Here is a 72089-nt window from a genome sequence, read left to right on the forward strand (position 1 = left end):
ATGTCATTCATTAAGGATATATGGAATATAACTGTTAGAAACATGATCAAATATTTTGTCAAGTTTCAATATCCACAAAGTAGGTCACGTCTATGCCATTATACTGCTCACACTAAACATATAGCCAATAATTAAACATCTTTCTAATCTTCTCTGTTTTAGGTTCATTACAACAACGACTGCAAATTCAAAGAAACTCTCCTGGCAAATAATTACAACGCTTACGAATCGGTGGCATACCCGACGATGTACATTGGACTAAGCAAGACCGGTAAAACAAAAAGAGGAAACCGAGTGTCACCAGCCATGACGGTGACGCATTTCTTGCCAAGAATCTGAGTCACTCAGATATAGACTTAACCTCAATAAGGTGGGGTGAGGGGGACTCAAAATGATGCACTTTCAACTGGAGTTTTATGCAAGGCTAAGTGTATCATCCTGTTTAAATTGTATGTATACGTTTATTTATTATGTCAAACAATTTTGTATTTGGGGGAAACAGGTCCTCACTTCAGGGGGAATTTCAGAAATCAACACATTTATTTATGTTTTTTAATTTATCAGAAGTCTGCTGCTATTAAGTGTTTGGGTAAGTGAGATTCCTTTTTTTAACCTTTATTTAACTAGGCAAGTCAGTTAAGAACAAATTGTTTTTTTCAATGACGGCCTAGGAACAGTGGGTTAACTGCCTTGTTCAGGGGCAGAACGACAGATGTGTACCTTGTCAGCTCAGGGATTTGATCCAGCAACCTTTCGGTTACTGGCCAAATATTCGAACCACTAGGCTACGCTGCCGCCCCTTTGCTCTGTCGCTGTAAATGTTTATATTTTGTCTATAAACAGTGCAAAGAAAACAATAATTCAACCAAGGGAGGCAGGGTAGCTTAGTGGTTAGAGCATTGGGCTACTAACCGAAAGGTTGCAAGTTCAAATCCCCGAGCTGACATGGTAGAAATCTGTTGTTCTACTCCTGAACAAGGCAGTTAACCCACTGTTCCCAGGCCGTCATTGAAAATAAGAATTTGTTCTTAACTGACTTGCCTAGGTATAAAAAATGATTTTGTAATATTATTTTTCTTCTATGGAAATAACTTTTAAGTCTTAGACCGAAGTTCAAACAAGTGAAATTATATAAAATGATTGGTTTTAGAAGCAGAAGCAATTGTCCAATGGCAGGACTCTTTGTATGGCTTTGGAGTCTAATTGAAACAGTATCAGCTTACTACTGGTTACAGAAAGAGCCACGTTGAAGTCCTACCCTCTCAAATCTGTTTTTAGCTCTGCCAGGGGGTTGAACTTTGAACTTTTCTGCAGTCAATCTTTGTCAGATCTATAAGACTCTGGATAGAGAGAGGCATCTTCTTGACATTGTATAAGCAGAGAATTTGAGAGTTTAAAGGCAAGGTCAGTGTGCTGACACACAAGGCAGAAACCATAGCCATGGCTCTTTAACATACAGCTTTTATGATGGGAAGTAAAAAAAATCAAAGTCCTCAGCAGTATGGAGGATATATGGCTCTCAAAAGGATTCATTGAAATCATCACAAGTTCAGCATCAGAGCTTCTCACTGAGTGCAAAAAAAAGAAGGCAAGATAATGTAAGGATTGTCAAAGGTTATGTTTTCCCCAGTTGGTACACCGAAAAGCTATACATTATTTTTTGGGGAGACATGTATTGCCTCCCATTTCTTCCCATTGCCCCACTTTCCTTGTTATCTATCCTCTACCTCACATAATCAACCCCCCCCCCAAAAAAAACTTTTCTAGAGTTTGTCCTGAGGTAATTCTTTTGAACCAGTTTGAGATTAGCCTCAATCTCTTCTCGGACCACCATGCCATAGGCAGAAGTTCAGGCAGCCATTTCATCCCAGTTGCGCCTTGTCACGTTTGAGCTATCTTTACCCTGTGATTTACTTTTAGAAAGGATGATCATGGTGGGAATATTTACAGACAGCTGTTAGACTGCACTATATGCTTAACCAGTAACCCTATATTTTTCTTTATATATTTTGTAAATATAACCCCTGGTAACTGGCAAAGCATAGCGATGCTGCTTCAAAGTCTGTTTTTCCGCCTTTGGGAACATTCATTCACAGACGAAGGGGTTTGACCAGGAGATGGCCCATGCCCGGTATTCACGTAATAATAAGGAATTCCCTCATCCACGCCCACAAATTGGGGAAAACCATCATTCTTTCCTATTGACCCCCATTGTAAAAAAGGCAACTTTTTTTTTGTCATACAGAAATAACAAAACATTGCTGAAAAGCTGTTGTGTTGTTCAATGTAACCAGGTCAAAAATCCTGACCTATGGTTCGCAATGCTCCCCATGTAGGGAAATAGAGCCTGCGAGAAGAGCCCTGTGCTGTGGCTTCAGGCTATTTGGCGTTGGAGAGTGGGAAATGTGGGGACCCGTTGTCCAAGTAGGCTACACGTAGCTTTGTGTGTGGAAACCATTTCACCACAGGTAAGACATGTAACTTGATTAGTATAGTCCGTTTGTAACTCCACTCATTACTTGTAGCTGTATAGTCCGTTTGTTTGTGTTGTTGCTCTTGGCTAACGTTCGCTAGCTAGCACTCACTCACGTGGCTGCAAGCACTGTCATGAAAAGTGGCATGAGGGAAGACCTACAATATGACCTTTTTCAAAGTATTGAGAATGCTAGGGCGCTGGCAATGTTGAAAAGTTATCTTGAGGCATGTTGTACTTTCCTTAAATGCAGTTTTGTAATTGACTAAAACAAGCAGACAACAAGAAAATTGCGTTTGAAAATGTAAAGTTTTTACTCTGAGCCAATAGGGTAACCTATGTAGCCACCGGTTGTTTTCCCCACAAGCGGGCAGGGCTGCAACGTTCTGTCTAATACCGACTGGGACTATTAGAATAGTTCTAGATTGTACGATGGTGTTCATTCTCTTCTGAGAGGGTTCCATCTCAGGTTCAACATTCCACATACCATGGCAGTTTACAATGTACAGTACTGATTTTAGACAACTCAAACTGGAAGCGATGGCCCATTGTTCTATATTCAATAGAACAATAGTAACAATAGCGTCCAAATCCTGAGCAATCTAATGAGGCGTAACTTTGACACAGCAAATAGCTTTGCTAAATGCAGTCAAGGGAAAACACATCACTGGGTAGTAGTAAATAATAGAATGGCTGGAGCTTCAGCAAATATCTCAGGGTGTTGTTGGTGAACTCTCTGTGTCCATGTCTAAACACCTGCTGTGGAAGTCTATGTCTCCCGTAAAACAATCCTATCCTGGATCCCGTCTTCCCCTTCAAAAAGACATGAGCACATGGCAGCCAAAATGAGTCAAGACTATGATGCTCTTGCATACCATCCAGCTCCTGAGACTGACTAGCCAGAGAGCTATCCATTGCTGTACCTGACTTAATATTGTCACATATGACCTGGATGCTCAAACACCTGTTGGTAATATTATTTAGTCACCCGAGACACCAGGCTGCACCGCCAATCTCATAACTATTTTCCTTTGCCACAGCTGTGCCAAACGTTCCCCAATAGACTGTTTTGCATGGCTCGCCATAATGTTTACAAAAGACTGAGAAGCCACTGGCAAATATTCTGTGACCTCTCCCTTCAACCCTGTCCCAACCCCAGGAGAGTCACCTCATTTGCTTATACAGCAAGTGTACAAGCAACACGGCACAATGTTCTGAAATGTGCACCTTATAGACAAGACAGTTTGAACAATTGTTCAGACATTTAATCTATCCCTGATGCTACCGCGACAATAGCGTAAAATGCAGAATAACGAGCATGTTTCAGTGTTAATATGTTCATTATCTATTGTCTTCTATGGGTGCTTATTTCTTCCATTGCTGTGCTGTTTCTGCATCCAGGGGAGGGCTCTTGGGTCTCAAGTAACAAGTGTCTTTGAGTCATGTGGTCTTGTTACTCTTGTTTCCATTGTCTTTTTTAAAATATTTACTAGATATTATCTGTAGTTTTATACAGGTCTTGTTGAATATCTTGATGTATGTGCTGTGCACATGACTAATGCCTAACTTAAATTTGAAGTTAATAAAACTCCCAATGTTGTAAAATGACTCTTTCATGTCTGAACCCTTGTTGGTACAAGTCTTCACAGACTAATACTGGTTTCTGACAACATCAATTGTACAATAATTTGACTGAACTGTTTGGAAAGAAGTGTGATAACATAGGAGTTCAGAATTCCAATGGTTCTCAAACTCACAGAATTTCAAACTGTTACATCAAATTCTATTTTATCTATCGTACCACAATACACATTATTCAATAGAGAAACCGGAAATATATTTGTCAAACTGAGGAGAGGAGAGCAAGTAGTGTAAATTCCAAGTTATTTCTTTGTTGAACTGTCCATTTTGATAAATACCTCAAAGAAAAATAGCCTTGGAAGAGTGAGACAGGTGTGGCCCCTCAATACACATGTATTTCTGTCCGCTGGGTAGCTCGAGCTAAATGGAACCTTGTCTTTGCCTCAAAGAATGACAGCTTTCTGCTCAAGTAAACTGAGGCTGCAATGTTTATGGATTGTAAAACTATCCCTAAAAATAGTGGCTACACTCCATCTATATGCCTTGTCTCTATTGTCTGTCAACCAAATAAACATCCATCCACCCATGGGCCAACATGTCTTTCTATTTCAGATGTGCCTTTCAAGTTCTGTAAAACACAAAGACTTCACAGAGACAGCCAGGGAAACTTACAACGATGTGTTTGCTAACAGAGATGGGTAAGAAACTTGGGCTTGCAAGTAAGCATTTCACTGTAAGGTCTACACCTGTTGTATTCGGCGCATGTGACAAATACAATTTGATTTGATTTGAATGGTTGTTCGATGGTGCTATGGAAATAGGCAGCAAGGTGTTAGAGGATTCCAGCGAGGTAGAATGAAAGCAGCCATTTTACATTTCCAATGTGATTTCGTCCCTCTGCCACACTGCCCTAACAGAGTTCAGTGAATACTACGGGTTCAGCACTGGGGAACTGACACAAGGCATGTGACGTGAGCTAGAGTATCAAAGTATTTGTTCAACAAACAGCAAAACTAAAAATGTATTTTGCAGAAACGCAAAATAAAAGTGAACATGCAGAATTGTGAACGGCACAGGCAATCTCCACAAATTATGTTTTTCACTGCCAAAAGCTATTTAAGACTGACACCTGCACGCATGCACCCCCAACATACACATTATACACACAAATCAGTATTTTTAACTCCAAGATCATCAACAGTGTCCAAAGCCATCCGTGTAGATGCCACTTGTAAAGAATGATTAAAACACCATGCTGCAGTGGGATGAGGCCAGGCGTGTTGCTGACTGGCAGGGGCACCTTGTGCACTTAGTTATCTAGGCCCCCTCACAGAGTCCCTGGATTCCATGGGTATCGCACCTCCTAAGCCCCAGCTTATAGGGTTTTGCTGCTTTATCCTGCCGGCAAACACAACTGAAGCCTGAGTCTTTAACGCCAGTGAGGCTGGATCATCTCTGGGGAAAAGGGGCAATGAGAGGAGATGGATGAAGCGACTCGGGGCTCAATTGTCCCCTACTGTCAAAACAAAATGAGATTGTGTGGGGCTATCCCTCATAAGCGCAGAACAGAGGATGCAATGGGAATGTTTCTGGTGGTTGTTTTCATTGACTAAGGTTATTCCCTGCTATTCAACCACAATATAGATGTTTCAGATTTACTAACTTCTCTCAAGAAATAAACGCGTGGAGTTTTGATATACGGCACTACGACACTTTTAATTGGCTCAGACAGAGCAAAACAAAAGAGCGAGGCGTTGAAGCACATCAGCCAGACGCAAGGAAATTCAAATAGCCCCACCTGGCCTAAACCACATGCAAACAACTGTTTGTGCTAATAAACACCTGGTGTACTGTCAGGTGACTGGCTCCTCTGTGTTACCCTTGGTTTAGCTTTATTCAGCCATGATAGTAGGCGGCCATCTTTGGCAAACCGAGTGTGTCTGGCAGAACTTGGTACACGGGAGAGCATCAGAGCCAAGGCATGTCACACCGCTGCACATTTCAGAGACGTATTATTATTATATCCCATAATGTTTCAGTGTAACGCAGTTATTAAAACCTTGATAGTGTCTCACTTGAAATGTACTACGACACTGACTGAGTGATCTTTTTGTTCTAAATGGCTACATCTATGGATTGAATTAGCCAAAACTCGACTTGAAGTTCAGTACTTTTCAAGTCGAAATGCACTCCACCCATGTTTGCACCGCGGCGACGAGGGCAGGATATGGCTCGAAAACGTACTTCAATCCAGGGATGGAAGATGTCGCTGTACTCCTAATTGTCCCATTATCCGAAATAACAAATCGAGAAGATTAAAATACTGCTCGTTTTTTTTATTAAACAGCTTTTTTCCATCCTACCTTTAGCATTTACTAACATGAGGACGAAAAAGTCTGATTAATTACAAACGAGCAGTATTTACATCTTCTTGATTTGTCATTTCGGATAATGGGATTGAGTTACGCTTTCGACTCATATTGGCTGATCTGCCTGGGGGTCTGGGCCTGAGGGAGTAAAGGGGTACTTAGAAAGGGTGTTTGTACCCCATACTCTCTTTGTAGGGCCAGCTGTGAGGTGCCTATTTGAGATCCTCCAGATGTTTTCCTATAAAGACAAGGTACTTCAAAAGGTGCTAAAAAGACTCCCCCCGTTCACTTCTATGCTGTGTAATGCTTTCTGTACTGGGGAATTTAGGAAATGACATGGACCATTGCCCTGTAATCATGGAGCCGATGGTCACCATTTCAGCAAACAGTGGAGGCCATGGGCCACTTGCCTTAGTTCACGCACAAACAAATTCCCCTGGAGCTCTAGAAAAGCTAGAGCATGCTATATCTGTGCATGCTATAAAAATCTGTGCATGCTATATACAAAATCCATCAGCAGTTTACGGAGGGACGATGGTATCTTTTATATGTTCTACTCTTTTCTCTCTGAATATTGTAAGATGGTCTATTTGAATGAGCCCCAAGAGGAGTGGCCTCAATAAATCTTGGGCAACAGGTGATCAACACTACGTTACACTATGTTATCCTATGCTACAACAAAACTACAATGTATGTATAATGACAGATGGACGTTGCCTTGCCAGTGAGTGCATTAGCAGAGCAATCAACTCTCATTTGATGGGACATCAGGATGACCACATAGGTCAATCGTACTGTACATCAGTAGGCCTATGAATGTCACATCCTCTGCACTGCATCACACAGAAGCCATGCATTCATTTTAGCATGACATCATTTTTCTAAAGTCTTTCACCAGACAGTTTGGCCTGGCAAGAGAGCCTAGTTTAACTATGACTCAAGCAGTGCAACGCCTTCATCCAAAGCATGAAGGCGTTGTTTCAAATGTCACCATCAGGTCACAGCACAGGATTGCCGTGCAGGCCTTCAATTCACTATTGTTGAGGAGGCCATTGGTCGAGGCATGCCAACTGACTCTTACGGCTCGTGTTCACTAGCAAACGGTAAATTGCCTCGTGCTGCTTAGGCCGCCCAGAGTGGCTCGCTTGTGGGCGTGCTGGCAGCATATGGCAGCACATTTGATTGTGCGTCAGGAATCCAGAATAGCAAGTTTGTATGAACGTATGGTTATTAAATGGGTAAATAGTTAAATAGTAATATGCTCTAAAACGCTCTGGTGACAAACAAACTTTGCTGCCCTGTTTCCAATTGTCCACATAGCTGGGAGAACCGATTCAAGTAAGTAAATGCATTTCGAAAATGTAAAAAAACAATGTGTTATTAGCTAACTAGCTACAGTGCAGGCTAACTCAAATTAGCTGCTAACATAGCTAGTTAACTATCTAGCCAACTTTACATACTGTATAGATAGCTAGCTAAGTGAATTAAATATTACCAGTTACCTAACTTAATATTAGCTAGCTATCTTGGTGTATTTATCACTGTAAAAAACAACAACTCCAAATGCATTTGTAGGTAGCTAGCTAACAGCCATGGAGGAGGGTGAAAGGATAGCAGCCCCAACTGTCAAAGTGAGAGAGTAGGCTATTCTGGATAGGGCAGGTACTTTTGTGTAGTTCCAGTCCCTAGAAGTGAGGACAGATTTAAAAGTAACATAATATTCAGTGCCGTCTAATTTGAGTATACCGAAGTCTGTTTCTTGTGAGGTTTTCTGTCCTCAGATACAGAGAGCTGTGAAAGCCTGTCTGCAGATGAAGAGGTCCCAATGAAGAGCAGTGGTTCTCAGTCCTGGTCCTGGGGACTCAAAGGTATGCACATTTTTGCTTTTACCTTAGCACTGTACAGCTGATTCAAATGATCAACTCATCATCAAGCTTCAAGTGGTATTTATGTATACATTTGCGATGCTGTCCTTGATATGATCCTGCTATTGTCACATGCTACACATGCACGTGTTTGCACATGCACCTATCAATCTAATGTTATCATGATTTGTTGTAAGGGATATTATACTTCAGTAATCCACAATGACCTGATGATGTAAGTCTAATAATGACATTATCTTCCATATTCCTACAGATACCTTGTCACTGGAGATTTCCTTCAAAACGATTGCCTACAGTTACCTTGTAGGGCACTGCAAGGTTGGGTGACCAGGGCCATCTGGGACTGCCTCCTGGAGGAATTCCGGCATGTGAAGGCTACCTGTTTCCTGCATAACTTTATGAGGATGGACACGAAGACCAGGAGGGGATCTGCAGCTCGCCGCCGTGAGCCAGAGGAGAAGTCTGCTGCTCTGCAGGATGTTTCAAGGATGGGGTCCAACAACACAACAAGAGGCAATCCGTGTGCGGGAGATCTTCACCTCCTACTTCTTCGAAGAGGGTGCTGTTCCCTGGCAACACCATAGACTACACTATGCACAACCAAAGCCTCTTTTAAGAGCCATCCACAATGCAGTAAGAGTATTCTACCATTTACTTAGCTATGTCAAATGCAGTTACTCAATTCCCAATTTCTCTCCCTTTGATTTCTACTTCTCAGGTGAGGGTGCTGTTTAGGTAAGAGTGTTGATGTCTGTACAAAAACAAAACAGGCTATTTTAAGTCACCCACATTGAAAAAATGTAGAACAATTAGACACCCTAGAACCCACACCTACACACTCATGTATCAATCTGATTGATGGGTTTTGTTGTGCAGTAAGCAGGCTCAGATGGGCAGGCTCAGGTGTATAAGAAGGCAGACGTTTTACGTGCCACCAGCCGATTGTGTTTTTTGATTGTTTGTTTGCATTGTTTGTAACTTGTTTTTTTACTTATTTTGTACATAATGTTGCCGCTACCGTCTCTTATGACCGAAAATAACTTCTAAACATCAGGACTGTGATTACTCACCACGGACAAGCAGAATTCGTTTTTTCCTTTCACGAATCTGACGAGCCCGACGCAAAGGATATACTGCTTCCTTGGGAACAGGCCCCGATCCCCGTGATCTGCGTGAAGAGGAGGCTGAGAAAGAGGGGCCGAAGAGCGGGTTGCCTTCTGAGAATTCGTAGGCGATCGAATAAACCCCCACTTCCCTCCATTCTGCTAGCAAATGTGCAATCCTTGGAGAATAAAGTTGACGAGTTACGCAGAAGATTAAACTACCAATGGGACATTTAAAAACTGTAACATCTTATGCTTCACGGAGTCGTGGGTGAACGAAGACAATATCAACATACAGCTGGCTAGTTATACGATGTACCAGCAGCATAGAACAGCGGAGTCTGGAAAGACAAGGGGCGGCAGACTATGTATTTTTGTAAATAACAGATGGTGCGCGATATCTAAGGAAGTCTTGAGCTATTGCTCGCCTGATGTAGAATATGTCATGATAAGCTGTAGACCACACTACCTACCGAGAGAGTTTTCATCTGTATTCTTTGTAGCTGTTTACATACCACCACAGTCAGAGGCTGGCACTAAGACAACATTGAATGAGCTGTATTCCGCCATAAGCAAACAAGAAAACGCTCACCCAGAGGCAGCGCTCGTAGAAGCCGGGGACTTTAATGCAGGGAAAGTTAAATCCATTTTACCAAATTTCTATCAGCATGTTAAATGTGCAACCAGAGGAAAAATAACTCTGGACCACCTATACTCCACACACAGAGATGCTTACAAAGCTTTCCCTTGCCCTCCATTTTGGCAAATTTGACCATAATTCTATCCTCCTGATTCCTGCTTACAAGCTAAAATTCAAGCAGGAAGCACCAGTGACTAGATCAATAGAAAAGTGGCCAGATTAAGCAGATGCTAAATTACAGGACTGTTTTGCTAGCACAGACTGGAATATGTTCCGGGATTCCTCCGATGGCATTGAGGAGTACACAACATCAGTCATTGGCTTCATCAATAAGTGCATCGATGACGTCGTCCCCACAGTGACCGTACGTACATACCCCAACCAGAAGCCATGGATTACAGGCAGCATCCTCACTGAGCTAAAGGCTAGAATTGCCGCTTTCAAGGAGCTGGACTCTAACCCGGAAGCTTATAAGAAATCCCGCTATCCCCCCGACGAACCATCTAACAGGCAAAGCCTCAATACAGGACTAAGATCGAATTGTACTACACCGGCTCTGACGCTCGTCGGATGTGGCAGGGCTTGCAAATCATTACAGACTACAAAGGAAGCACAGCCGAGAGCTGCCCAGTGACACAAGCTTACCAGACGAGCTAAACTACTTCTATGCTCGCTTCGAGGCAAACAACACTGAAACATGCATGAGAGCACCAGCTGTTCCGCGAAGACTGTGTGATCACGCTCTCTGCAGCTGATGTGAGTAAGAACCTTTAAACAGGTCAACATTCACAAGGCCGCAGGGCCAGACGGATTACCAGGTCGTGTACTCCGAGCATATGCTGACCAACCAGACAGTGTCTTCACTGACATTTTCAACCTCTCCCTGTCTGTGTCTGTAATACCAACATGTTTTAAGCAGACCACCATAGTGCCTGTGCCCAAGAACACTAAGGTAACCTGCCTAAATGACTACTGACCCGTAGCACTCACATCTGTAACCATGAAGTGCTTTGCAAGGCTGTTCATGGCTCACATCAACACCATCATTCCATGAAACCCTAGACCAACTCCAATTTGCATACCGTCCCAACAGATCCACAGATGATGCAATCTTTATTGCACTCCACACTGCCCTTTCACACCTGGACAAAAGGAACACCTATGTGAGAAAGCTATTCATTGACTACAGCTCTGCGTTTAGCACCATAGTGGCCTCAAAGCTCATCAATAAGCTAAGGAACCTGGGACTAAACACCTCCCTCTGCAACTGGATCCTGGACTTCCTGATAGGCCTCCCCCAGGTGGTAAGGGTAGGTAACAACACATCTGCCACCCTCAGGGGTGCGTTCTCAGTCCCCTCCTGTACTCCCTGTTCACTCATGACTGCACGGCCAGGCACGACTCCAACACCATCATTCAATTTGACACAACAGTGGTAGGCCTGATCACCAACAACGATGAGACAGCCTATAGGGAGGAGGTCAGAGACCTGGCCGTGTGGTGCGTTTAGGATAACAACCTCTCCCTCAAAGTGATCAAGACAAAGGAGATGATTGTGGACTACAGGAAAAAGAGGACCGAGCACGCCCCCATTCTCATCGACGGGGCTGCAGTGGAGCAGGTTGAGAGCTTCAAGTTACTTGGTGTCCACATCACCAACAAATTAACAGGTCCAAGCACACCAAGACAATTGTAAAGAGGGCACGACAAAACCTATTCCCCCTCAGGAGACAAAAAAGATTTGACATGGGTCCTCAGATCCTCAAAAGGTTCTACAGCTGCACCATCGAGAGCATCCTGACTGGTTGCATCACTGCCTGGTATGGCAATTGCTCGGCCTCCGACCGCTAGGCACTACAGAGGGTAGTGCGAATGGCACAGTACATCACTGGGGCCAAGCTTCCTGCCATCCAGGACCTCTATACCAGGCAGTGTCAGAGGAAGGCCCTAACAATTGTCAAAGACTCCAGCCACCCTAGTCATAGACTGTCCTCTCTGCTACCGCACGGCAAGTGGTACCGGAGCGCCAAGTCTAGGTCCAAGAGGCTTCTAAACAGCTTCTACCCCCCAAGCCATAAGACTCCTGAACATCTAGTCAAATGGCTACCCAGACTATTTGCATTGCACCCCCCCCCTCCCCCTCTTTACACCACTGCTACTCTCTGTTGTCATCTATGCATAGTCACTTTAATAACTCTACCTACATGTACATACTTCCTCAACTAACCGGTGCCCCCGCACATTGACTCTGTACTGGTTCCCCCCATGTATATAGTCTCACTGTTGTTATTTTACTGCTGCTCTTTAATGACTTGTTACTTTTATCTCTTATTCTTATCTGTATTTGTTGGTTAGGGGCTCGTAAGTAAGCATTTTACTGTAAGGTCTACATCTGTTGTATTTGGCGCATGTGACTAATAAAATTGGATTTGATTTGAATTGTGGCTCCTTCCACCTTCAAAGAATAGGCAAGAGGGCCAACCATGGAGAATAATAAGACACTTCATTATTTCTATAATTACGCTATATTGTTTGTCCTCGTGTGTCTGTGCATGTTTTTCAGCATAAAGTACTCTGCAGCCACTTGGCGTGGACACCAGGTGAGGCCACACACAGATTCCTGTTGAACACTGTCTCTTTAACTACCTTATTTTCTCAATAACAGTCTCTCTCCTTCACTTCACCCCTCTCTCCCCCTTCTCCCTAAATCCTCTAGGTTATATCAGCTGTGTCGGTGAACCCTTCCTGCATCTGAACTGGCTACATAGAGGGCACAGCATGATCAGAGGTGAGAGGTCACTTGGTCGGGTCAACAGGAAGTATTATTAAAGAGATGCTTTACATTGAAATACAGATAGAGATGCAGTAGTCCCAGAGTTAATGATCCAAGGTCAGTTTTGCATTTCACCTCCTGATGATTGATGACTGACAGTGTTAGAATAAAGAAAAGACACAAGGCTTAAACATGCTCTCTTTCTCCATCTGTTTCTCATCTGCATGTATGTTTTGATGTGAGAGAGGACGCCAACCCCGAGTCCCGTCATCGCCACCTCACTCGCTCTTAAGATAACCTTCGGGCCGACTGGGAGCCCAGGGCTGTTTAGGAGACACCACTAGAGACACTATTATGTAATTGTGATGAACAGAGAATATTAGGGTAGCACTGTGATTCATATGCTGCCTTCACCTTCTGTCTTTTACACCTCTCTCGCCACCTCCTCTTTCTTCCTCTGATTTTATAATGCACAACAGATGTGCATTGAAGTTCAGTTTGAACTTGTATTTATAATATAATATTACAATTATTAGATTTATAATGCATGTATTATGTATTTATAACACTTGGATAATGAACTTCTTTCAATAAAGCATTTCACATTCTCTACTGGTTGAAAATAAGTCTCTAATTTGATAAAATACTACACCTATCCTGTGTCCTCAGATCAGTGCAGATGAAGGAAATTAGATATTGAGATGAACTGGTTTTAGAGTATTTACATTATCTATTGGAAGTGTAGTGTACAGTTTTTTAAATTCTGTTTCTGTATATATGGATTAGAAATCAGCTTTGAACTAGTTGAATCATGTTTCTAGTCTATTGCATAGTTACAATGTGTAACCACTTATGTCCCAGGACCAGGATTGATAAACACTGTTGAAGTGTATAATTGTAATACATACATGCAGACACAGCATCATTCAAATACAGGAATTTGACACTCCTGGTATTGGATATGACTGAAAAATAATCTCAAAGACATTCATACCTGAACTGCACCTTTATTTGCCAAAGTAGAGTACATGATCAGTGAATATATTAAATGTACAGGCTACAATGTGGGGATCTCATGCATGGTAATAACTACATGTATATACGACTTGCATCCTTGGCACAAAGTTATATTATATTCTACTCAATCCATAGGCTTCGTTAATGTCATTCAGACTGTTTTGAAGTTGATACAACTGGCTATGATAGCTGAGGTTCATAGCTAGGTTCTGAACTAATATGTATACCAAACGTTTGGGTCCATACACTGATCGGCTACATAGCTAGCTACACATCCATAGGCATACAGGTATTTTTATCCTCCACTGAACAATAAGCCAGAAAATAGTTAGCTAGCTACGTTACTTCATCCATCTGCATTGCATGGCAAATATTTGTAGTTATTTATATGTATTTATTTAGCCTTTATTTAACAAGGCAAGTCAGTTAAGAACAAATTCTTATTTACAATGATCGCCTACAGTACACCGGCCAAACCCGGACATCGCTCGGCCCAATTGAACGAGTCAAAATTCACCCAAGGCTGAAAAACGGCAATATAACGTTGGCTGAACTGGAACACTAGCGTGAGTCCATAGCAAATGAATCGAATCGAGCGTTCGGGGACCCGATTTTGACTGGAATTATGCTTAGAATTCCATTTCGCCTAAATGTCTCAAAAAAAATGTAGCCCTTTTCATATTACCACTACAATTTGTTCTTAGGACGAAACTGAAGAAGAAGAAAAAACGAGTGTAGAAAGTAGACATACTACGCACCTCGATGGTGTCAGCTGTGCTCATGTCTGCATAACGAGGAAGTAGGAAACAAATTGCAATTAAGGACTATTTTTGGTCTAACGATCGATGACAACGAGATACACTGCCCAGCCTTACATAATTAGATAGAAGAGATTATCCTGATTAAAATGGTGTCCTACTTGAAAAAAATCAAAATATACACATTGCGAGATATTTGGCGAAATATACCGGCAGTCTGAAAGTTCTAAGAACAGTCTTTTATTTAACCAGTTTAACATTTATTTACTACCATTTGCCTTTTTGTGTTTAACATTTTGTGGTTTGTAATCTAGCGGTTAAGAGCGTTGGGCAGTAACTGAAAGGTGGCAAATTCGAATCCCTGAATGGACTAGGTGAAAAATCTGTCGAAACCTTGAGCAAGGCACTTAACCTTAGTCGCTTTGGATAAGAGCATCTGCTAAATGACTAAAATGTAAACTAGGCCTCTATGTGAAAGCGTGGCAATAATTTATTAACTTTTCATTATTCACAGATCTACTCCTCTGATGACATGGCAGGCAGGCAGCACACTCACGAAAACGAACTGCTTAGCAGAGCAAAGGCTCTTTTGAGAGCCACCAGATTTATAATTAAAAACAACACATTTTTAGTGTACGTGTCCAGTGTCTGTGTTTATATGGTAAGGGGGGGTCACTTTCGCAGATAATGTCACCCATCTAAATAAATCGTTTTTTAAAATGTAAAATAATAAACTAAATGTATGGTGTTTATGTCTGTTTCATTGTTTGTTATGGTTTAAATGGTTATTTTACGGTTGTAAGTGACAAAATGAACTAGAAAATGTTATATTTTGCAATTCGGAGTAATTACCACTTTAAAGGTAATTGAAGGTAAAATTACATTTTTTAAAAAAATACAATTTATTCAGCACTGCAGTTGCTAAATAATTCCAATAGATGGCAGCATAAGATCACGAATGAAATTTCAGAAGATCAGTTTTCTCCCTGGATACACCACTCCCCTCACAGGCTGACTACACAGCTGGTGTCGCATGCGCGAGCGTTGCAAAATAAATTTAGAAATCTATGTTATTCAATTATTGCACCCACACTGCTCGTGCGCGCCAACGAGCGCTTGTGTTGCCAAGGGCTAAAATAGAAGTCATTTCTATTTCAGACACAGATCGCGCTGCAGGTCCTGCCTCTCCCATCTCCTCATTGGTTTATAGAAGCAGGTGCCCACGTGCCATCTCCTCATTGGTTAATCCCACGTCTTTTCCTAGTACATTCATTGTGAAATTCATCAACCAGCATTCGACCCGCTCTGCCTTCTCGCAAAAGTAGCCAACTCTACAAGACCCGCCCTAAAGCTTGTGCTGTCAGCAGCAGCGAGCACTCTGCCTTCTCGCACAAGCGATGGGCATCTTGAGGTAAATTTGCTAACCGCTAGGGTTTCATGATGTTATTTATTGGCGGGCTGGAAGAAGCACTCGTCTTTTCTATTCAAGGCTGTTTACTCATATCATACTCATAATATAATTTTCTAGTTCAGAATGTTGTATAATGCATGTCTACTAGGGTTGAGGTTAGTGCACCTGTCTGGTGATTATTTGGCCGTGGTTCAATACCTGCTAGTCACACTTTTTTTGCTCTCCCAAAAGCAACACAGGCCTAATACGAGATAAGTAACTACCTGTAAAGTAATGAGTGACCATTTTAGAAAATCCTGGGACTTATAGTCTTTGGTTGCATGCGATTTTATGTCAATCATATTGCTGCTATAGCCTATAATTGATGTTTCGTGGTCTTATGCTTCTATCTATTGGAAATATTTAGCAATTCAAAGTTATTAATTCACAAAAAGACGTTGGTGAGTGAAGCAGCTGAGAAATAAAGTGTATTTTTCTTATTAATTCCTGAGATCAGCAATTGGCTGGGATAGGTGGGGCAGGTTTGAGACTGGACTTTCACATATAGATTACTAGGTCACACCCAGTTCAAACCACATCTGAAAAATAAAATGTGGCTTATCAAGTGTTCTGCCTTGCAATAATAAATATCATAAAATAACTAATAACAAAAAAATTCCAAAATGTTTTGATTAAAAAAATAATCAAAATGCTATTGAATACTATAATTGGTATTTACTAACATAATATTACTAAAATCGTTTTTTTTTTTTTAAAGTTTCTAGGCTACCCTACCCAAGAATTAGGGTTAAGGTTAAAATAGGTTATACCTCTTGTTAGAGCTAAAATAAGTTATATCTAGGGTTAGGGTTAAGGCTAAAATAGGTTATACCTAGGGTTAAGGCTAATTAAGGAAAAAAAACAGTATGGGTTTATAGCTCTCTTGCTCTGCTCTGTGGCCTTCTGTGGGTACTACATAACTGATTCGTGACACCTAATAGGCTCATAATCTGAGGTAGCAACTGCGTCAGATCTACAAATCAATGACCTAGACCTCTCCATTTAGTTTGCAACTCTGTGAACCTGCGCAGCATTCGCTTCATTCGATGCCTACTAACAGATTTCGACGCATATCAAATTACCCAGCAGCCATTTACAAACAACATATCGTCCAAAAATGTGGTTATTTCTTAATTTAAAAATGTATTCTGGCTGTTAAAATCGGCCACGTCTTGAGAAAGAGGACAGGGACATGCGTTTTGTTTAGGTTTACACCTTTTTCCGAAAGAAAATATGGTTAACAATGAGCAGAAAATGTTTAACGTTTGATGGCAATGCGCCAACCATAGACAATACTGTTGGTCACATGTACCCAGCTGAACAATGAGCGTACTCATTTAAGTAACCTTAATTTAAGTTAATGATTCATAACTTGAGGTAAGCCTGTGAGTTTAACGTGTCCATGTCTCATTGCCAACAACACCGAAGCAGTCATTGTGACGTAGAACAATGGGCTGGGAATAGAACGTTCTGAAGGCATGAAAAATCCCCTAAAATAAGACCTGTTTTTTCGCAATGACTTCAAAATCGCGGATGCAATGAACTTGTTTTTATCAGAAAAAAGCGTTAGAAATGTAATGTGTCCAGCCTACCTATGGGACTCCCAATCACAGTTGCTTGTGATACAGCCTGGCAAGGCAAGCTTACGAAATTGTACGTTCAATTTGCACTAACTAGATTCTTTACATCCATTGTTTCACAAAATGACAGCCTGGTTTGCTGGTTGTTTCAGGTTTCCCTAACAACCAGAATTATAATTTCATACTCATGTTACAACATGACTAGCTTGCTAAATCACGATTTTCGTAAATTAACTTTATGACAAGAATATGCATAATCGTTTGTCTCTACATGAACTAACATATTCCTCTCAATTGTACATTTTTTTGCATGATTCGTTATGATGTTATAGTCACGTGCTTCCATCACAGCATTTTTGTCAGCCATCTTTGCTGAAGAAAGTCTCCAGCCTTGGGTCGCATAGCGTCGAATTCATCATGGGGAACCACTCGATATGATTGGTCATCGCCCAGCGGTCGCCGCTGGTGATTTGAATATGGGAAAAGTTTTTTGCCCTGGTGAAACACCGCTTCCCATTCATTTTCAATTGAAGGAAGGCAGCGGAGAGGACAGGGGACCAAAGGGCAGCGCGAAGGTGTTCACTGATTTGTCTGGAGGGTCTGTGAACAACTCAGCCAGAGGAGGTCCCACTCCCAACATGTGCTAGAAGCACCGAGTTACTAGTCTGAGGAAGAGTACTGTAATAAGGTTCTGTGACGTCTATAGTGACCATCTGGAACTCACGGGTGAACACAGAACAGCTTATCTATGTCTTTTCAAGGTTGTTGTTTTTACCACATTCCAAAACACAATTTAATTGGGCGACGTTGCCAGCACCACAAAGGCAGTCTCATCTAGTTGAAGGCCCAGAGAACACAGTGGACCGTCTTCTGGTGTTGTCTACTTGCCAGAAAGTCATTATTCTGCACATGCTGACCAGACCGGATACGTCGCGTGCGCGAGCGTTGCAAAATAAATGTAGAAATCCATGTTATTCAATTATTGCACCCACACTGCTGAGTGTCTGCGTTGCCAAGGGCTAAAATAGAAGTCATTCCTATTTCTGATGCAGATCGTGCTGCAAGTTCTGCCTCGTCCATCTCCTCATTGGTTTATAGAAGCAGGTACCCACGTGTCATCGCCTCATTGGTTATACCCACGTGGGTGATTGAAAGACGAACTGTTTTGACGGTCGTCGTGGTAATACTATGAAAGTTTAGATGCCGATCACCATATAAGTTCAAAGATGAAAAAGCCTGGAAGGAGGAGAGATGACTAGAAACGATTTGGTTGACCGTTTTATGTGTGGATTAATTGTCAGAGTAGAGGACCTTGTGCATTTCAGGTAAAATAACAACTCAATGTTTATATCCCAGGACAAATTAGCTAGCAACAGCAAGCTAGCTAAATAGGACAAATTAGCTAGCATGTGCAGGCTAGCTAGCTAAATTGCCATACATGTTTAATGCTTTTCGACCTGGCCCCAAATTAATGTAATTGGTTCAGTTTGTTTTAATATTTTAACCTGCGTGTCATGATCGCGTTTGGTGCGGGGACAAAATAGGACAAATTAGCTAGCAACAACAAGCTAGCTAAATAGGACAAATTAGCTAGCATGTGCAAGCTAGCTAGCTAAATTGCCATACATGTTTAATGCTTTTCGACCTGGCCCCAAATTAATGTAATTGGTTCAGAGTTTGTTTTAATATTTTAACCTGTGTGCCGTGATCGCGTTTGGTGTGGGGGGACAAAATAAATGTATGCACGATGGCGCACGCGTGCAGCCAGTTTGGGTTCCGTGTAAACTGACAGTTTTTTTAAACCAAGGCTGAAATAATGTTTGATTTTGTTCCTGAGGACATTGCTGTTCTATTACATTTACAGTACAGTGTGTACCTTTATCAGTTATTCAAATAGACATGTCTGTAAATTAGACATTTCCCATTAGCTAGTAGACTGTGATCTACCTGAGAGACATGTCAACCTTAAGTCTGATGGGACTCTAATGGGATGCCCCTGGTCAGCTGTGGAGGGTAGTGTGTGAATAGGCCCTGTTGTCTTGGTGTAGTGCTGATGGAGCAGTGAGTTAATGAACACATTGTTAAGGACCCTGTTCTACGGCTGTGTGGCTCGGCTAGCGTAAATGTAACTGCAGCACATTGCTTTCTGATCCTCATGTTCACACAGGCCAGCTGTCTGTCCAGGTGTGCTGCTGGACATGATTGGCATCCTGCTAATGTCTGGAAACTGGGCCTCAGACTTTGGAGCTATATTCACACACACAACAACACACCACCAGTGTGTGTCTGGCAAAGTGTGTGTGCATACCCATGTTGTTTCCATTATGGCTCCTACTAAACGTGTGTTTTCTCCCTGCCTGCAGCAATATTCCAAACCGTTCCACCTTTTCCTGCCCGTTCTGTGGAGCCCGCAATCTGGACCAACAGGAGCTGAACATGGACACTGTCCTAGTCTGAACATGGACACTGTCCTAGTATTAATTTCCTCAAGCATTTATGTGCTGATATGAAGTGTTACGCAACGTTGACATAACTGCATGAGAGTGCATCCTAAACCAACAGAGATTCTACTGCATTCTGTTTTGGTGTACTGGTGAGGTAATGACAGGGTTGTTGATTGGTTGGTGTGCCTCCAGGTGTGTCCTGTATGTTCAGCCATGCCGGGGTGACCCCAGCTACAAGAGCTCCAACTTCCTCCAGCACCTGCTCCACCGGCACAAGTTCTCCTACGACACGTTTGTGATGAGGATAAGGGTTGGGGTCTGGGCACTGTGTCTTCTATTCTTTTGTCAATAATCATATCCTCTCAGCCAGCAGCAGCCCCTTCACTTCCTGTATACTGGGGAGGAGGGGAGCTTGGCCTCCAATAAATGTTGCAATTTAAAACCACTGCAATGCAAACCAATGAGTACAGCATGGACATTGTTGTTATTCGGCAGAAAGTATGAAGGTTCCCAAAAATAAAGATTTAAGGTATTTCCTTTGACTGTTCAAATTAAACATTTTCAAACTCCAGGAAAAAGCCATCACATGACAGACGTTCTTGTAAAAGCACCACAGATTAGTTCTGTTAAAGTTTATTCTCAAGTGCATAATTTGATGGCTTTGAATAAGAGGGACTACAGTTGAATTGCTTGACCCCATTCTCAGTGTGATAATCTTACAGATGGGTGACAGTCTAGACATGACCAGTTAAACACAGAGAGTGAGGATATTCTCACATCACTGTTTTTTATTTTAACTAGGCAAGTCAGTTAAGAACAAATTCTTATTTACAATGACAGCCTTACCCTTGCCAAACCCTAACCCAGACGATGCTGGACCAATTGTGAGCCACTCTATGGGACTCCCAATCATAGCCGGTTGTGATACAGCCTGGAATTGAACCAGGGTCTGTAGTGACACCTCGAGCACTGATATGCTGTGCCACTCGGGAGCCCATTCCGTTTACAACGTGAATCAAAACAAACTATCAAACTATCCCCTTTTGTATTCAGAGTTTTTGTGAATACTTCCACTTGTCAAATGTTTCTACATTATTGAACTATAGATTGTTCTTATTTCGTAGTTAAGGAGCACATTTTATTTGTCACATGCGCCGAGTACAACAGGTGTAGACCTTAGAGTGAAATGCTTACTTACAAGCCTTTAATCAACAAAGCAGTTTTAAGAAAAATACATATGAAATAAAAGTAACAAATAATTAAAGAGCAGCAGTAAAATAACAATAGCGAGGCCATATACAGGGGGTACCGGTACAGAGTCAATGTGTGGGGCAATGTTTAGTCGAGGTAATTGAGGTAATGTATACAGTTGAAGTCGGAAGTTTACATACACTTAGGTTGGAATCATTAAAACTTGTTCAACCACTCCACAAATTTCTTGTTAACAAACTATAGTTTTGGCAAGTCGGTTAGGACATCTACTTTGTGCATGACACAAGTCATTTTTCCAACAGTTGTTTACAGACAGATTATTTCACTTATAATTCACTGCATCACAAATTCCAGTGGGTCAGAAGTTTACATACACTAAGTTGACTGTGCCTTTAAACGGCTTGGAAAATTATAGAAAATGATGTCATGGCTTTAGAAGCTTCTGATATGCTAATTGACATCATTTGAGTCAATTGGAGGTGTACCTGTGGATGTATTTCAAGGCCTACCTTCAAACTCAGTGCCTCTTTGCTTGACATCATGGGAAAATCAAAAGAAATCATACAAATAATTGCAGACCTCCACAGGTCTGGTTCATCCTTGGGAGCAATTTCCAAATGCCTGAAGGTACCACGTTCATCTGTACAAACAATAGTACGCAAGTATAAACACCATGGGACCATACAGCCATTATACCGCTCTGGAAGGAGACGTGTTCTGTCTCCTAGAGATGAACATGCTTTTTTGCAAAAAGTGCAATTCAATCCCAGAACAACAGCAAAGGACCTTGTGAAGATGCTGGAGGAAACAGGTACAAAAGTATCTAGATCTACAGTAAAACAAGTCCTATATCGACATAACCTGAAAGGCCACTCAGCAAGGAAGAAGCCCCTGCTCCGAAACCGCCATAAAAAAGTCAGACTACAGTTTGCAGCTGCACATGGGGACAACGATTGTACTTTTTGGAGAAATGTCCTCTGGTCTGATGAAACAAAAATAGAACTGTTTGGCCATAATGACCATCCTTATGTTTGAAGGAGAGGGGGACGCTTGCAAGCCGAAGAACACCATCCCAACCGTGAAGCACGGGGGTGGCAGCATCATGTTGTGGGGGTGCTTTGCTGCAGGAGGGACTGGTGCACGTCACAAAATAGATGGCATCATGAAGCAGGAAAATTATGTGGATATATTGAAGCAACATCTCAAGACATCAGTCAGGAAGTTAAAGCTTGGTCGCAAATGGGTCTTCCAAATGGACAATGACCCCAAGCATACTTCCAAAGTTGTGGCAAAATGGCTTAAGGACAACAAAGTCAAGGTATTGGAGTGGCCATCACAAAGCCCTGACCTCAATCCTATAGAAAGCGGAACTGAAAAAGCATGTGCAAGCAAGGAGGCCCACAAACCTGACTCAGTTACACCAGCTCTGTCAGGAGGAATGGGCCAAAATTCACCCAACTTATTGTGGGAAGCTTGTGGAAGGCTACCCGAAACATTTGACCCAAGGTAAACAATTTAAAGGCAATGCTACCAAATACTAATTGAGTGTATGTAAACTTCTGACCCACTGGGAATGTGATGAAAGAAATAAAAGGTGAAATAAATCATTCTCTCTACTATTATTCTGACATTTCGCATTCTTAAAATAAAGTGGTGATCCTAACTGACCTAAAACAGGGATTTTGTACTAGGATTAAATGCCAGGAATTGTGAAAAACTGAGTTTAAATGTATTTGAATAAGGTAAACCTCCGACTTCAACTGCATATAACATTCTATTGGTTGCAAGAATTTTGTATAATAATTTAAATTGAAAAATTCTAAGTTTTCAATCCAGCGTCGTTTTGCGTTTCAATTCATAAACCATGGAATCAGTACATCGAAAATCTCTTCCCGACTATTTTGCAATTTATATGGCACAGCTGTCAATTTTTGGGTGCTTAAATTAAATTGGTATATATTTTTATTTATCACAATTTTCTTGAACCGTTTTTGGTTTTTAATGCAGGGCCGACTGACAAGTTCCTTACTTTTTCCCCTTTCCACTTGCCTCTTCCATTTTTGTGGTAATGCGGCAATTAGTTGGTTGTAATTTTGGGTAGCGCAGACATTTCCATATGTCTGTATTAGCTGCATGTGTGACATAACTCCACCAGTACTATTTATGATATAATTTACAAAGATTATAACTTTTTTTTAATCGAAAAATACGTTTTTGTAATCAATTAGTATATTTGAGTTTAACCATATACTAAGAAAGGTCTTAATTTATAAATTATTATTTTTTGGTTACATACGGTTAGCAGATGTTAATGTGAGTGTAGCGAAATGCTAATTTAGTTTAATGATATACATTTTGTAATTTGATTTGTCTATATATATATATATATATATATATATATTGTACGACAGCAGTGAAAGAAGTATTGTTCAAAGGATACATTTCAAATCTTACATTTAATCTATTATCCACCAGACAGCAGAGTGGCGCAGCGGAAGCGTGCTGGGCCCATAACCCAGAGGTCGATGGATCGAAACCATCCTCTGCTATGTCTTTTACATGTTGACAATTCAGCAAGGGGAAAAAAAACACTAATTAAAAAGATAATATAAAACATCTTAATGCAATAGAGATGATACCTACCTACAGTTATGATTAGACAAAATAAAAGAAGAGCTTTGTTTTCAAAGAACGTCTTAAAACCACATTAATATTGGATCATCCTGAAGGTTAAATGCAAATTTGAGGTGCTCACTACCACCTTCTAACGGACAATGGATGAAATAACAGGTAATTTTATCTGAGCAGTTCGAGAACTTCCATTACACATTGTGTCTGTTAGCAAGAAGACTCCAGACCAGGTCAACTAAGGCTCCTTTTCGTACCTGTAATCGGTAAAAGTTTAGCCTAATTTTAACAAAAATTCTAACTAAAAGTATGTGTGAGTTTGTCAGGTGACCATCAGGTGGCAGCATTGTCTTTTTAGCAGTTTGAAAAAGAACGTGTGCGTGATTATTTCATTAATGTGGAGGCATTTGTCACTCCTTGTTAGAAAATATTCATGGTCCCGAAGCCAACTGAATACACCGGACAGCCAATCACACACCTTAAAAAATAATGAGAAGTGTTTTGATGTCTGTTTATGTAGTCTTTTATGGTGTGTCAATACAGGTCAGCCGAAATAGCTCAGTTGGGAGAGCGTTAGACTGAAGATCTAAAGGTCCCTGGTTCGATCCCGGGTTTCGGCAGGTGTTGTTTTTGCGAGAGTTCTAAATTTGGCCTGAAAAACGGAGAGTTGAAGGTTTGAATCCCAGGTTCAAAGGGAAATTCTGGTGGGAAGTGATTGTAGTGAGATTATCGTTTGGACAAAATACCATCTTCTCCTCAACTCCTTCATCTGTATGTATATCAAATATACTCCATTTAGTACATTTTACGTTTCATATTGTATGTAATATTTGGGAATGTCGATCATCCATTTCGTATGATATGTTATGAATTATAATTCGTATGATGTTACGAATTTCAAAAAAGTACTATACATTACATGTGTTACGAATTCTAATTTGTCTTACACAACTGACATATTTGCTTTTATGACATTACATATTTATTTTGGGTTCCAACCCTGTAAAAGTAATTTGATTGATGATCCACGAGTGGAGGAGCTTCTAATTTCATACAAGCGCATTTTCGTCCACGTTGAGTCTCCTTGCCGCCGCAACTCGATTAAATTGGACCTTTCTCAAAAGGAGGCGAGAGAGGACGCAGGACTTGAGCAAATGTAATTGAGTATGGAACGCCGTTTGGGTCTTAAAGCATGTGGCCAAAACGCGATCTTTTTAATGCTACGTGTGTAAAGTAAACAGGTGCAGGCGCTAAATTAACGTTTTCACGCATCAAATAAGCGTGTGCAAGTGTGTTTGCAGGCGGTTCAAGATGTGCTAAATAAACGGCTGCAAGCGGTCCTGCACACGTCAAGTTAACGCCTACAGCTGCTAAATATATGCCTACACAGGCTAACTTAACTGTTCTTTAATATGCTAATTCTACTAGCCAATTTCCCTAGCTCCTCCTTTCAACCAGATTTCACAGTTTGAAGGAACCTCCTTTTCCACTGCAAGCAGAGTTTGAACCTTTACAAGGTAACAGTTTTGTCTTTGAAATTTGTTGTTACTGAATCGTAAAGTTTAACAGCTAGTTTACAGTGGAAGGATCCGTTTCTCATCACTGGCTATAAAATACAGCTAACATTAATCTAGCACCAGGATCAGCAGTGCTTAGCATAAAGTAAGTCAGATACTTGCTAGCTAATTTAGCTAACGTCGATAGCCTCGAATCCCGGCCATATTATATCATATAGTTAGCCTCAAACTTTTCCCAGTCATACTGCTAGCCACAGTCTTGTGTTTTATTAAAAGCCCTGCTGAAAAAACATGTAAACTATAACAGCCACATTGGACTGTGTTAAAACTATCAAGGTAAATTACATACTAGCAAGATTGTTGCTTGAATGCAGGACCAGGCATACGTAGATTAGACAACGGAGATGCTCAAAATCCTGGTAGTTCTCGATTTTTGGACTATTGTCTTTATTTTGCTTTATCGTTGACTTAAGGAAGACAAGCTACCTAAATGTGACTTATCGGCTAGTACTGAAGCAGGACATGTTTTTGAGTTACGTTTTTAGCCCAAAGCCGTGTATTTAAGCAAAACAACTTAAGCTAGGCAACTTCTTCAGCCTGACTGGCTTTCATTTAAATGTTAGCGTTAGTCGTGATTAGCATGAAAACACAGAAAAGCTCACATAAAGCAAATTTGGCTAGTGACAACCTTGTAAAACCGTAGAAGTTAGCAAACGTAATGTGCACGTTCACTTTTTGAATATTTATATTCCATCAAAGCTTATTAGGGTAAAATAACTTCAGGCATATACCCAGTACTTCTTCAAAGGAATAGGGTTCCCATTGTCACGACTTCCTCCGAGGTCGGTCCCTCTCCTTGTTCGGTTGACGTCACCGGTCTTTGCCGATCCACCTTTCATTTTCCATTTGTTTTGTCTTGTCTTCCCACACGCCTGGTTTCCATCCCATCAATTACATGTTGTGTATTTAACCCTCTGTTCCCCACATGTCCTTGTCCGGTATTGTTTGTTGTACGTGCTTGTGCACGTTATGTTCTGGTGTGCGTCGGGTTATGTACCCATTTATTTTTGTTCTGTAATCCGGTGTTTTGTTTTTATTAAACTGAGCCGTTGGAACCACAGTTTTTGCTCTCCTGCATCTGACTACTCTGCCGCCAGTACGCACCCCTTACACCTATTCCTTCTGCTTTATTTTCACACAATTGTGTCTTGCAGAAGGGAACCATGAAGAGGAGCTTGGAGTGGGCAAGGGGGAGGCTGATAAAGCAGCAGAGAAGACCTTATTCATCAATTATCAATTAATTCAGATGATTCTTACCTGGTTGGCATGCATGCACAACACAAGGTATGCAACATTAAGCCCAATCAAATAGCCAATATTATTAAAACATGTATTCCAATTTACATTCAAGCAACGTTTGTCAGTTGTGTTAATGTTATGAACTACAGACAATCTATGGTTCTTGGAGTCAATGAATCAATTGAAAGTGACTGCAATTAGACATTTTAAAACTGTGCAGGTAAAGATGACAAAAAGTAATCTGCTCTTATGGTTCTGTTTACATTTTTTCCAGACACTTCAATCTGACACTCTTTTTAATGTTTGACGTCAGGCAAAATTTCTTCAGCCACCGTAGGACGGAGAGCCGCTGGTTGGCATGTGACTGCAGTGTCTGTGGGTGTACCAGGAAAGGACGTTAGAAGTTAGGGCCCCATAATATCGAAGCTTCTTACCATTTCCACTGCAGCCCAGTCGAAATCGATTTTAAAAAACTGGAACAATAGATAGTGTAGCACAATGTTCAACTCCAGTTTGCCTATTGTCCCAACAAATGTCAATTATACATTTTTACATATGTCAGAGTGCATTTTATTTTATAGCTCTGCTTTCAACGCCATCCTGACCCACAAACTGGTTAGCAGACTCAGGGCTCTGGGTGTAAATCCTGTAATAATAAATTTAGATTTTTTACATTATCATAAGAATTTGTATCCCCAGAATGGACCCGACACTACCATGGTACGCATGAGTACATGAAGGAGCTGTGGGACCTGACATAATGGTGATACGTCAACAGTTTCAGAGTAAACACAACAAAGTAGACGGTGATACTTGACCATTCTCCCATCTACTGTACATTGACATGGAGATGATAAGCAGCTTCAAGATCCTGGGCACCCTGATATCCTTTTCTGCCCTCAGTTACTTCACTCAAAGTCCCACTTGTGCTTCTCCACTACCCTTAAACTTGCTGCACCACAACCTACGTACCAACTACAGTGTATTTTATTGCCATTACACCTGTAAATGAAATGTCCATATTTACTGTAAGATTTATTTATGGTAACATTGCACATATTGTAACATAGTCCCTTGACATACATGACTTAACTACTTTGCATAATGCTCAGTTTACCCACTCTAAGAAATCATACATGTATTAAAATATTAAAGCTGCGTTATGTATTACTGTGTCCAATTGATTCTGGTTGGTTGAAATGTTTTTGAAAACTTTCACTACAAAACTTTTTTTTGCTGATGGACAATCCTGTCGGAAACTTTCATAACATCAATTCTTTTGGGACACATCCCCAATTAACATTGGCTGCAGTATTCCGAACTTACTAGGTAGTCATGCAATACACGTTTGAGATAATTCCCCTTAAATGAATTATTTAAATCAAATCAAATTGTATTTGTCACATGCACCAAATACAAGGTGTAGACCTTACAGTGAAATGCTTACTTATAAGCCCTTAACCAACAATGCAGTTAAAAAAGAAAAGTAAATAATTAAAGAGCATCAGTAAAATAACAATAGCGAGGCTATATACAGGGGATACCAGTACAGAGAATGTGTGGGGGCACCGGTTAGTCAAGTTAATATATACATGTAGGTAGAGATATTAAAGTGACTATGCATAGATAGAGTAGCAGCAAATAGTCTGGGTAGCCATTTGATTAGATGTTCAGTAGTCCTATGGCTTGGGGGTAGAATCTGTTTAGAAGCCTCTTGGACCTAGACTTGGCGCTCCGGTACCGCTTGCCGTGCGGTAGCAGAGAAAACTGTAGCTGTGGCTCCACTGGCAATCCCAGCCTAGGAATGCTGAAGCCCCTGAAGTGAAAATGAAAACCTTCTCCATGGTTAAAGGGTATGTGTTTCCCCCTGAAAAAAGGGAAGGGGGGGACATTAAAGTCCATAAGTAACACTTGTTGGAGAACAATACTCTAAGTGAAAGTAGTTTGGGATTTAATATATTACATTCTTAGGGGCCCATGGAAGAATAAGGCTATAAAATGCTGTCCCACAGTTGTGAGAGTGATTAGGTGATGTTTTACTGATGTGGGCCGTGTTACTTCAATGATCGTGGTTTTGCATCTAACCTTCCACCTCCAGAAGTCAGTCCCTCCAGAAACATATGACTCTTCTCTCTATTGCTCTTTGATTGGTACCAGGTGGGGAGCGCTCTGCTTTGAAGAGAGAAGCTATGTCTTTGGCCAAAAGAGATTTCTCAGCGTAGATGAAAACCTCTCTGAAAAGGCTTGAGTATCTATTCATGTAAGGCAGGAGACCTAGACACTCCAGACCCTTTTTGAATCTATAAAGTAAAAAAAGACAATGAATTTGCCCTGAAGAATTTAACTAAACTTGAGATTCCTTAGATATATGGAAACTCACTACTCAAGAGCATCCCGTATCCTGCTTTCTAAGTAGAACTTAGAAGGGCATCCCTCTCCAATGTAGGAATGTATCGCACTGGACCCTAAGAACTTAATTTAGCGCGTGAAGAAGTTAATTTAATGTGTGCACGCGTTAATTTAGCGCATGCACGCGTTAATTTAGCGCCTGCACCTGCTTACTTTACGCACGCAGCATTAAAACTATCGCGTTTTGATCACGTGCTTTAAGACCCAAGCGGCGTTCCATAATTGAGAAAGGGCCAATTAGTTAGCAGGCGAACGGAGGAGTGCCCTCGCCTGCGCGATAGCCTCCTCCCAGAGAGGAAGCACAAGAGTATCTTACCTGTCCTTCCCGGAAGAGTTTTAAGATCCGCTACACCACCTTTGAAATAGCTGTTGTTTACTGGGAGGAGAAAAGCATGCACATATTTCAAAACATTATGCTACTTAGCCTTTTATCTATAAAATGTCTAGCACAACTACTACTTTTACTTTACACATTTAAACTGTGATTAAACCCTTGTAGCCTAAATGTCATTTGAATGATGCCGCTTGAGTGAAGGAGTCTCATCTCCTTCAAGCGCATGTGTTTCCACATTTCCTCCCCTCCCCTGCTCTCCTTGGTTACGTTTGACCATTTTCAAAAGGAGGCGAGGAGAGGATGGAGGAGTTGAGCAAACCAATTGAGAATCTCCCCTACACCTAGATGCCATCTCTTGACAATTGCATTGCAAAACAAGACACATTTCTGTTCTCTGCTAACATGGACAACAGAGCTCAGTAATTGCAGTCCCCCTGGCAATGGTGAGTCAAGGAAATTTCTGGTTGCTACATATCGGTGTCTGCAACCAAGCAATAGCCAAGAATTGCACTCGTCAACCAATCTGAGACGCCAGTGCAACCAAGAAGTAACCAAGAATTGACCAATGAGAACAGAGTTATATAATTGTCCGGAACTACTATAGAAGATACGTTTTAAAACGTTTCGCGGCTTATGTGATCTTTTTCTGAAATCAGTTTTTTTTTGATTGGAATAACTAGCACTAGCAGGTAAGATCAGTGCATTAGGCTACATCACGTTAGTACAGTTGGCTAACAACTTTGTATCACTGTACAGTATTTACAGTAACAGAAGCTAGCTGCGTGTTTTGACAGGTTGTCAGAATAGTTTGTCACATCATCATCAAAATAGTCTGTCAGCCCCAATATTTCCATACTACGCTGAAATCATTGTGTGATTTTATTTTAGGCCTATGTTTTGTCACACCCAGCTAGCTAACATTAGATACTTTGAAATTACTTAACAAACGCTACAGCTAACTAGCTGTCGATATTGAATAAGCATGCACTTGCTTACGCTTCTGTGTGTTCTAATGTGCTGAGCAAGTTGAGATGTTAAAGGTTAAACACTATTCATTTCATGTTCCCATCTATACATCCGATCTGCTCACTGTGATTAAATGTTACATCTTATAGTCATAATTACAAACTTTCCCCCTTATTTCCATAGCAGACATGAAGCGGCCCATCTTCAAAAAGTTGCCAGATGGGAGCCTGAAAGACACCAGCCTTTGTCCATTGTACGTGCCCTCAACACCTGTGCCCTGCTGGGCCTCTGTCCATGCCCTCGACAACTGTGCCCTGCTGGGCCTCTGTCCATGCCCTCAACACCTGTGCCCTGCTGGGCCTCTGTCCATGCCCTCGACACCTGTGCCTGGATGGGCCTCTGTCTGTGCCCTTGACGTCTGTGCCCGACTGGGCCTCTGTCTGCAGACTGATCTCATAAACCAGACATAACATGGTAAACATAAATCAGGGACACTCAAATAAGTATGTTACGTTTAGTATGGTTACATAAGACACAAGGTTACAAATGTCTACCAACATGAAGGTTGCGCGTTTGAATCTCATTACGGACAACTTTAGCAACTTAGCAACTTCTTACAATTTTTTTGCTACTTACCCTAAACCTAACCTAACCCTTTTAGCTAACCCTAACCTTAAACCTTCAACCTAACTCCTATAACATTAAATCCGAACCCCTAGCTAATGTTAGCCAGCTAGCTAACGTTAGCGTTAGCCACCCCTAGCTAACGTTAGCCACAACAAATTGGAATTCGTAACATATCATACTTTTTCAAATTCGTAACATATTGTACATTTTGCAAATGTGTAACTTATTGTATGAATTGCAATTCGTATTATATTGTACGCATTGTAATTCGTAACATATAATTTGAAATGGATGATAGAAACCACAAATTAATACTAAATAGATGTATCGGATTAACTTACAGAATAATATGAAATGCTGAGACCATGTTGCTGTCTGTGACCTCCACACCTGTGCCCAGCATCAGCAAACCCCTCGCCCATACGACGTGATACACGCTGTGTATCGAAGGTGAGCATTCGGTTACAACGCCGAACTGCAGTCAGGTCAAGACCCTGGGGAGTTTGATGAGCACACAGATGAGCTTCCCTGAGATGGTTTCTGACAGTTTGTGCGGAAATTCTTTGGTTGTGGAAACCCACAGTTTCATCAGCTGTATGGGTGGCTGGTCTCAGCCAATTCCGCAGGTGACCTCTTTCTCCCCCCTCTCTCCAGATGAAATCTCGCATCTTGTGACGGCCGGCCGCCCAACAACCTGCCCGCTTGACCCTATCCCCTCCTCTCTTCTCCAGACCATTTCCGGAGACCTTCTCCCCTACCTCACCTTGCTCATCAACTCATCCTTGACCGCTGGATACGTCCCTTCCGTCTTCAAGAGAGCGAGAGTTGCACCCCTTCTGAAAAAACCTACACTCGATCCCTCCGATGTCAACAACTACAGACCAGTATCCCTTCTTTCTTTTCTCTCCAAAACTCTTGAACGTGCCGTCCTTGGCCAGCTCTCTTGCTATCTCTCTCAGAATTACCTTCTTGATCCAAATCAGTCAGGTTTCAAGACTGGTCATTCAACTGAGACTGCTCTTCTCTGCGTCACGGAGGCTCTCCGCACTGCTAAAGCTAACTCTCTCTCCTCTGCTCTCATCCTTCTAGACCTATCTGCTGCCTTTGATACTGTGAACCACCAGATCCTCCTCTCCACCCTCTCCGAGTTGGGCATCTCCGGCACGGCCCACGCTTGGATTGCGTCCTACCTGACAGGTCGCTCCTACCAGGTGGCGTGGCGAGAATCTGTCTCCGCACCACGTGCTCTCACCACTGGTGTCCCCCAGGGCTCTGTTCTAGGCCCTCTCCTATTCTCGCTATACACCAAGTCACTTGGCTCTGTCATATCCTCACATGGTCTCTCCTATCATTGCTATGCAGACGACACTCAATTAATCTTCTCCTTCCCCCCTTCTGATAACCAGGTGGCGAATCGCATCTCTGCATGTCTGGCAGACATATCAGTGTGGATGACGGATCACCACCTCAAGCTGAACCTCGGCAAGACGGAGCTGCTTTTCCTCCCGGGGAAGGACTGCCCGTTCCATGATCTCGCCATCACGGTTGACAACTCCATTGTGTCCTCCTCCCAGAGTGCTAAGAACCTTGGCGTGACCCTGGACAACACCCTGTCGTTCTCCACTAACATCAAGGCGGTGACCCGATCCTGTAGGTTCATGCTCTACAACATTCGCAGAGTACGACCCTGCCTCACACAGGAAGCGGCGCAGGTCCTAATCCAGGCACTTGTCATCTCCCGTCTGGATTACTGCAACTCGCTGTTGGCTGGGCTCCCTGCCTGTGCCATTAAACCCCTACAACTCATCCAGAACGCTGCAGCCCGTCTGGTGTTCAAGTTCTCTCACGTCACCTCGCTCCTCCGCTCTCTCCACTGGCTTCCAGTTGAAGCTCACATCCGCTACAAGACCATGGTGCTTGCCTACGGAGCCGTGAGGGGAACGGCACCTCCGTACCTTCAGGTTCTGATCAGTCCCTACACCCAAACGAGGGCACTGCGTTCATCCACCCCTGGCCTGCTGGCCCCCCTACCTCTGCGGAAGCACAGTTCCCGCTCAGCCCAGTCAAAACTGTTCGCTGCTCTGGCACCCCTATGGTGGAACAAGCTCCCTCACGACGCCAGGACAGCGGAGTCAATCACCACCTTCCGGAGACACCTGAAACCCCACCTCTTTAAGGAATACCTGGGATAGGATAAAGTAATCCTTCTAACCCCCCCCCCCCCCCAAAAAAAAAGATTTAGATGCACTATTGTAAAGTGGTTGTTCCACTGGATATCATAAGGTGAATGCACCAATTTGTAAGTCGCTCTGGATAAGAGCGTCTGCTAAATGACTTAAATGTAAATGTAAATGTAAAAGCCGGACATGAAGGTCCTGGGCTGGCGTGGTTACACGTGGTCTGCAGTTGTGAGGCCGGTTGGACGTAGTGCCACATTCTCTAAAATGACGTTGGAGGCAGCTTATGGTAGAGAAATTAACATTTAATTATCAACAGCTCTGGTGAACATTCCTGTAGTCAGCATGCCAATTGCACGCTCCCTCAACTTGAGACATCTGTGGTATTGCGTTGTGTGACAAAACTGCACATTTTAGAGTGGCTTTTTATTGTCCCAGCACAAGGTGCACCTATGTAATGATCATGCTGTTTAATCAGCTTCTTGATATGCCACACTTGTCAGGTGGATGGATTATATTGGCAAAGGAGAAATGCTCACTAACAGGGATGTAAACAAATTTGTGCACAAAATTTGAGAGAAATAAGCTTTTTGTGCAAATGAAACATTTCTGGGATGTTTTATTTCAGCTCATGAAACATGGGACCAACACTTGACATGTTGCGTTCATATTTTTGTTCAGTGTATTTAATTTCTCCAACATATGTGCTATGTGGACTGATTTCAAACAATACGAGTAGATTTGTCATTCTCACGGCTTCAATTACTTCCTTGATTTACACTCAAAACAATTTAGCTAACATTAAGTTTTCGGTGTGAAAATGAACTTAAATGTATAGATTAAGCCCTTTCTCTTAATTGAGATCAACAAGATTGAACTCCTGTGGTGTTTTGGCTTAACACATTTGCAAGTTTGAATCCTGATGAGGGAGAATTGTCACAAGAAGCCCGATGCTTTTCTACTGTCAGATTTTCACAGTAGGAAAACAAAGCATAAAAAAAACAAAGATTCAAGGCTAAATACAGCAGCCGTGTCGGGATTCGAACAAAGGGCGGCATCGGCGAGTATGTTCATTCTTGGTAGAAAATGCCCCCCGAATTCCCTTCACTTGTTAATTCCTGGTGTCATAACCTCATCTAATGAGCAATATCCTTGATGCATTAGGGAAAGAGTTAGACTGAAAATCTAATGGTGTCTGCTTCGGTTTCGGCGGGTAGCGTTTTTCTGGCAGCAGCAACCTATAGGTTAGAGGTAAGGCTTTGAATGCCAGGTCTAATGGGAAAATCTGGTGGGGAGCGATCTTAGACCTAGATGCCATCTCCTGACAATTGAAACGTAAAACAAGACAAATTTCTGTTTTCTGTAAACATGGGCAATAAAGTATTCTTCTTTTAACATGTTACACTGAGGATAAAGTAAACCCTACCTTTTAACATTGCATGCTACCTTATTTAGAGTTAAATGCAGTAGTTAATTTAGGACTAGCCTACTGTTATTAATAAAATGTGTGATTAGAATTTGTTTGAAACAAAGCAAAATTAAATAAAGTTGTAGAAATATTCTGGAGTTATTTTCCTCTGAGACTTCTCTCAGTTACCACTCGAATCTGCTGCCATTGCTGTGCATTAAAAATGGATGAGTGATATGGTTTCTTGTTCCATTTTGCCCATTTAAAGACCATCTCCAATTCCCTGAGAGTTGTCAGTGCCTTCCACCAAAATAGCACCAAATCTATGTGTGACAACAGACACTGGGAGACGAGAAGCAAGTACAGGGAGGGAATATTTCACAAATAACAGACATGAAACAAAACACGGACAGTGTCTGGACAAGGGAAACATAACAAGATTAATGCTGACACGGAGATCAAACTGAGGAATAGACAGATAAAGAGGAGGCAATCATAAAGTGATGGAGTCCAGGTGAGTCCAATGAAGCGCTAATGCACTTAACGATGGTGACAGGTGTATGTAATGATGGGCAGCCTGGCGTGAGAGGGGGAGCGGGAGCAGGTGTGACACTATGCTGTTACCGATGCACACAACCAAGCTATTTGAGGTAATTTACCCATATAAAAGTCCACTAGTTTGTGTTCACCTGAAAGGCTGTTTTGTGTGAATGGTCATCAGAGGTCAGGAGGGGGTCAGACAGGAGATAAAAACATGTACTGAACACATACACAGAATGGGATTTTTAATTAAAGAGCCCCATGCAAGGTCACTTTCCTTGTTGAAGAGGCAGGTCATGTTGATCCTCCCGCTAATTGGGAACCAGAGACGCTTGTCCAACCCTGGAGGGGAGGAAGGCCCGTTCTTCTCTTCCTGTAAATAACTATTTCAGTAGTGTGTATATATGGCACTGTCTGACCCATTTAAAAAGTACAGGCTACCACTGAGTCAGGGCAAGCCAGTGAGTCAAACACGTTTCATAGAGCACCAAATAGAAGCCCTTGCAACAAACAAAAAAATCAATTAATGAAAAGATCTGACCGATTCATGTTTTTGGAAACATTGCTATTCATCTGAAAACCTTTGGCAACTGTGTTACTGTTAATGTCACTTGAGAAGGTGTTTAACTTTAGTCTGTCCACCAATACACCACCCAATTGACTTCATGCATTGTCATGAGGAATGAGGCTTGCCAACTTGCCAGAGATAATAATGAAGTAACCTAGTAAATATTCCTTTGTCACTGGTCTTCTCTCCTTCTCAGGAAGCAGAATGGTAAAAGACAGACCTGGCAGTTCCAGCAGCCTACTATAACATTGTGCATTTCACATAACCACCAACAGATGGCGACTACAGACTAGGTTAACTAACTTCAATCAGACTGATGCATGTGAAATCATCATTAATTTGGATCGCAATGGTTTCCTTCAATGGTCTTTCTTTCCTGTCGCCTGCTTGAGTCTTGTGGGATACCTGTGTCCCCAGTGATATGTCTAGGCGTCGTTTTAAGAAATAAAGTGTCTTGTTTCTTTGGTGAACAGCTGCTTTTCCCCCCCACATTTGCCTCATTCACAACTCGTGTCACCAAGGCTTACGCGACCTATGGGCCGAAATGCTGAGACGCATCTATTGGAAACGCTTGATGTCTCAGATGCTCTTGGCTAATCCACTGACAACTTGTAGCACTTAAGTTATCAATTACAAACAAATCGTGTTATTTAAAAGGACTGATTGACTATGGTCAGCCTTGCGAATGGCTGGTAAAAACCTCACCTGTCCAGATGCATTTTGGCGCCCTCCATCGCCAACTCTCCCTGGCACTGGCCCAACTAGTGTTAAAACTACGCTAGTTAGCCAACCCCTTCAACGCAGATAGGCTATAACTTATGGAGAGTAAACGGCCTAATTACTCGGCAAAATAATTACATCACTGGCATGATGGCATTGCATTGCAGAAGAGGAGAATCCCTCAGCCCGCCTGCGCGTCATTTTCAATCAGGTCTCTGTAGAGCGGTCCACACACACTCCCTCTCCTCCCTGAGACGTAACTCTCAGAGGCAAACCCTGCCTCGCGGTGACGTCACTGGCTCGGCTACTAGATAAATATGGGGATCCGTACGTTTCCCTGGATCAAACCGAAACTTCTCTTCACTGAAGGATAGATAGATCGCAAGTGGATTGCCTGGTTCAGGATTTTGGAATACGTCAGACCCACATCAAATGTAAGTTTTCTTATGGAATTGAATGATTTTACAGTCGTGATTAATACATGAATTAGGCTATGGCTGTTTCAAATAATTTGAGTTCCACTTCAATTTTAACATTGCTCAATGCTCCATCAAACCGTAATTAATATTATAGGATACAGGCACATTGTTGTCTTACATGACTTTGTTCAAATAAATATGACACAAAAGTTCATATAAACTGTGGCCTAATAAAGGATTTTTTTTAAATCAACACCTAGGCGTAGTGATGAGAAATGCATTTTTTTGTCGGAGTTGGTTGCTTTTCATGTTTACAGCAGAATCGTACTAAAGAGCGCATCTATTTCACAGACAAAAAAAGTAATGACTTTGAACAAAAGTGACAAATTGCGGAACATGGACAAAAGAAGAGGGAGCATGCCGTTTCCCATGCACCTGCAGAACCTGCACAGAAGAAGCATGCCAGTGGACGACCGCGAGATGCGCAAGGCGCAAACTGGAGAGCTGTCCAACCTCATGCGCCGCACCTCCTACACCCCCGGTGAGCCTCACAGAGACAGCTGTGTATCGGACTCGTCCGATTCGGTTATATCCTCCGGCAGCGACTCCGAGGGACAAGTGTACAAGGTGGTTCTCCTCGGCGAGCAGGGTGTCGGCAAGTCTAGCCTGGCACGTATTTTCGGTGGAGTCGAGGATGGTCACGACTGCGACGAGACAGGTGTGTGTCTGATGACCATTACTGATGATGATGGCGTTGAAGTTTATATGGCATTGAGAATACACCACAAATAAATCATTTTTTTAAAGCAAAGACAATAACTGTTTGACTGTGGCTGTCCTCAGCACCCCATTAGAGCTAATGCACATAAGCTCCAAACTAAGTAAATATAGGATTGGTTTCCATATCATCTTGGCACACAGGCTGAAGTACATTGATTATTGCTATTTCCATCCAGTCAGTAAGGCGCCACACATATCAAAGTACTGCTGTCGACATATACAGCCACAGAGATAGTGGAAGGGAGATATGAAAATCAATGACTGAGGGAAGGAGACACTAATGTACAGTAGTACCCATCACAGATATAGGTTCATTGAAAGTTAATAAGCTGTACCTAAAGGCATCATGAAATGGGCAATAGAAATGGGCAATAGTGAGTGAGACCTCACACTTGACCCAGTTAGTGGGTATATATCATTTTGGACAGGAGTATTTATCTGTCTGCTTGCTTTTGTTTCAGGAAACACGTATGACAGATCGATTGAGGTGGACGAGGAGGAGGCGTCCATCTTGTTGTACGACATTTGGGAACAGGTGAGGCATATAACGCAATTTCAGTTTCACCCTCAGAAAATTGGTCTTAGTCATAGCGTATAATTTGATGTAATGTGTAGTGCTCTAATGCTGGTGTATAGTATTATATAATATACCACTATAACAACTTTAATTTGAGCACCTGTAGCTTTTGATTAGATAAGGATTGTAACTAATCAAATTCTATTTCTCTTCGCTTACAGGATAACAGTCAGTGGCTGAAGGAACAGTGCATGAGGATAGGTGACGCCTACATCATCGTCTACTCAGTGACAGACAAGTCCAGCTTTGAGAAGGCGTCAGAGCTACGCATCCAGCTACGCAGAGCTCGCCAGTCTGAGAACATTCCCATCATCCTTGTGGGCAATAAGAGCGACCTGGTGCGGTCCAGAGAAGTCTCTGTGGATGGTAAGTGACAGTGATCTCTTCTGTCCAAGGCATCTCTGCATTTGCATAGTGCTACTTATTTTAGAACGACTGCTGTAGTTAAAGCTAGTATCAAGGTGTTATGCGAAGGCATAATGGTGAGGGTGAAGTCACTGTCCCAAGGGAACACTATAGATTCTCACCTGCGTCTCCCCTCCTTTCTTTTTTTTGCAGAGGGCAGCGCCTGCGCTGTGGTGTTTGACTGCAAGTTCATCGAGACCTCAGCCAATCTCCACCACAACGTCAGGGACCTGTTCGAGGGCATCGTCCGGCAGATCCGACTGCGCAAAGACAGCAAAGAGGAGAACGCTCGCCGTATGGCCAACTGCAAGCGACGCGAGAGCATCGGCAAGAAGGCCAAGCGTTTCCTGGGCCGTATGGTGGCCCGGAAGAACAAGAAGATGGCCTTCAGACAGAAGTCCAAGTCCTGCCATGACCTCTCGGTCCTCTGAGAGTACAGTATCTGGACTGCTGTTTTCTCTTTGGCCTTCAAGACCAGACGCTGTGTGTTTTTAACACTAACCCCAAGGACTGCTAGAGCTGTACAGAAATTATATATTTTATTATATTCATTAAACACAACAGACATGTCCATGTTAATGATCTGCATGAGGTTTCAGTTTAGTCTTTTGTCTTGCTTATGTATAGATGTTGATACTTCTTGTGAATGTATATTCAATCCACCAAGGCTTGTTATTTTCAACCATGAGTTGTAAGATTGCCTTGATAATGGGGGACAGTGTGTTTGGTTCTACTCCATTTAGTGTTGGTAGAGTTGTATATAGCCCTCATTAAAGATTAGATTATGGTACACTGTCCTGAAAAGCAATGGAACTGTAAGCACCATGAGTGATTTCACTGCATTCTGTCACATGGAGTCATTATTACTTGAAACTGGGTACGCAGGTTCGTACTTTGGCCACGATACTAAGGACAGGAATAATGTGTAATGGGGGTTAGGCCAGGTTTTGGAAAAATATATTATTCTATTGTCCTAACCTTCAGCCCAGATGTGAATGTGGAAAGCAATAATAAGTTATATTTGTCATGTGAATGTAATGTTTTGTTTTAAATACAGTTGATTTTCACTTCCTTTTAATATTCAATCATTTTGTTATGTTTACTTTTTTAATAAAAAAATGAAATACAATTATTCCATATTTTTTCTTGCCCAGATCATAAAACAATTAGACTACACCATAAACGAAAGTTAAATACATTACCGTTCAAAAGTTTGGGGTCACTTAGAAATGTCCTTGTTTTCCATGAAAACATACATGAAATGAGTTGCAAAATGAATAGGAAATATAGTCAAGATGTTGAAAAGGTAATAAATAATGATTTTTAATTTAAATATAATTGTGTCCTTCAAACTTTGCTTTCGTTAAAGAATTCTCCATTTGCAGCAATTAAAGCTTTGCAGACCTTTGGCATTCTTGTTGTCAATTTGTTGAGGTAATCTGTAGAGATTTCACACCATGCTTCCTGAAGCACCTCCCACAAGTTGGATTGGCTTGATGGGCACTTCTTACGTATCATACGGTCAAGCTGCTCCCACAACAGCTCAATTGGGTTGAGATCCGGTGACTGTGCTGGCAACTCCATTATAGACAGAATACCAGCTGACTGCTTCTTCCCTAAATAGTTCTTGCATAGTTTGGAGCTGTGCTTTGGGTCATTGTCCTGTTGTAGGAGGAAATTGGCTCCAATTAAGCGCCGTCCACAGGGTATGGCATGGCGTTGCAAAAGGGAGTGATAGCCTTTCTTCTTCAAGATCCCTTTTACCCTGTACAAGTCTCCCACTTTACCACCACCAAAGCACCCTCAGACCATCACATTGCCTCCACTATGCTTGACAGATGGTGTCAAGCACTCCTCCAGCATCTTATCATTTTTTTTGCTTCTCATGAATGTTCTATGTTATCCGAACACCTCAAACTTAGATTCGTCTGTCCATAACACTTTTTTCCAATCTTCCGCTGTCCAGTGTCTGTGTTCTTTTGCCCATCTTAATCTTTTCTTTTTATTGGCCAGTCTGAGATATGGCTTTTTCTTTGCAACTCTGCCTAGAAGGCCAGCATCCCGGAGTCGCCTCTTCACTGTTGACGTTGAGACTGGTGTTTATTGGTGTGTACTATTTAATGAAGCTGCCAGTTGAGGACTTGTGAGGCGTCTGTTTCTCAAACTAGACACACTAATGTACTTGTCCTCTTGCTCAGTTGTGCACCGGGGCCTCCCACTCCTCTTTCTATTCTGGTTAGCGCCAGTTTGCGCTGTTCTGTGAAGGGAGTAGTACACAGCGTTGTACAAGATCTTCAGTTTCTTGGCAATTTCTCGCATGGAACAGCCTTCATTTCTCAGAACAAGAATAGACTGACAAGTTTCAGAAGAAAGGTCTTTGTTTCTAGTCATTTTGAGCCTGTAATTGAACCGACAAATGCTGATGCTCCAGATACTCAACTAGTCTAAAGAAGGCCAGTTTTCAGCTGTGCTAACATAATTGCAAAAGGGTTTTCTAATGATCAATTAGCCTTTTAAAATTATAAACTTGGATTAGCTAACACAACGTGCCATTGGAACACAGGAGTGATGGTTGCTGATAATGGGCCTCTGTATGCCTACGTAGATATTCCATAAAAACATCAGCCGTTTCCAGCTACAATAGTCATTTACAACATTAACAATGTCTACACTGTATTTCTGCTAAATCTTTTCTGATGTTATTTTAATGGACAAAAAATGTGCGTTTCTTTCAAAAACAAGGACATTTATAAGTGACCACAGACTTTTGAACAGAAGTGTATATATAAAACAGACTTCCTTGTTATTTGATTTATGTCCTCATAAATTTTTATTCATTAGATTGTTCAGTGGACTGGAGTCTTGTTGACCAACAGCATTACTGGAAGGAAAAAAGGTAATAAAATATTAAACTGGAGAGTCCTGCAAACGCACATCGTATTTCCACACTATTCAAACCGTTCTCCCACCTTCATAGGGAACACGCATATGGTTGAGAGAAGGTAAGACAAAATAAATACAACGTTTTCGAATGAACATTTTATTATAAAAATGATCGTGGAGTGTTCGGTAAATAAGTGATGTTTGCCAATCATTGATTCAGTTTTTGTGAGGTATAGGCTCTTATTCTGGCCTACAGGTTGAGGTTCAGAGAGGGAGTTTGTTTTCATTCGCCGGTCTTTGTAAATCATAATAAGACAGGTAAATGTTGTTGCAAGCGAATTGCCTATGGATGTTGTGAATTCCTGTCTGCGGCACGATGGGCCATCAGCGAGGCACAGAGGTTCCCGCGACTTGTGCCCAGCATTATTTTATTTTGGGGGGGATTTATTGGAGTGCCAAATCTCATCATTAACTATTTCTTGTGCCTATTGCTTTGTCTTTTGTGACCATCTAACACATACTATAAAGTCATAATATGTATTTATTTGTCTATTCTTGTTATAGAGAGAACAATTCATTGCTAGGCTGTTTTGTGTCGCAGGTATCATCGTGTGCTGGGAAACAGAGAGTGCACCCTGGTCTCATAGACTAGACGTAACATAGTGCACTCAAAATAGTATGGTTTTGGTATGGTTACATAAGGTTACTTCATTAAGGCAAAAACTAAAGGAGGGTGGTTGGTCGGGTGTATAACTTTGCAAACACTTACTACTTTTTTTTTTACGACTTTGCAACTACTTAGCATGTTAGCTAACCCTTCCCCTAACCTTAATCCTTTAACGTAACTCCTAACCTTAACCCTAACCCCTAACCTAGCTAATGTTAGCCACCTAGCTAACATTAGCCAAAACAAATTTGGAATTCGTAACATATCATATGTATTTCAAATTTGTAACATATTGTACAAATGTGCAATTATAACATATCACACGAATTGTAATTTGTAACATATCATACTAATTTGAGTGACCCAGATTCCAGGTTGTAGGGTTAGTTCTGCTGTTAAGTCTGTGTGTATGCTGAGACATTAATGTACCATGTAGGCCTATTGCCTGTGGTTACTGAGTATATGTTTAACCTAACAGGCATTTAAATGCAACATTTTCTTGCACAAGTGTAGGCCTATTGAAGTTATCTTTACAATTTAAAGATGGTTGATTCCGAAAGATTGGCAGGTGTATTTAATATATATATATATTTTTTAAAGATTATTCAAATAGAATAGTCAGCATTCACATTGTTTTTTCTCTCTGTCTTTCTCCATCTTTCTTTCTCTGCTTCATAACAGTGAGAATCAACCAGTAACAAGACAGAAATCATAGAAGCCATGTTCCCAAACGTAAAAGGTAGCCACTGTTTGACTGGAAATGTTGCGCATCCTGACTTTACAGATATACAGTTACAGAAACACATGACCAGAAGATAAGTTATGTCCATCTTTACCATTACACTGCCTGGAAGTATGCTTCCTTTGAATGTGGCCACAAGTTATTACAGCAATCTCAGATTACTATTATTATTTTATAGTGTTTAGGGGAAAACAAACTTCAACTAAATGATTGAAATTCATGCTGTCCTTTGTCTCCTTGGAATTGTGTGGTTGGTGGTACTTCAGACTCCTGCACCGTGCACAGGAGCCAATCTTACAATTGTGGTACCTGGCTAAGGTAACACTTTTCATGTAAAAAACATTTACATCAAAGCAGCTTGCTTATCGGGAAATAATAAGGAAGGAATAATTCTCTCCATATTTCTGCCAGTCTATGTGATGCATCATACCCTGGTCCTGCTGATGTATGAATGGCTATATGCAAGTTAAAGAGGGAGAAGGGCCATAAAAAGCAAAGGTTCGCTGTTGCACTGCTTTCAGCGCTCAATATATAATTATGACGGAGCTACTCCCGCACAGCCCCCTCATCACTAAACAAAAATTGGAGCGCCTCTGGCATTCTGTTCAATGCTAGACCGCCAGCACTGCATTCATGGCAGTAGGATTCTTTCCTAAATGCCACCTAGAAATCATCACGTTTGTCCCGTCAGCGCATGTGTTTGACACTGTAATTGGAGGCCTTTTGAAGCTGTCAAATTAAATCCGTGGTCCAGTCAATGTTCTTTCTCTTTGCACGATGTATGATCAAAACACACCCCAGATTCACTCTAATGGCGGACATGGTGGAGGTGTGGAGGTCGGATAATTGGCACTACTTTGTGTTCGGGTGGAAAGGACAAGATTATTACTCAAAGAAATGTGTGTTCTTGAGTAGAAACGGCACTGACAGTCAGGTCTATGAGTCAGAGTTGTTTTCTCACCTGCTTTACTTATTGAATGGCTCTGAACTTCTCAAGTATTCTGCTCTGGCAGATGATAGCTGGTGTTTAATTATTACATGAATGTTTTTTATTTTAACAGGCAAGTCAGTTAAGAACAAATTGTTATTTTCAATGACAGCCTAGGAACAGTGGGTTAACTGACTTGTTCAGGGGCAGAACGACAGATCTTTATCTTGTCGGCTCAGGGATTCAATCTTGCAACCTTTCGGTTACTAGTCCAATGCTCTAACCACTAGGCTACCCTGCCCAAGAATGACAAAGATACATTTTTGTTATGAAAACATTTGCATTTCATGTCAACGCATTAGAGACATAACAAGAGAAGAATGTTTGGTTGTGAACGATTAGCTATTTTGTCAACCACTGCATAGCTTTAAATATAGACTTTGCAGCCTGTTGGTCTAAAATTAGGTTATGGAGCAGTCAAAAAAAACGTTTTCCAGACCAAACCAAAATGTTGGGTTCTCAGGAGTTGAACGCATGCTGGGATCATTGGCACGGCTGTGGCAGCTGAGAGCCAGTTGCTATGTGGTATGTGAAGCCGTAAAACATGCAGTGTTGAGTGGCAACACGAGACCCCCAGCATGCTCCTGTTTCATAGGCTGCTCTAGCCATGCCACAGTCACACCATGCCAGGCCAGGCCGCATGACAGTCCTCTACGACACACAGTCACACAGCACCATGACTAGGATACCATGACCATTCATACCTGACCACGGCCGGGCCAGACACGGGCATTGTGGATCTGGAACAGAGGGCGTCTGCTTCGTGGCAGCCCCTCTGCCAGCAGCTTGTGACACCCTTGAGAACAAACTGTCAGCGGTGAACAAGTTTTCCATAAGGGGGAAAATATCAACGGTCATTATGACACATAACCGCTCACTCAAAAGATTCAAAAGGATTGCCTGATGGAGCTATACATACACGTACTCAAGCATTTACACATCATAGAATGGGTGAATGTTCAATTGACTTTAAATGAGCAGAGCAAAAATCCATTACACAAGGCCCAGAGATCTCCTGTGCTTGCAGCGACATATAGTTATCCTCTCAACTTTGATGTAAAAGGTCAACATTTGCCAACACACAGTAAGCAGAAGTTTTAGTTTAACTCCAATCTTACTCTTGCCGAGAATACTAAACTAACAGTCTAATTGTATTGAGGGGGGAATTGTAGATTGAAAGAATATTTTTGTCCTTGTCCAACACAGCTCCCTAACCTCCCAGCTCCCTCCACTGACGTGGTGGTGACAGGGGACGATGAGCGGATCTTTTGAGTTGAGTCAGGATTTCTTTATGCCTTGAAGCCTCTGGACCGAGAGAAGCAGCCATCTTACTCTCTGCAGGTTGACAGTCACACTTTTATGGCGTTATCTATGCATGTAGTGATATGTTTACAATACATATGATTAGTCATCCATTCGGTTATTATGGCCATTGGCAAAGATGGAATGCAATGTGACCTATGAGATTGCATGGACGGAACGATATTGTAATCATCGTCATCAAAAATACCATCAAATTGAATGCAATATATTGCAATGATTTGTTTTAATTGGGGTTTATTATCTCTGGCTTGTCCTCAAACAATGTACTGTCTAGCAAGACCAAATGAGACACAGTATCCTTAGTTAATTACAATCAGATGAGATCTTTAGGCTACCGTATGTGTCTTAATTAACTTATATTCGCCATTCATACTTACAGTTGCATTTACTTTTAGCTGGAAGTGAGTTCCCCCCCCCAGCTTCTCAGCTGTAATTGCCACTCAAGAAAATAATTAGCACAGGATGTCAAGCAATGTCACCCACATTAGCCCAGGATTGAGTGACAGGCATAGTCAGTCATTACAGGAATGGAAGACAGACCTACAGTTGAAGTCGGAAGTTTACATACACTTAGGTTGGAGTCATTAAAACTCGTTTTTCAACCACTCCACAACTTTCTTGTTAACAAACTACAGTTTTGGAAAGTAGGGTAGGACATCTACTTTGTGCATGACACAAGAAATTTTTCCAACAATTGTTTACAGACAGATTATTTCACTTATAATTCACTGTATCACAATTCCAGTGGGTCAGAAGTTTACATACACTATGTTGACTGTGCCTTTAAACAACTTGGAAAATTCCAGAAAATGATGTCATGGCTTCAGATGCTTATGATAGGCTAATTGACATCATTTGAGTCAATTGGAGGTGTACCCGTGGATGTATTTCAAGGCCTACCTTCAAACTCAGTGCCTCTTTGCTTGACATCATGGGAAAATGAAAAATAATCAGCCAACACCTCAGAAAAAAATGTAGACCTCCACAAGTCTGGTTCATCCTTGGGAGCAATTTCCAAATGCCTGAAGGTACCACGTTCATCTGTACAAACAATAGTACGCAAGTATAAACACCATGGGACCACGCAGCCGTCATACTACTCAGGAAGGAGACGCGTTCTGTCTCCTAGAGATGAATGTTCTTTGGTGCGAAAAGTGCAAATCAATCCCAGAACAACAGCAATGGACCTTGTGAAGATGCTGGAGGAAACAGGTACAAAAGTATCTATATCCACAGTAAAACGAGCACTATATCGACATAACCTGAAAGGCCACTCAGCAAGGAAGAGCCACTGCTACAAAACCGCCATAAAAAAGCCAGACTACGGTTTGCAACTGCACATGGGGACAAAGATCATACTTTTTGGAGAAATGTCCTCTGGTCTGATGAAAGAAAAATAGAACTGTTTGGCCATAATGACCATTGTTATGTTTGGAGAAAAAAGGCGGGAGGCTTGCGAACTGAAGAACAACATCCCAACCGTGAAGCAACGGGGGTGGCAGCATCATGTTGTGGGGGTGCTTTGCTGCAGGACGCATCACTTCACAAAATAGATGGCATCACGAGGAAGGAAAATTATGTGGATATATTGAAGCAACATCTCAAGACATCAGTAAGGAAGTTAAAGCTTGGTCGCAAATGGGTCTTCCAAATGGACAATGACCCCAAGCATACTTCCAAAGTTGTGGCAAAATGGCTTAAGGACAACAAAGTCAAGGTATTGGAGTGGCCATCACAAAGCCCTGACCTCAATCCTATAGAAAATTTGTGGGCAGAACTGAAAAAGCGTGTGCGAGCAAGGAGGCCTACAAACCGGACTCAGTTACACCAGCTGTGTCAGGAGGAATGGGCCAAATTTCACCCAACTTATTGTGGGAAGCTTGTGGAAGGCTACCCGAAACGTTTGATCCAAGTTAAACAATTTTAAAGGCAATGCTACCAAATACTAATTGAGTGTATGTAAACTTCTGACCCACTGGAAATGTGATGAAAGAAATAAAAGCTGAAATTAATCATTCTCTCTACTATTATTCTGACATTTCACATTCTTAAAATAAAGTGGTGATCCTAACTGACCTAAGACAGGGAATTTTACTAGGATTAAATGTCAGGAATTGTTAAAAACTGAGTTTAAATGTATTTGGGCTACGGTGTATGTAAACTTCCTACTTCAACTGTAAATTAGGAAGTCAATATTTGCCATTTGAGTAGCAGTCTTAGTGAAAAAATGCTATTTCCTCCATGCTTAATTTAGATCTCTGTACGACATTCCTAATAAAATCTTACCATTTTAGATTGGAGGAAATTGGTGAGAAATACTGTATATGTAAAGGTGAGAGACAACAATGTCATCATATAGTAATGGAGACATTTTTGACATGTTATGAGGTGCACGTTTAGATACTAAGTGCTTGAAACCTTGTGGGCTTTTCGCAGGTGTCCTTCTCAGCAGGAGTCAACTAACCTGGAGTCGAATCAATGAGACGAGATTGGAGATTTTGGTTAGAGCTGCCCTGCCCCATAAAAAACACTCACAAAATTTGAGTTTGCTATTCAGAAGAAGCATTGCCTGATGAGAACCATGCTCCGAACAAAAGAGATCTCAGAAGACCTGATTAAGAAATGTTGCCTTGCATAATAACACTGGAAAGGGTTACAAAAGTATCTCTAAAAGTCAATCCACGGTAAGACAAATTGTCTATAAATGGAGAAATTTCAGCACTGTTGCTACTCTCCCTAGGAGTGGCCGCCCTACGAAGATGACTACATGAGCACATTTCAGAATGCCCAATGAGGTTAAGAAGAATCCTAGTGTCAGCTAAAGACTTACAGAAATATCTAGAAGATGCTAACATCTCTGTTGACGAGTCTACAATACGTAAAACACTAAACAAGAATGGTGTTCATGGGAGGACACCATGGAAGAAGCCACTGCTGTCCCAAAAAAACATTGCTGCACGTCTGAAGTTTGCAAAAGAGCACCTGGATGTTCCACAGCGCTACTGGCAAAATATTCTGTGGACAGATGAAACTAAAGTTGTGTTGTTTGGAAGGAACACACAACACTATGTGCGGAGAAAAAAAGGTACAGCACACCAGCATCAAAACCTCATCCCAACTGTAAAGTATGGTGGAGGGAGCATCATGGTTTGGGGCTGCTTTGCTGCCTCAGGGCCTGGACAGCTTGCTATCATCGACGGAAAAATGAATTCCCAAGTTTATAAAGACATTTTGCAGGAGAATGTAAGGCTATCTGTACGCCAGTTGAAGCTCAACAGAAGTTAGGTGATGCAATAGGACAACAACCCAAAAGACAGAAGTAAATCAACAACAGAATGGTGTGAACAGAAGAAAATACGCCTTCTGGAATGGCACAGTCAACCCTGACCTCAACCCGATTGAGATGCTGTGGCATGACCTCAAGAGAACGGTTCACACCAGACATCCCAAGAATATTGTGGATCTGAAAAAGTTTTGTAAAGAGGAATGGTCCACAATTCCTCCTTACCATTGTGCAGGTCTGATCCGCAACTACAGAAAACGTTTGGTTGAGGTTATTGCTGCCAAAGGAGGGTCAACCTGTTATTAAATCCAAGGGTTCACATACTTTTTCCAACCTGCACTGTGAATATTTACACGGTGTGTTCAATAAAGACATGAACAATTATAATTACTTGTGTGTTATTAGTTTAAGCAGACTGTGTTTGTCTATTGTTGTGACTTAGATGAAGATCAGATAAAATATTATGACCAATTTATGCAGAAATCCAGGTAATTCGCCATTCAGGAGAAAACATTGTTAGTTCACAGAAGGGATTTTAATTTATGACACATCCGTGAGTTTATTTTTCAATACATATTGATGAGTGATGTTTGCACTGTCTGAATCTTCATGACATACAGAAATAGCATCACTTGAACTATCCACATGTCTCTAGTGAAGGACATATACACTATGTGTATTAGAAGTAGAGGTGATGAACAGTACTTCCTTTTTTTTATTGGAGTCTTACTACAGTCTGACCTTGGGGCTATTGTGGGTTAGTTCTTTGAGTTTTTGCGTCAGAGATGACTCAAGCGTCTGGATTTATGTGACCGAGGGGACTCGCGTTTGAGTGGATGAACAGAGAGAGCTGTGTGCGTGTGTGAGCATAACACCGCCAGATAATAGTGGGTTACCATTGATTACATTGTGACATGACCTTCAGGAAATGATAGAGCAGACTTTACATCGAGAATATATTATAGTAATAACCCCATAGAGTGTGCCTCTATTCAAATGAACTACAGTAGATATGAGTATGTTAAACAACTAATGTTTTTACCAAATGTAAAATGATCTTAGAATAAAGTCAGAAGGTTCTCATAATTAAATCAAGATTGTCCAGGAGGAATAATAGCATTTGAACTGAGTAAGGATGTTTCACTATAAGAACTATCCATTGTCATCCTTGCTTATGATTGACTAGTCAAATCACAGTGTGAATGTACAACAGCTGTGCAGAAGCTTGTCTATCTTTCTCTTGGCTAGGGATCTCATTCATGCAAGTGGGGGGCATCTGACCGTGACGACCGTAACACAGCCCGTGCTGACCTGTGCATCGGCCTGACGGACCAGACCCTCAGGATCCCCTACAGTCACATGTTCTTCATAGACTGTGACCGGCGAGGTGTCTCTCACTGAGGACAGTGAGTTACAGGCCCCTCACTCAGCTGCCCTGTTTAATTCAACATAGTATTGTCTTACGTTTCTCCGTTCACTGTTAAACAAATCACTTACTACACCCCTTCTCAATCCCCATACACACACGGGCACGCGCACACACGCATGTACATATGCACATGCACGTACAAACACACACGCGTACACCAGTTAACTAATTCGGGCAGTGCTGGTGCTATTTCTGGACTTCTGGTTACCATGGTGCCCCTGTGTTACAGCTTGACTGAAGCTAGACAACACTAACAACCCCAATCCACCCCATTGGCTGCCACTATAGGGCCATTAAATGTGAAATTGTCTAATTACGTCTTTATGACTCTGATGGCCTTGTTTGTGGGTTATTAACAACGTTTTCTCGCTTTTTTTTCAACTCGCTGTCTGTGAACAACAGAATGCAGCTCCAGGGCTCCCTGGATCGTAGCAGTCCTCCATTCAATTGAAGAGACACATTACAGCCGCCAAGCAGGGCTTTACATTTTACAGGTCAGCTGTGCGTTTCTGGGCACTGAGTCGTATCCTATAAAATCAGACGGGAAACACTTTCAGTTAAACACCTAATATGCCACCACAATCATTCAACAACCCAATTTCTCTCCTTGTTTATTTCATCCTGCCCCCCTTCTGCAGGTTACTGTATATTCAACTGCTATATATAGCCTATACCATACGGCCCCCGGTTATCATTATATATGATAATAATCATGGCGTATGCTACTGCTGACCTCAGGGATTTATTGTGTGTGTTTGTGTATATGTGTCTAAATGTCTGATTGTAATATATTGATGTGTGTGTGTGTGTGTGTGTGTGTGTGTGTGTGTGTGTGTGTGTGTGTGTGTGTGTGTGTTCCAGGGGCTTCCACCCTGGACCCAGAGATGTGTGGCCGCTACAAGCAGTCAGTGATGGTGAAGGACATGTGGGATAAACCTAACACTTTCTTCTCCACGGGCAGTGTGACAGTGGAAGTGACGGGAAACACCTGGGCGTCACCAGACCCTGTACGCCTCCAGGAGAACCTCCCTGGCCCCTACCCCATCCCCATCTCACAGGTAGAACCTCCCTGGCCCCTACTCCATCCCCATCTCACAGGTGACATAGTATCATGCTCCTTCTCCATCCCCACCTCATACGTGACACACAGTGATGCTTTCAGGGATCACAGAGATATCTGTATATTCCTGCAGGTATCCTGTATATTCCTGCAGGTGTCCCTACCCAGGTGTCCTTTGCCTCTAGTCTAGAACAATGGAAAGCGGTCATCTGACAAATGTCAAACACTGTGAACTTTCATCCAATGTTTTTTTTGGACTGTTCATTCTAAAATGTCATTATGTAATGGAATTGGTGAAGCATCAGGACACTGCAGTTCTGTTGTTGTCTTTTTAGTCCGTCCGTACGTCCCCCCCCCCCCCCCCCCCCCGGGCATTATTAATGTCACTCATTCCCCTGCCTGAGTCCCTGTAGCCTGAGGTTCCGTTCCCACTGTTGGTGTGTGTGTGTGTCTGTGTGTGTGTGTGTGTCCATAATGTCGAAGATTGTTCAATCAAACCTAAATTTGTTTCTGACTTAGCGGTTGTGATTGAATAGGGATCAGCACCAAATCACTAAAGCTGTGTAAATAACTGGAAACATCTGACATTATCAAAAAGAGGAAAACAGGAAGTTCTGTTACTGCTCAGTAGTATGGATCTTATCTGCATCTCTATCAACATTGATTAGTCTGGAAAACGATGGTCTATTTTCTATATATAGGTACTTACAACAATAGAACAATAGTCTGTTTTCTAGTTATAGGTACTTACAACAATGGAACATGGTCAGAAATGCAAACTCAAGACCTCAAGACAGCAATGCAAACTCGAGAACATAAAGTCATGATTTGCTGTGAATATGTGTATTTCTACATTTCATTGTGGTCTGTGGGCGTCGCCACAGTAACTCCCCTCCTCCTCCTCCTCTTCCCCCTCTCCTCCTCCTCTCCTCCTCTCACTCACGCCAGCTCCATCCGCCCACTGAAAACGTGTGGACTCAAAACATGTGGTATCAAAACGTGGGCAGATTTGATATTTTTTCACATTTTCAATGCCAATTTACCAACCTAAAATGTGGACAGGCCAAATCTCAAACAAGTCATACAAATCTCTGCCGGAACATGTGAGTGTGTGAGTGTGTGAGTGTGTGAGTGTGGTAGTGAGTGTGTGAGTGAGTGCGGCTCAGGTTTAAAGCATGGCTCAGGTTTAAAGTGCAAGACTACTCTGTCCTTGAGATTCTCAAACACTCATAAAAAATATAATCTGCTCGTCAAAATGCTATTACTATATTACAATTAACTAGGCTATAACTTGTATTGTAGGGGCAGAACATAACACCATATCTGCATGTCCATGTAAAGAGGTAACAGTATAGAATCCACCACTGGTCGACCGTGCCTACATGATGGGAAAAGCCTCTCTCCAACCTCTCTGCCTTTACCACCATGTGTATGTAGGTGGTAGGACTCACAGCTGTGCTGTTACCAAACAGATGGGGGGTCATGATGAAAGACTCTGAGTATGGCTGGGAGCCCTTTACTATCGGCAGTATGGAAAGTCATTTCTCTACTCAGTGAAATGTTGTGCAACACTTATGCATTATGCTGATGGGTTTTTCTTCCATTATGCATTTTTCTTCTTTCAAAATATTTTCCTTCAGTCATTGATATTGATATAGGTGCACTTTGGTTGTTGATCTCAAGAAGCATTGCTCATCTTTGGGCATTTTTGGTCTTTTTCCAAAATAACAATTAGGCTAAATCAAGGCAGGAGAATTCCACATTGTGCATACTTCTTATACATGTAAGTCAGATTTGTAAAATGAAATTGCTGTATTATAAATACAGTCGTTGTGCACTTAAAGGGCAATTACACTACTTTTCAACCTCATTTTCATTATCTCCAGCACAGTACCAGTGTCTACAAATGTGAAAACAGCGCATTTCTATACATAGTTAAAAGGTTCTACATGATGACATCATCAAAGGTGAAAACATTTAAAAATTGTGATTTTCAAACGCTATGAGAATTTCTTGATGACGTGATGAACAAGAAAATACCCTCCCTCTGGCTAGAAACTCGTATGTTTTGAAAATTACTGATGTCACATATAAAAAAAAAAAGTAGGAACTTTCTTCTTATCTTTTTAACCACAGGTCATAGAAGCACGCCGTTTTCACATATGTAGACTGGAGCTAATGAATATGAGGTTGAAAAGTGGCGGAATTGCCCTTTAAGACTGCTTATTCACAAGGTGACATAGAAGACAGAGCGTGCACTGCAAGCTGTTAAAAAAGCAATGAAAGCAAAACCGTACGTCAGCTACGGTGTACTCTACTCATCCATTTTTAGAGCAACCAAGTCATTAATCACGTTGTTATATACTACATCTCTTCAAAGCACTGATGCCCTGAAACACCATAACACTGGTTATGAGAAGTCGTGAGAAGAGGGACTTGTATATACACAGCCTCAGCGTTTGGGGAGCCATCTCCAAAACAATGGATTGGAGTGTGACAGTGGGTTGAGGAGATGCACATGCCCCCTGTGTCTCTGCCGGTGACCGCTCCTTCTTGGGTGCTGTTTCATGGGGTCCTCTGAGCTAATCATACAGCTCCCTGTCCGGCCCTGTGCTTTAAATCAGTGGAAGCCCCCCCCCCCCCATTGACTCAGCACTTTATAATTTAAACACCTCACAGGTTTTTACTAAACGTCAGGGTTTCCCTCTCTAGTAAAGCCTAGGTATCTATGCTTTACTAGAGAGAGAGAGGAGAGAGAGAGAGTGGGAACAGCTGAAGGGGGGCTCAATCCCACAATCATGCAGTGCAGAGAGACCGTTGAATTGACTATGTTCAGTTTATGAGCTGTCCTGTGCCTTCCCTGCTTCCCTGTGCTGTGTCTAGGTGAAGTGGAGTGGGGGGGGGGGGGGTCTGGTAGGGTACAGCCTGGAGGGGGAATTCCCAGAGATGCTGTTCACTGTCAGCAGAGAGGGAGTCATCTCTCTCAATGCCCCACTGGAATAACACAGTTTTCATTCATATTGTATCGTACCTCCTTGTCTTTATCATATAGTAAGGACTTGTTAGGGCTGTGAACGAACAGTCATGTCATGTGATGTACGGCATTACACTGTAAGGACAGAGGAAAATCGGGGTAAACAAGAAAAGGAGGATCATGACTCAAATCGCAACGTGTCTTTTTTCCTCCTCGGCAGTTTTCCAAAAAGCTAAGCTCCAAAGCTGTACAGGATTAGATAAACATCCATTTTGTTGGCGCAGGTTGACTTTGGGGTCATCCTGCAGAGTAGCAAGCAACGTGTTTGGCCAGAGACCTCAACTGCTCACTGGTCTGACACAAGTAAGGATAAATATATCAGGTTATTGGATGTTCTGTTTCTACAGAAAGCCCTCGGAGAGTCTATTCTGTCTGAACTATACCTATAGTACAGTAATTATAAAGCCAGATACACCCCCTCTCCCCTCCTTATCCTCTCTCCCTGCCTGGCAGTGACTGTCACCTATCATGATGGAGCTGTCATGTTCCAGCATGCATCACACATGAGTCACAGCCTATTGATCCACCTCCTCACGCAACACAACACGAGTGAGGCAGTCCAGGTTCCCCGATTGAGATGGTTCCACGCTGACTGACTGAGACTCATATGTCAGTGCCATGTGACTCTTACAGCTGATGGAGGGAAGAGGGAGGAGAAGAGGAGGGGATGCATGCACATGTAGAGTACCTCTCGCTTGGTGTTGACAGAGTTGCGTGCCCGTATGATGAATCATCTCTGGACGTGTCAAAGAAGGCGCTACACAAGCAAAATGGCTCAGTGCTGTGAGCTGAATAGCAGTCCAGGAATCAATGGACACACTGAGTGTTAGCACTGTCACTGCCTATCGTTCACCTAATGGCTTCATCTTCTAAAGACTGGTCAGAGTGAAAGGGGAGAGAGGGGGGAGCAATCTGCACTCTAAAAAAGCAATTTCATTCACACACATACACCCCACACACCTCCCATCCCCCTATCTATTCTAAGAAAGCTCAATAAATAATGAATACAAAATCGTTGGGGCTTTATCTCAGACTGTAGTTCCAGTGTGTAATTGTGCATCGCTCAATACAGAACATGAAGCTCTTTCCAGGGCTGAGAACTGGCGCTTTGTGTTATTTCAGTGTGACTGTCTGTGGTCTCACTGTGCGTCCACACAGGGAGATTTGATCTGGACACTTTGTGAAAGCACATGACACCATGTGGCTCTGTCTGATAGTTCCAGATCAGCATCGTGGTGGAGCGTCCGGACAGCAGGGAGATCGCCAAGCCTGTGGAGCTGAGAGTGATGGCGGGCGATGCCAACGACAACACGTTGCCTACCACACAGTACCACACCGTGGTCAAGGAGCTCGCCCCACGGGGTGAGGCGCGACCCTCGGAAATTCATCAGGATGCTCAAAATAGGATTCTGTGTTTCTCACTTGAGGGTTCAAAGAAAATTAGTTTATGCCCACACACTAATCTGTGAGGACTTTGCTCTTTTCCCAGGGACAGAAATCCTCACTGTTCAAGCAGCCGACAACGATGATCCGAAAACCGATAACGTGAGAATCTTCTACCAGCTGGTTGGCCAGATCCTAGAGAGCCCTCGTGCCTTGTTCCAGGTGGACCGTGACTCTGGGGTCATCTCTGTGCAGGCAGGCAACCTGGAGGGAGCCGCCCCACAGTACACACTGACCATCACTGCTGAGGACGCTAAAGGTGACCAACGGTACTGCATGGCAATTTGGTTCTGTGGTGTTAGAGAGAGGGCTGAGGGATTACTTCCACAAAGATAATGTATACATTGTACAATGTCAAGATAATCCAGAGATACTCTATAGTAGTAACCTATTGTGATATGTAGACAGGGGTAGGGTAAATGAGTTTTAGACTGGCAGATGTAATGCTGGAGGTTTTCCCTCTGCTTCTTCTGAGGAGAATATTGTTTAAATATGACACTGCAGTGACTGATGATCATGATTAAGACCGAAGGCATCAGTATGACAGAGGCATGCCAAACTAAGTGACTCACTAACGGAGCCTATTTCTCTCTGATGATGATTTCATTTGCAGGCTTAAACAGCTCCTGTACTGTGGTTGTGACAGTGCAGGACGAGAACAACAACCCACCCGTCTTCACTCAACACGAGGTACCTTTACCCAGGCTGAAGAAAGGACTGACAGCGTGATTTTTGGTTTGGGGGATAGAAGTGATTCCGAGCACTCATTGCAAATCTATCCGCTTATACAGTATATTTGTTTTTTCTTTTCTGTTGGATGGCTGCTGTGTGAACTCTCCCTCCAGGTCACTGATTTGATTTCCCAGAGGGGAGAGAGATGGAGTGCTTTTAGGGGGATCCAAGCTTTAATCTCAGGCTTATAGAAATGTAGGACCTTCATTTGAGCCAGTTCGCTACAGCAGTAAAGTAATCCTTCAGCAACAGAAAGTGTGAATTATTACGTGGATTATTATTAATGGACAATGAATTAAGTCAAGTCTGAAATGTAAAAGTGGTAGTTACAAACTTCAGAAGCAAATACACTACACGTTTTACATTTCCTGCATTGCAGGAAAGTTCTCCTACAACAGGGTGATCAAATTAATATGCTACATCTGTGGAGATGGAACCATATTATTGTAGGGTTTATTTCTCATTGTGCTCCAAAAGGACAATGTTCTCTGAGTTAATCTGAATAAGCCTCAGATGAGTCCTGTGAGAATCCTTTATTTATAGAATAGGCAAATCCCCAACGTCACCATAAGAAAGCTCTAAATGATATCCCTGGCACTTGCGGCAGTCAGAACATTTCACATCTTTATAGGAAAATCGTTCCACTGAGCAATATTTACTATTATGTCTGAGCTCACTGGTAAAAAAAAAGCAGTTTTAAATGAAATATGAAATACTTTGTTAAAAGTGGAAAATGCATCCCTTCTAGTACAGAAATGAACTGCATTGTTCTGGAATTTGTCAATAAAAAAACCTCAGAATTGACTCATAAGAGATCTCATTAGCCGCACAGTGTTGTCATCTCCTCTGGTTCGGGGGGAGTGTCCCTGAGACTACCAATGAAATGGACCTTAGTCTTAACATAAATGCTATTTCTGATCTATGAGAGCATCTTTTGGAAAGTCAGTGTTTCCAGTGGTCTTTTCCATAGTCGATCCTCATGAATAATGAAGTCACCCCTGAGGTCTCCATGAGACAGCATTGGGTTAGCGCTGGCCTCAAGGTATGCAGTGTACGGGCCAAAGATAGACCCTTTTCTCACGCATTGTTACGGAACGGAAAACAGTCTACACCCACACCTCCTGAATAATGCAGGAGACGGGATAGTCATCTTAAGATGGGGACGTGACAATGGAACACAAAGCTCTCGTTGTCCTCGCTGGTGCTAGACTAAGTCAATGTAAACCCCAACTGTGCTTGTTATGTTCAGATGCTCTCGGAGTGAGAGAAGGTACTGTTAAGATACAGTAGACGTGCCCTGCCTTCATATTCTAGAGTCATTCCAGAGTCATCCAGTGTCTTCTTCATTGGGTGCAAGCCATGACAAAAGATTTCCAGCTCATTTTGGATTCTCATTTTGGATTCTCTATGCACCTCAACAAGGCTGTCAATCATGTTTTGAGTCGATTCCAGCCCCAGGCTCATGTTCTCTCACTCTGGCACACGCAAGCACGCATACATTCGCACGCGCACACACGCACACGCACGCCCGCACACACACACACACACACACACACACACACACACACACACACACACACACACACACACACACACACACACACACACACACACACACACACACTGAGGTGGAAAAAGCTCTTGAGTGGGTCACGCCAGAGTGCCCCTGCTTTTTCCAGCAACATGTGAACGGGTTTGTAGGGAGCTGGCAGGTGAGTGATGAGACCCATGTTATCAGCGACCCTCTAGCCCGGGCAGGCAGATCAGAGACTCAGCCGCTTCAGTGGAGGGCCACAGTGAGTGGCTGATTAAAGGACTCCCAAGCAGAGAGATAGGAGATGTGTGAATGAAGGTCAACAACAAAGGGCCACAAGGGACATGCCTGTATACACACCAGACCTGGGTCAAATACATAACCTAGATTATGTCAAATATGTTCAAATATTTGAAATGCACTTGATATGGTTTGCCTGGAACAACGGAACCAATGGAGTAGTCCTAAAAATGCAAATTCCAAGCTAAATCAATCCAATACTAAATAATATACTTTTCAACTATTTCTCAATCAATCACATTTATTTTATTAAGCCCATTTTCAGCCGTTGTCACAAAGTGCTTTACAGACACCCAGCCTAAAACCCCAGAGAGAAAGCTATGCAGATAGTAGCCCCTGCTTCATTATCTTTTTCTTCCCCCCTCCTCTCTCCCTTTCTCCTCTCACCTTTTTCTCTACCTCCTCCCCCTCTCTCTTAGTACGGCCCCTTCCACCTGGCAGAGGATGCTCCTTTGGGAGCCACGATAACGGCGGTGTTGGCATGGGACGCTGATGAGAGGGGAGGAGACAGCTGGCAGGTGAGTTACAGGCTGGATTCTGGCAATGAGGAGGTGTTCACACCGGTCACAGACAAGCAGACCAATGAGGTTTCACTCATCCTCTCCAAGGTACGGCAATCTCCCTCATTCAACAGTCTCTATTCTCTCTTGTTCCTTCACAAATAAGACACAACCCAGAGAGCCCTAGACGTCGATGAATAGGATGCATTTTAACATGATCTCAGCATGGTAATAATAACTACGTAGAAGTATTCAATATTGACTCAAATAATTATGCATTTTTGTAAGGAACCATAAGGAAAAGATACATGCATATTGAACCTTGCTTTGTATATCACTTTCTGTGTCTCTTCATACACGCACATGTGGGTATTTCAACGGCACGTGTCCCAAAAATAAGCCGCGACACAAACAATAGTTTATCCCCAAATAATCTGAGCCCATCCCTGGGGTGTCTCTCTGGCTCTTCCCTGGTCTCCTGTAATCCCCTCCACGCTCCCAGCCCCGCCCCAGCACCGCCCTGCCTCAGCTCTCTCCCCTGGCCTGGACAGGAGGGCTTTGGAGAAAAAGAGGGAGTGTTTGTCATTGTTTGTGTACCCATTCTCTGGAAGCGGGGCAACTATGTTCTACCTCTATATGGGAGTAGAGGAATGTTACCTATATTCCGCAGAGGTAAACCAGGAGTTGCCTCCGGTATTGTCCAAACTGATACAGGACTGGAGCACAACCCCTTTGCATTGTCTCTGATGAACTCTGCCATGCAGTAATGATATCAAATGTAGGCCAGTACCGTATAAGGCTCTGACATAGGCCTACTGTAGCCACTTTTGAAGCACCATATGGTGTATATTTAGTGCAGGAGTTACAGGCTTAAAGCCAGCCAACGACCGTCCGTCTGATAAAATAGCTTGTTGGTACATCTGAGCATGCTCACTAACATGTGACCTTGTGGCGAGACTGAGACAACACAGAGGGTTGTCCCGTTGTCTCAATAACAGCAGCTTGCACAACGTCTAACTGAATAATGACACAGTGCCATTAGTCTGTAGAAAGTCATTACCTGTTTACCACACAGGCAAGGGCACCGCTAACTAAACACTGGCTAATCTGTCTCTCTGGTTCTGTGCTACGGTTGTTTTGATAGCGTGAGGATAATATCAATGAGAATATTCAGCTCCTGCTGTGCTGTAGGCGGAAGTGTCCGAGGTTGGGTGTATCATGCTAATCCACGTGACCTGGTCAGGAAAAACTCCAGGCCTTTTTTACCAGACCCATGTCAAGCACGTGTTCTGTTGAAATGTCTCCTACACGCATACATACAGTACCTGCCGTCATGAATGGTGAATGAGAGAGGATGGCGTCGAAAAGTGTGTGGTCGGTGGCCGTGTGCTAGGTGGCAGGGACACATAGCTGATTCAATCACACACACACACACACACACACACACACACACACACACACACACACACACACACACACACACACACACACACACACACACACACACACACACACACACACACACACACACACACACGGGACTACTTCTTTGATCTTGATATGAAAGAGGGGATCACTAGTAATCGTCTCCTTTTTAAACCCATTGAGCTGGAGACTCATGCTTCAAGTGTCCCCATTACCTAGTGGGCCACCCTCCACACAGCAACTTAAGGCCAGCAACAGCAGCTGAGTGGTGTTTGGATTCTTCTGGTTGTTGCCTGATACAAACCTGCCCTTCACTTCCAGTCAGCACCATTAGTCACTCCAACACTGATCAACGTCTGTGTTTTTTCTCTAGCAACAGAGGTAGCTATTTGCGCCAATCGACATGTTATGAGCAACAGCAATCACTTCATTTCACCAGAACGTAGACAACACAGGGGATACAATCCTGGGCTGTGACCTCACAGAGTGAGCATAGCAACGGCTGTCCACTAAACGGGATTCCCCATCACACTCAGGATTCATGTCAGGTGACACTTGAATCAAATGGCCGTCCCTGTCCAGTTTCCATTTTACAGTGGGAATAAAACTCCTCTCTGCCGGAAAAATCAGCTTGTCTGACGGTATTATGCAGGTGACGGTATTATAGAGGCCTTGTTTAGAGTCACTGTGTATTGTTCCACAACCCTCTCCTTTCCAGTAGGATCAGTCTGTAAATCTGTGGAACACGCCGATTAGCAGCAGACATATGCAGGCTCTTTCTGACCTCCTGTGTTTGCAACATGAGCTTAATACAATCCCATGCCTCTGTTGGAGGGGGCAGTTCGATATTTTGCTCAGTCTAAATGAGCAGCCTGGGTGGCTCATGGAGTGCTGAAATGGCACATTCACAACACATTCATTGATTGCTTTTTTTGTTTTTTAGATGAAGTCTGCTGTTTTCTGGGAAATGTTAGTAAAGCCCTCCCATGATTCTTTTCCTGGTGTTTATTCTTGCACCGTCGAACACTATGGCCCCATGTTTTACAGCTATTAGAACACTACATATACAGTTGACGTTGGTAGTTTACATACACTTAGGTTGGAGTCATTAAAACTTGTTTTTCAACCACTCCACAAATATCTTGTTAACAAACTACAGTTTTGGCAAGTCGGTTAGGACATCTACTTTGTGCATGACACAAGTGATTTTTCCAACAATTGTTTACAGACAGATTATTTCACTTATAATTCACTGTATCACAATTCCAGTGGGTCAGAAGTTTACATACACTATGTTGACTGTGCCTTTAAACAGCTTGGCAAATTCCAGAAAATGATGTCATGGCTTTAGAAGCTTCTGATAGGCTAATTGACATCATTTTAGTCAATTGGAGGTGTACCTGTGGATGTATTTCAAGGCCTACCTTCAAACTCAGTGCCTCTTTGCTTGACATCATGGGAAAATCCAAATAAATCAGCCACATCAGAAAATAAAATTGTCTCGTTCATCCTTGGGAACAATTTCCAAATGCCTGAAGGTACCACGTTCATCTGTACAAACAATAGTACGCAAGTATAAACACCATGGGGCCACGCAGCCATCATACCGCTCAGGAAGGAGATGCTTTCTGTCTCCTAGAGATTAACGTACTTTGGTGCGAAAAGTGCAAATCAATCCCAGAACAACAGCAAAGGACCTTGTGAAGATGCTGGAGGAAACAGGTACAAAAGTATCGATATCCACAGTAAAAACAAGTCCTATATCGACGTAACCTGAAAGGCCACTCAGCAAGGAAGAGCCACTGCTCAAAAACCGCCATAAAAAAGCCAGACTACGGTTTGCAACTGTACATGGGGACAAAGATTGTACTTTTTGGAGAAATGTCCTCTGGTCTGATGAAACAAAAATAGAACTGTTTGGCTATAATGACCATTGTTATGTTTGGAGGAAAAAGGGGGACGCTTGCGAGACGAAGAACACCATCCCAACCGTGAAGCACAGGGGGGGGGGGGGCAGCATCATGTTGTGGGGTGCTTTGCTGCAGGAAGGACTGGTGCACTTCACAAAATAGATGGCATCATGAGGGAGGAAAATTATGTGGATATTTTGAAGTAACATCTGAAGGCATCAGTCAGGAAGTTAAAGCTTGGTCGCAAATGGGTCTTCCAAACGGACAATGACCCCAAGCATACTTCCAAAGTTGTGGCAAAATGGCTTAAGGACAACAAAGTCAAGGTATTGGAGTGGCCATCACAAAGCCCTGACTTCAATCCTATAGAAGATTTGTGGGCAGAACTGAAAAAGCGTGTGCGAGCAAGGAGTCCTACAAACCTGACTCAGGTACACCAGCTCTGTCATGAGGAATGGGCCAAAATTCACCCAACTTATTGTGGGAAGCTTGTGGAATGCTACGCAAAACATTTGGCCCAAGTTAAACAATACTAATTGAGTGTATGTAAACTTCTGACCCACTGGGAATGTGATGAAAGAAATAAAAGCTGAAATAAATCATTCTCTCTACTATTATTCTGACATTTCACATTCTTAAAATAAGTGGTGATCCTAACTGACCTAAAACAGGTTAATTTTACTAGGATTAAATGCCAAGAATTGTGAAAAAACTGAGATTAAATGTATTTGGCTAAGGTGAATGTAAACTTCCGACTTCAACTGTATGTTAGTGCATGCACTTCCATTTGAACAGCATTTCTATGGCAACCTGTATGCATGCAGGTGCTGGACTTCGAGTGGGAGAGCGAGTACATCCTGGTCCTTAGTGCTCAAAATCCGGTGGCCCTGGTCCGAGGGAGGTATGGGCCAGCATTCACGGCAACCGTCTCCATCTATGTGGACGATATCAATGAGGGCCCCATCCAGTCCCAGAGCCACTACGAGGTCACCGTCAGAGAGGGGGAGGAGCCAGGACGGGGTTATTGCCACTATTCTTGGATATGACCCAGACTCACACCCAATCAGGTAAAACATCATTCATTGGAAATAATGAAAAAATTCAAATGAATTCACAGTTTAAAGGCATGAATCAGGGTGTTATCCCACCCCGCCTATACTTTGTTTTGTCCAGATACTCAGGAGACACAAAGAGGTATTTATCTAATGGGAAGTACTCAGGTGAGCTGAAGACCATCTAGGCCTTGGACAGAGAGGAAAACAGCACCTACACCATGGAGGTCATGGCTGAAGATGGACGTAAGATGGTTTTCTGAGAATAATGTATATTTCTATGTTTCCAGACAGAGGCTTCAGGGCAGCTTAGACCTCGGCCTTCTGTTTGTCCCAGTGGCTGTCAAATTTAATAAGGCAAGGCTAAAGCAATACTTCCATTGACAATTCAAGACCACACAGTATTCAGTGACAAAGTAACAAGCAGGGAGTGAGTCATGCGAAGTGACAGCCAGTGTGTCGCTAGCTAGCTGCTGGGTGTAGAGTGGGAAGTGAGGAGGGGGTTTATGTTGTATAGAAAACTCCAATCCAATCCTCCCCCACACTAGATAGGCATGACTCAGAACAGAACAGAAGACAGACTTGCAGGGTCTGAGAGCTGCACACGGCACCTCTCCAATTACCTTGCTGCCCTTATCCCTCGCATGCACTTATTATCACATCGAGGGAAAAATCTTTTCAGACTGGTCCATTACCTGAAGAATGGGGGCTCTGACTCACATCTTAAGTCCACACCTATAGAGGCTAGAGAGGAAAGTGGTGTTAATTGGTGGAGATACTGTATTATGTTGGTTGGATCGAAGTGTACAGGTATCAGAAGCATTTAAAAATCTGCTTTGTAGTTCAGAGAGGTTGTGGTTTCTAATTTCCTTCTCTGTGCTCGTCAAAGCCAGTCCAGCAGCACCCAATACGGTACACCACGAGGACTGTTGTTAACAATGATAATGTTTATTAAAACTGTACTATTTGCCTCCCAGGCAGCCTCCACCCTGGTGACAGTCCATATCCTGGATGTGAACGACAACAATCCTGTGTTGGTGGGGGACTACTCCTGGAATTACCTGTGTCCCCCTCGCTGGGAGGACCAGGCCTTGGTGCTGGCATCCCGGGACGGCGATGGTCCCCAGCACGGTGGCAGGCTCAACTTCTCCCTCCGCAGTGACGCCAACATGCGCGGCAACTGGAAACTCACCACCATCAATGGTCTGCCTCATCATCCATCTTCCGTTTTTTCACTAAGACATTTTTTATTTTATCTTGACCCACAGAAAAATCAACACAGGCTCAGACCAACCTCTTAGCCCATCAGATATTTTAGTAACCAATCCAGGAGTGGAAATAGTGTATATTACCATGACAATACTATAGGTGTAGTCACTGTGGTAGTGACAGGGTGACCCAATGCTATGACATTGTAGGCTAGCACCACACTGTAGGAAGTAGGACCCCGGAAACATTAACCTCTCTGCAGGATCAATCAAATCAAACCAAATCAAATGGTATTTGTCACATTCACGGAATACAACAAGCGTAAACCTTAGCATGAAATGCGTACTTACAAGCCCTTAACCAACAGTGCAGTTCAAGAAAGACTTAAGAAAATATTTACCAAATAAACTAAAGTAAAATAATTCCAAAAAGTAACAAAATAAAATAACAATAACGAAGTCTATATACAGGGGGTACCGGTACCGAGTCAATGTGCGGGGATAAATGTAGGTAGGGGTGAAGTGACTATGCATAATAGTTAATAAACAGCGAGGGGTGGGGGGGTGGGGGGGTCAATGTAAATAGTCCGGTGGCCATTTGATTAATTGTTCAGCAGTCTTATGGCTTGGGGGTAGAAGCTGTTAAGAAGCCTTTTGGTCCTAGACTTGGCGCTCCGGTACCGCTTGCCGTGCGGTAGCAGAGAAAACAGTCTCTGACTGGAGTCTCTGACAATTTTTTGGTCTTTCCTCTGACACCGCCTAGTATATAGGTCCTGGATGGCAGGAAGCTTGGCCCCAGTGATGTACTGGGCTGTACGCACTACCCTCTGTAGTGCCTTACGGTCAGATGCCGAGCAGTTGCCATACCAGGCGGTGATGCAACCGGTCAGGATGCTCTCGATGGTACAGCTCTAGACCCTTTTGAGGATCTGGGGACCCATGCCAAATCTTTTCAGTCTCCTGAGGGGGAAAAGGTGTTGTAGCGCCCTCTTCATGACTGTCTTGTTGTGTATGGACCATGATAGTTCGTTGCTGATGTGGACACCAAGGAACTTGAAGCTTTCGACCCGCACCACTACAGCCGCATCAATGTTAATGGGGGCCTGTTCGGCCCGCCTTTTCCTGTAGTCCACCATCAGCTCCTTTGTCTTGCTCACAGTGAGGGAGAGGTTGTTGTCCTGGCACCACACTGCGAGGTCTCTGACCTCCTCCCTTTAGGCTGTCTCATCGTAGTCGGTGATTAGGACTACCACTGTTGTGTTGTCAGCAAACGTAATGATGGTGTTGGAGTCGTGTTTGGCCACACAGTCATGGGTGAACAGGGAATACAGGAGGGGACTAAGTACACACCCCTGAGGGGCCCCAGTGTTGAGGATCAGCATGGCAGACGTGTTGTTGCCTACCCTTACCACCTGGGGGTAGCTCGTCAGGAAGTCCAGGATCCAGTTGCAGAGGGAGGTGTTTAGTCCCAGGGTCCTTAGCTAAGTGATGAGCTTCGTGGGCACTATTGTGTTGAACACTGAGCTGTAGTCAATTAACATCATTCTCACATAGGTGTTCCTTTTGTCCAGGTGAGAAAGAGCAGTGTGGAGTGCGATTGACATTGCGCCATCTGTGGATCTGTTGGGGTGGTATGCGAATTGGAGTGGGTGTAGGGTATCCGGGAGGATGCTGTTGATGTGAGCCATGACCAGCCTTTCAAAGCACTTCATGGCTACCGACGTGAGTGCTATGGGACGGTAATCATTTAGGCAGTTTACCTTCGCTTCATTGGGCTCAGGGACTATGGTGGTTTGCTTGAAACATGTAGGTATTACAGACTCGGTCAGGGAGAGGTTGAAAATATCAGTGGTCCACGCATGCTTTGAGTACACGTCCTGGTAATCCGTCTGGCCCCGCGGCTTTGTGAATGTTGACCTGTTTAAAGGTCTTGCTCACATTGGCTACCGAGAGCGTATCACACAGTTGTCCAGAACAGCTGGTGCTCTCGTGCATGCTTCAGTGTTGCTTGCCTCGAAGCGAGCATAAAAGGCATTTAGCTCGTCTGGTAGGCTCGGGTCACAGGCCAACTCGCGTCTAGGTTTCCCTTTGTAGTCCGTAATAGTTGCCACATCCAACGAGTGTCAAAGCCAGTGTAGTAGGATTCAATCTTAATACTGTATTGACGTTTTGCTTGTTTGATGGTTCGTCTGAGGGCATAGTGGGATTTCTTATTAGCGTCCGAATTGCTGTTCCGCTGCTTGAAATCGGCAGCTCTAGCCTTTAGCTCGATGCGGATGTTGTCTGTAATCCATGGCTTCTGGTTGGGATATGTACGTGCGTTCACTGTGGGGACGTCTTCGTAGATGCACTTATTGATGAAGCCAATGACTGAGGTGGTATACTCCTCAATGCCATTGGATGAATCCCGAAACATACTCCAGTCTGTGCTAGCAAAACAGTCCTGTAGCATAGCATCCGCGTCATCTGACCACTTCCGTATTGAGCGAGTCACTGGTACTTCTGCTTTAGTTTTTGCTTGTAAGCAGGAATCAGGAGGATAGAATTATGGTCAGATTTACCAAATGGAGGGCAGGAGAGAGCTTTGTATGCATCTCTGTGTGTGGAGTATAGGTGGTTTAGAGTTTTTTCCCCTCTGGTTGCACATTTGCCTGCATTAAAGTCCCCGGCCACTAGGAGCACCGCTTTTGGATGAGCAATTTCTTGTTTGCTTATGTCCTTATAGAGTTGTTTGAGTGCGCTCTTAGTGCCAGCATCGGTTTGTGGTTGTAAATAGACGGCTATGAATAATATAGATGGGAACTCTCTTGGTAGATAGTGTGGTCTACAACTTATCATAAGGTACTCTACCTCAGGAGAGCAATACCTTGAGACTTGTTTAATATTAGACATTGCACACCAGCTGTTATTGACAAATAGACACACACCCCTACCCCTCGTCTTACCAGATGTAGCTTCTCTGTCCTGCCGGGAGATGGAAAATACCGCCAGCTCTATATTATCTGTGTTGACTCGGTGAAACATACAATTTTACAGTTTTTAATGTCCCGTTGGTAGGATAATCTTGATTGTAGGTCATCAATTTTATTTTCCAATGATTACACGTTGGCCAATAGAACGGATCGCAGTGGGAGTTTACTCGCCCGCCCATGATTTCTCAGAAGGCAGCCCAACATCCGCACCCTTTTTCTCCGTCTTTTCTTCACGCAAATGACGGGGATCTGGGCCTGTTCCCGAGAAAGCAGTATATCCTTTGCGTCGGACTCGTTAAAGGAAAAAGCTTCTTCCAGTTCGAGGTGAGTAATCGCTGTTCTGATGTCCAGAAGTTATTTTCGGTCATAAGAGACGGTAGCAGCAACATTATGTACAAAATAAGTAAAAAAATAAGTTACAAACAATGCCAAAAAAATTGCAAAATAGCACAGTTTGTTAGGAGCACGTAAAACGTCAGCCATCCTCTCCGGCGCCATTCTAGATCGAGGCGTTGTATTGGTTGAGTCACGTCTGTGTAAGAACCACTACCAGACAGCTAAATTAAAGTGACAAATTAGACCATTCTATTTGAGTCGTCATGGTGATGTTAGACCTGACACTCTCACTGTGGTTACCTGTGTATCGGGTGACGTCACCGACAATAAAATGGATTTCAAAATAAAAAGCATATACGTGTAAAAACAATCCAGGGTGTTTTGCTACAGTGTGATAAATGGTGATTAGGATGTAATTCAGGGATCCATTCAGGCCACCTGTAGATCCACAGTCACATGTAGAGAGGATTTGAGTGAGTGGCACTGAGACACTGACTGGCAGTGGAAGTAAATGGCCCCCATTCTTTCTTCTGAGGCGCTCTGACTTGGCAGTGTCAGTAATGCGCCTAATGGCCCTCTTCCTGTCGCTGTACTTGTCTGTAATGTGTCAGGCGGACATACATTAATCAGACTTGTCCACTTTGCTGTGCTGACATAGTCTCTATTGATTCACTGTGACAACCTTTTCTCTTTTTTTTTTCTCTCGCCCTTTCTCTCTGACGCGTTATTAATGGAAGCGGCGGAGGCTGGCTGTAATTATATTTCCCCTTTAATTTGTGTGATGTCACAGCTGGGGCCCGCTGGGCTGAAAGGCTAAGAGGCTAAAAGTGTATTTTTCCCAGCAGTGCCTAGCAGCTGCAAAACTTGTCCCTAATAACACCTGCTGCAGACGTGCAATGGTGCACCTATTCACCTCACCTTTGTGGTTCTTCACCCTCCTCCTCCCTGACAACTGGGGAGGCTGGAGAGAGTGACGGAGGTGTGACGCAGCATCTGTGCCGTGCTTGTTCTGAGAGGGTACCAGTAGATTCCACTGTTCCTGTTCACCACAGAACAGACTGTCAGTCAATTATAATTAATCACACAGCAATCATTTACCTCTATATTTCCCATTATTCCTGGGCCGTGATAAAAGCAGGTATATTTAAAACCCCCTCTCACATATACTATTCCTGTCAATGATGACGTCAAAGAAAAGTCACAATAAGAACCATTGAGACCAAGGGCTCCTCTACTATTTTTGTCACTGACGCCTGCCGGCTGCAACCTTACCTAACAAGATGATATACAGTGCATTTGGAAAGTATTCAGACCCCTTGACTCTTTCCACATTTTGTTGCGTTACAGCCTTATTCTAAAATGGATTAAATTGTTTTTCCCCCTTCATCAATCAACACAAAATACCCCATAATGACAAAGAAAAAACAGGTTTTTAGAAATGGTTGCAAATGTATTAAAAATAAAAAACCTAAATATCAAATTTACATAAGTATTCAGACCCTTTAGTCTGTACTTTGTTGAAGCACCTTTGGCAGCGATTACAGCCTCGAGTCTTCTTGGGTATGATGCTACAAGCTTGGAACACCTGTATTTGGGGAGTTTCTCCCATTCTTCTCTGCTGATACTCTCAAGCTCTGTCAGGTCCGATGGTGAGCGTCGCTACACAGCTATTTTCAGGTCTTTCCAGAGATGTTCGATCAGGTTCAAGTCTGGGCTCTGGCGGGCCACTCAAGGACATCCAGAAACTTGTCACTGCTGCGTTGTCTTGGCTGTGTGCTTAGGGTTGTTGTCCTGTTGGAAGGTGAACCTTCGCCCCAGTCTGAGGTCCTGAGCACTCTGGAGCAGGTTTTCATCAAGGATCTCTATGTACTTTGCTCTGTTCCCCACAGCATGACGCTGCCACCACCATGCTTCACCGTAAGGATGGTGCCCGGTTTCCTTCAGACGTGAGGCTTGGCATTCAGGCCAAAGAGTTCAATCTTGGTTCCATCAGACCAGAGAATGTTGTTTGTCCTTTAGGTGTCTTTTGGAAAACTCCAAGCAGACTGTCACGTGCCTTTTACTGAGGAGTGGCTTCTGTCTGGCCACTCTACCATAAAGGCATGATTGGTGGAGTGCTGCAGAGATGGTTGTCCTTCTGGAAGGTTCTCCCATCTCCACAGAGGAACTCTGGAGCTCTGTCAGAGTGACCATTGGGTTCTTGGTCACCTCCCTGACCAAGGCACTTCTCCCTGATTGCTCAGTTTGGCCGGGTGCCAGCTCTAGAAAGAGTCTTGGTGGTTCCAAACTTCTTCCATTTAAGAATGATGGAGGCCACTGTGTTCTTGGGGACCTTCAATGCTGCAGAATTTTTTGTTGTTACACTTAACCAGATCTGTGCCGCAACACAATCCTGTCTCGGAGCTCTACAGACAATTCCTTCGACCACATGGCTTGGATTTTTCTCTGACATGCACTGTCAACTGTGGGACCTTATATAGACTGGTGTGTGCCTTTCCAAATCATGTCCAATCTATTGAATTTATCACAGGTGGACTCCAATCAAGTTGTAGGAACATCTCAAGGATGATCAATGGAAACAGGATGCGCTTGAGCTCAATTTGGATTCTCATAGCAAAGGTTCTGAATACTTATGTAAATAAGGTATTTCTGTTTTTTATTTGTAATACATTTGCAAACATTTCCAAAAACCTGTTTTCGCTTTGTCATTATGGGATATTGTGTGTAGATTGATGAGAAAATGTGGAAAAATGGAAGGAGTCTGAATACTTCCCGAATGCACTGTGCATCTGACATTACATACGGTACATAATGACACGTCAAACTGTGTAAGGCTGTGTAATGTGCAATACACTATAATGTCTGTCAGACCTGAGGACCTGTCGTGATAATAGTAGAAGTTAGAAGATAAGAATGTTCTTTGTGTTGGTCCAGAGGTGTGTCACAGTCTCTCCATCTCTTTCAGAACAGAGGCACATTAAGGGGAACAGTGCCAGAGGCCAGCCAGGGGCTTTTGCACCCCCAGATAACAGCTAACAGTCTGATAGTAAACCTCTGTTTACGAGACGGGAGCTCCTGCCTCTATGTTATATGCCGCTGTATTTTGGATTTGTTCATAGGTTAGTTAAAGTATCAGTGCATTTGCAGTAGAACCCCCCCCCCCCACCAAACCTTCGTCACCCTTTGGCCAGTTTGTTAGTTTTGAGTCACAGAGGCTCCACCACACACAAGTGACATAGTCCCTCACACATAGAGTATGTGTATGATAAACAGACCTAGGTCTTTCCTCTGTTAGAATAATGTTGATGTGGGCTGTTGATCATGTCAGTATTTTACTCGTGTTTGCCAAAACCTAGTTAATCAATCAGCCATGGTTGTTTATACATTGCTGTGAATTACATTTCCAATGAATTGGCCTCTATCCAAGGACTTTATACTGAGTACAAGCAGATGTTTAAAAATATATTTGAGGTAATGTTTTTCGTTCTCGCACGGGCTTTGGAGCTTTTGGAATTTCCCTCTGATGTTTACTTTGCTTTTAGACTCTAGCCAAAATGGACAAAATACCTCTGTGTATCGTCAGTCAAATTGATCTTATAAGTCAACTACATGATCAAAATTATGTGGACACCTGCTCGTCGAACATCTCATTCCAAAATCATGGGCATTAATATGGAGTTGGTCCCCCTTTGCTGCTATAACAGCCTCCAGTCTTCTTGGGAGGCTTTCCACTAGATGTTGGAACATTGCTGCAAGGACTTGCTTCCATTCAGCCACACGAGCATAAGTGAGGTCGAGCACTGATGTTGGGCAATTAGGCTTGGCTCGCAGTCGGCTTTGCAATTCATCCCAAAAGTGTTCGAGGGGGTTGAGGTCAGGGCTCTGTGCAGGCCAGTCAAGTTCTTCCACACCGATCTCGATATACCATTTCTGTATGGACCTCGTGTGCACAAGGGCATTGTCATGCTGAAACCGTACCTGTTGCCACAAAGTTGGAAGCACAGAATTGTCTAGAATGTCATTGTATGCTACAGCGTTAAGATTTCCCTTCACTGGAACTAAGGGGCCTAGCCCGAACCATGAAAAACAACCCCAGGCCATTATTCCACCTCCACAAAACTGTACAGTTGGTACTATGCATTGGGGCAGATAGCGTTCTCCTGGCATCTGCAAAACCCAGATTCGTCCGTCGGACTGCCAGATGGTGAAGCATGATTCATCACTTCAGAGAACGTGTTTCCACTGCTCCAGAGTCCAATGGAGGCGTGTTTTACACCATTCCTGCTGACGCCTGGCATTGCGCATGGTGATCTTAGGCTTGTCTGAGGCTGTTAGGCCATGGAAACCCATTTCATGAAGCTCCAGATGAACAGTTCTTGTGCTGATGTTGCTTCCAGAGGCAGTTTGGAACTCGGTTGTGAGTGTTGCAACCGAGGACTCAATAATAGATGGCCATTATTTGTTGTCCATTCCTTTCAGTAGAATATACATTTCTGTCAGCACCACCATTGTTCACTCTGGTAGCTGTGCTGTTATTACAGTCATGTCAATGGATTATTGAACTATCAAAAGAAACATGCCGTGTTTACAATCAATGCCACTTCTGGG

At 42.8% G+C, this 72089-nt stretch overlaps 2 protein-coding genes, 1 long non-coding RNA gene and 2 other non-coding genes across 5 annotated transcripts in view; all 5 read left to right on the forward strand.

Moving 5' to 3' along the window:
• LOC115202691 (fibroblast growth factor 4B-like) overlaps positions 1–652 on the forward strand; it is a 3300-nt gene extending 2648 nt beyond the window's left edge. The window contains exon 3 of the mRNA XM_029766761.1: positions 163–652. Within this exon, the coding sequence (XP_029622621.1) occupies positions 163–339 (177 nt within the window). The 3' untranslated portion in view covers positions 340–652. The remainder of the gene's footprint in view (positions 1–162) is intronic.
• Positions 653–23763: 23111 nt separating this feature from the next.
• On the forward strand, positions 23764–23835 carry trnam-cau (transfer RNA methionine (anticodon CAU)). The gene has a single exon. It is a non-coding gene; the product is annotated as a tRNA-Met (tRNA).
• Positions 23836–24461: 626 nt separating this feature from the next.
• trnaf-gaa (transfer RNA phenylalanine (anticodon GAA)) lies at positions 24462–24534 on the forward strand. The gene has a single exon. It is a non-coding gene; the product is annotated as a tRNA-Phe (tRNA).
• A 706-nt stretch (positions 24535–25240) lies between these two features.
• On the forward strand, positions 25241–28083 carry LOC115202692 (uncharacterized). Its single transcript, XR_003880020.1, has 3 exons — positions 25241–25431; positions 26646–26775; positions 27005–28083. It is a non-coding gene; the product is annotated as an uncharacterized LOC115202692 (long non-coding RNA).
• Positions 28084–36818: 8735 nt separating this feature from the next.
• LOC115202898 (GTP-binding protein RAD) lies at positions 36819–39789 on the forward strand. The gene is made up of 5 exons (XM_029767060.1): positions 36819–36913; positions 37250–37616; positions 38140–38213; positions 38417–38621; positions 38814–39789. The coding sequence occupies exons 2-5, from the start codon at positions 37262–37264 to the stop codon at positions 39089–39091; spliced, it is 912 nt and encodes a 303-aa protein (XP_029622920.1). The 5' UTR covers positions 36819–36913; positions 37250–37261; the 3' UTR covers positions 39092–39789.
• Positions 39790–72089: the final 32300 nt, after the last annotated feature.

Source organism: Salmo trutta, chromosome 12, assembly GCF_901001165.1.
Source record: "Salmo trutta chromosome 12, fSalTru1.1, whole genome shotgun sequence".
In the NCBI taxonomy this organism is placed as follows: Eukaryota; Metazoa; Chordata; class Actinopteri; order Salmoniformes; family Salmonidae; genus Salmo; species Salmo trutta.

Bases quoted from the DNA above. Each gene is read 5' to 3' on its own strand.
- LOC115202898 (XM_029767060.1), top strand. From the start codon at position 37,262: ATGACTTTGAACAAAAGTGACAAATTGCGGAACATGGACAAAAGAAGA. The intron at 37,617-38,139 runs GTGTGTGTCTGA...CTTTTGTTTCAG, and splicing joins TCACGACTGCGACGAGACAG to GAAACACGTATGACAGATCG. The intron at 38,214-38,416 runs GTGAGGCATATA...CTTCGCTTACAG, and splicing joins TGTACGACATTTGGGAACAG to GATAACAGTCAGTGGCTGAA.